General features: G+C 43.2%; 4 protein-coding genes across 7 annotated transcripts in view; all 4 read right to left on the bottom strand.

Moving 5' to 3' along the window:
- Window positions 1-14,054: 14,054 nt before the first annotated feature.
- On the bottom strand, window positions 14,055-42,402 carry dusp3a (dual specificity phosphatase 3a). 2 transcript variants are annotated; one of them, XM_061756070.1, is made up of 6 exons: window positions 42,050-42,402; window positions 38,043-38,275; window positions 37,307-37,458; window positions 36,634-36,834; window positions 20,362-20,896; window positions 14,055-15,429 (listed from the first exon to the last, which is right to left on the bottom strand). In XM_061756070.1, the coding sequence occupies exons 1-6, from the start codon at window positions 42,232-42,234 to the stop codon at window positions 15,014-15,016; spliced, it is 1,722 nt and encodes a 573-aa protein (XP_061612054.1). In that variant the 5' UTR covers window positions 42,235-42,402; the 3' UTR covers window positions 14,055-15,013. The 2 variants fall into 2 exon arrangements, with proteins under 2 accessions (XP_061612054.1, XP_061612055.1); XM_061756071.1 differs by lacking the exon at window positions 37,307-37,458 and having other exon boundaries at window positions 36,634-36,839; window positions 42,050-42,389.
- Window positions 42,403-56,466: 14,064 nt separating this feature from the next.
- On the bottom strand, window positions 56,467-59,961 carry arl4d (ADP-ribosylation factor-like 4D). The gene is made up of 2 exons (XM_061755312.1): window positions 59,426-59,961; window positions 56,467-58,691 (listed from the first exon to the last, which is right to left on the bottom strand). Exon 2 carries the CDS (start codon window positions 58,611-58,613, stop codon window positions 58,008-58,010), a length of 606 nt encoding a protein of 201 aa, XP_061611296.1. The 5' UTR covers window positions 58,614-58,691; window positions 59,426-59,961; the 3' UTR covers window positions 56,467-58,007.
- A 689-nt stretch (window positions 59,962-60,650) lies between these two features.
- Window positions 60,651-65,840, bottom strand: tmem106a (transmembrane protein 106A). The gene is made up of 8 exons (XM_061755310.1): window positions 65,520-65,840; window positions 63,826-63,990; window positions 63,356-63,419; window positions 63,134-63,287; window positions 62,084-62,224; window positions 61,968-62,011; window positions 61,847-61,900; window positions 60,651-61,750 (listed from the first exon to the last, which is right to left on the bottom strand). The coding sequence occupies exons 2-8, from the start codon at window positions 63,968-63,970 to the stop codon at window positions 61,642-61,644; spliced, it is 711 nt and encodes a 236-aa protein (XP_061611294.1). The 5' UTR covers window positions 63,971-63,990; window positions 65,520-65,840; the 3' UTR covers window positions 60,651-61,641.
- Window positions 65,841-68,109: 2,269 nt separating this feature from the next.
- Window positions 68,110-70,374, bottom strand: part of nbr1a (NBR1 autophagy cargo receptor a) — a 17,239-nt gene continuing 14,974 nt past the window's right edge. For all 3 annotated transcript variants that reach the window (XM_061755296.1, XM_061755298.1, XM_061755297.1), the window contains one exon: window positions 68,110-69,827. In XM_061755296.1, coding sequence (XP_061611280.1) covers window positions 69,636-69,827 — 192 coding nt within the window. In that variant the 3' untranslated portion in view covers window positions 68,110-69,635. The remainder of the gene's footprint in view (window positions 69,828-70,374) is intronic.

Here is a 70,374-nt window from a genome sequence, read left to right as displayed (position 1 = left end):
TTCTTCCTCGTTCATCCGCATGTTTTTGTTTCCACAACAAAAAAAGGAGAAAGACTTGCGACGCGTTGGACGAACGGGAACGATCGGACGCGAATGTGAAGGCGAGAAGCTGACGTCATTCACGTGAAATGCGACCTGGGAAGCTTTGCTCACTTTTACAAAACACAAACGCGGCAACACGTTTAACCCTACTAAGCAAATTCATTAGGAAATCAATACAGTTTTAGGTATCATAAACTATGTGGCACATTTGCATACAAATGCGTTGTTTGTATGCTATACGCTTTGTATTGAAAAACCTAACACTGTCTTGAAACGCTAACCTTCGTTTACAACCCAAACCCAGGTTTGGAAGCCTAATTTGAAACCCTAATCCTGTCTTGAAAAGCTAACGGCTCGAAACCCAAACTCTTGTTTACTACACAAACCCAGGCTTGAAACTGAAAGTCATCATTTTGAAGCCCTGCTGCTTCTCCTTTAATTTTAACCTTTAACTTTACACTCATTTGCCTTTCCAGCGTGTCAAACAAAGTGCAAGGTCTGGATGAAGCGTTTCTAAAACACGCTTCACATACTGTTTATTAAAAAGTATCTAAGCTATAGGATGCACTAATGAAGCCCTTAAACCTCAAGCACAGCTGACCGCTTTCATCAGAACCCTGGAGGCGAATCCACGCCTGCTGGGAGACGACCTCCACATACATCAGAGCCGACAGGGCGCCCGCAGGGGGGGCCCCCGCCGCGTGTCGCTTCAACGGGGACGCCGCAAACCAAAGCCGCCCGCCCGCCCACTGCTCCTGCAGGTGCACGATGGCGTCACAGCCAGCGAGTTCACGGTCGGGAGGGAGTTATGTTCTTTATATGCGTCGGGTTGCGGTCGTTGTTTCGCGCCTGGTTAGCTGGCTGCGCTACGTTAGCTTAGCTCAAGAACATCGCCGGATGTTTTATTCCTTGAATTCCATCGTACAAGTTAAGATTCATGGAGGTACTTTAGGGAAATCTTTTCAGTTTTGGAGCAGCTTCCAGGAGACAGGATTGGGATTAGTTACTATTGTACTTTGTATCTTAAAAACAAAATCTTTGTGCCAAATCATGTAACAACGGAGGCTAAAAAATAAGTTTTTTATGTTTTGATGCAGTATGGCTTCAACGAAGATCGGTGCAGGCATCTTAGGGAAACTTGCTCAGTTCTGGAGCATCTTTGAGATTCTAGAGGGCTGGATTAGGAGATGGTACTTGGTTTTGAACTCTGTAGCAAGAGGTTTTTGCATGGCTGATCTTGTGAGAGCGAAGGCATCAATAGAGGTTTTATTGGAGAATAGAGCAACAGAGGCTGACGGTCAGGATCAAGTTCTGAGTAAGCAAGCTCGTAGATGTCGTGTCACGCTTGCTTGGTCTTTCAACGTAAAGATCAGGCAGACACATTTATGCAGGTTTTGATGTACTTTGACTTGAATGAAGATCCATGGAGGCATGTTAGGGAAACTTGCTCAGCTTTGAAGCAGCTCCCAGGAGACTGCGGAGGTGTAACTTGAGTTTGCACTTTGTATCTTCAAAAGTTGCCCAACGTCTTTGTATGAGAACTGGTAACAACGGTGGTACAAAAAAAGTTTTGTTGGAAAATTGAGCAATGGATGTGGTTGATGGTGGTCAGAAAGGAATTTGGGTCAGGTTGCGGACGTCGCGTCACGCCCACTTGATGTGTCAATGGAAACATTAATGACATTCTCGCATGTTTTAATGCCGTATGACTTGAATGGAGATCCATGGAGTTATCTCAGCTGGAGCAGCTTCCAGAACACTGAAAGTGGGAGGAGTGACTTGCTTTTTTTACTTTGTAGTTTTAAAAGACGGGTCCGGTATCTGTGTGCCGGAAGTTGTAACAAAGGAAGGTACAAAAGAGGTATTGTGGGAAAATAGCACATGTTTTCATGCAGTTTGGCTCGTTAAAGATTTGCGGAGGCATCTTTGGGAAATCTGCTCAGTTTTGGAGCAGCTTCCAGAAGACTGGACGGAGACAAGATTTCACTTGGTTTTGTACTTTGTATCAGCTCTTTCTGCGTGCCAGAGGTCGTAACGATGGAGGCTACAAAATAAGTTTTGTTGGAAAATTGAGCAACAGATGGTGGTGGTCAGGAAGGAGTTTGGATTCTGCATGTTGTGTCACGCCTGCTTTATCTGTCACATAAACATTAGGCAGACACTTTTATGACCTCTGTGTATGTTTTGACGCAGTATGGCTTCGGTGAAGATCCGTGGAGGCACCTCAGGGAAATCTGCTCAGTTTTGGAGCAGCTTCCAGAAGACTGGCCGGAGACAAGATGTCACTTGGTTTTGTACTTTGTATCAGATATTTTGTGTGCCAGAAGTTGTAACGAAGGCTACAAAAGAAGTTTTGTTGGAAAACAGATGCTGAAGAGATTGACGAGCCATCCAACAAGGAGAACGATTCCCTTGATGATGTTTAACTTATATGCCATCTTCCTACACTCGTCCGCATTTCCTAATGGATCCTGCAGCGAGGTTCAACGACGGCGGCCGGGAACGTCGGTCCCGTCCCGTTGCGAGCTTGGGAGGATACAACAGGAATCTGATTGCACTCGGCTCCTCATCCCGGCCAACGCAAAGACGCGAAGGGTTCCCCATCTGCTCAGCTGGGGTTTCGGCCCGCTTGTACGGCATCGTGTTGTCGCTCACCAGAGGACGCGTGTTTGGAACGGCGCAAACATCAGCAGGAATCCTTCCACCTTTAAGTTCGTTGAGCTATTTTGACACTTTTAGCTCGATACCGTTTGCTGGCTCTCCTATTTTGTATTTGCCTTCCAGCTTTATTATTTCTGTGGAAGTTGATGCAAGTTAATGATCGGGGGGCATGCTGAAGAAAACTGTTTCCTTGTTTGGTATCAGGAGAAAAAAAAACAAAAGCAAACCACTTGTTTTGAATGATGTCATTTGATTTTCGTAAAATCGGAATTGGAAATCTGAACAAATATGTGAGATTTTATTTTACACACCTTCAAACCATATGTCCTGCTGTTTGTCTGTGGTTGCTCACCTCTGACGGACGCCCTGCCGCTCCTCCGTAAATTGACCCCAGCTGTGGACGGTTGCAGGGAAGACAATCCCAGAACACATCAAACACTGGATCATGAAAGAAGAAGAAAAAAAGACGACGACGATGGTCAGCATCAAATTATGTCTCTGGCTCGACGGAAGAAACAGCCGCGACCTCGTTCTCTTTCATCCTTCACTTCAGAAAACATGTTGCTCTCGTGGCTAGTTGTTGACACGTGACATCTAAAGCCTCTTGGGAAGAACACGGACAATGTCACTTCGTGACGACATGGAGATGGGGGCTTTGACAATGAGGTGGTCCAGACAGCGAGCGGCAACCTGGAATTTTGTGGATGTGACAAGTCAACATACCCCTTTTTCAAACGGAATTATGTAATCCGTTAAAAAAAAAAAAAAAAAAAAACAGACCAAGATAAATCATTTCAAATACATTTCCACCATTCCCATGACTTACAAATAAATAATAATAATTAAAAAAAGAGATAACATGGTTGCATAACTGTGCCCCGAGCTGTCTTCAGAATTCAGCAAACACATTCAAACTGATGTTAAATGGGAGTCAGCACACACCTGCCGCCATTTAATGTGCCTCTGATTAACCCCAAATGAAGTTCAGATCTTCTAGTTGACGTTTCCTGACAACTTTGCAGTCACAAGTTCCAACACAAGCCATGATCCGCAGCGAGCTTCCACAGCATCGGCGAGATCTCAATGTCGAAAGGTAGAATTTTTTTTTTTTTTTTTTTTTTTGCAAAGCATTAAAGATATCACAGAATGTGATGAAGACAGTCATCATCAAGTGGAGAAAATATGGAACAACAATGACAATGAAGAACTGGATGACTCATCCATCCATCAATCATCCATTTATCTATCCAAATCAATATATCTACTGCATCTAGCTATCCAAAATTGTCCATCATCTATAATGGATCCACCATGCATTCATGCAACCATCAATCATTGATTTATCAATCCATCCTTCATCCAAAGTCAAGCATCCCTGACCTCGTACAAAAAAAAAAACATTCGTGGGACAACATCGGCAACAAAACATGGCCATCGTCATCCGCTTTTGTTTTTTCTTTCCAAAAGAAGGAAAGGCCTACAAGCCAAGCCAACAAGGACTGTTTCCAGCGGAAGGACAATGTACAAAGTAAATTACACAGTTAAGGATGTTAAAAGGTTCCTCGAAACATTGCCTGTGCAGTCCATAAAGCTTTTATGACAATGACCCTGGAAACCAACAAAAAGAAAAAGAACAAATCAGAACATCCCGGAGGAGATTGTGTTTGACTTCAGGGGTGCAAAAGTCTCTCACTGACTGTTTAATCCAAAGAAGAAGTGAACCCAGTCTGAAGCAGTTTTTGTCCTAAATCAGCAGGATAATGTTCCCGGGATGCGCAATGAAAGCTTTAATTGAAAAACCTGTTGACGTGTCCACGAGGACGTTTCGGGAGCACGGAGGCTTCCGGGCCCTCCGCTGATGGGTGAAACAGGCCGCAGTCTACACAGGAATTATTTATGGGGGGTGCACACGTGTCCCCATGCGCTGCATTTGAATGCCATTGCTGAACTTGTAACAGTTCAGGCTGAAGGTCGATGCAGTGACATCCCAAAGGTGGACTTGAGCCCAAGGATCCTGAGGCGGTCTGCTTTGGTCATCAGCGTGCGTCGCTCCTTTTTGATCATCGGCGTGCGTGCAAATCAGGAAAACTGACCTGGAAGGCCTGGAAAGAAGGCATTCATCAAATGCAAATATTCCCGTTTGTCGGGAAAAAAATATCTACCGCCGCCAAGCAGGTGCAGCGATGATGTCACCGTTTGTTTAATATATCCACACTGTACAATGAAAAGCATGTAAGCATGTGTTGTGTTCTTGTTGTCATAAAGAGCTTTTTCTAGTTTATCTGATGGTATTTTAATAAAAGGGAGAAATCTAATGAAAAGCATGTACTCTCCCTCCAAAAATGTGTAATAATAAAAGTCATTTTAATTCGTCTGATGAAAATGTATAAAGAAGTCAAACATAAAAAAAAAAAATAAATACACTTTCCAATGAAAAGTATGTATATCCAACGTGAGTGTAAAAAAAAAAAAAAATACTAATTCGTGCACACAAAATAGTTACAGCGTGCGCGTGAAGTAGTTACTGCGTGCGCACGAAGAAGCCGTGGCTCCGTACTGGACTGCGAGCGCACTTTTACGGACTTGTTACAAACGACGCAGCCGAAACTGCAAGACAGACACATGCGATGGCTTCATGGTAAGTTTATTTTCTTATCATGTTCTAGTCAATGTCTTATTATTCTACATTTAGGCAGTTATTCTATGTTTGCGACTTTGTTACAGCGAGTACTAGACTACTATTTGTGTGTTTGTCGGAACTGCAACTCTGCCTCGACTTTCAACTTCGAAAGAGGGCGCGCTCGATTTCCTTACCCTCCTGTCCGGTATGGACTTCGTGCACACCCTGTAACTATTTCGTGAGCACAAACAACTACTACGTACGTATAGAATAACTATTTCGTGCACGCAAAATAGTTTCCCCCCCCCCTCATTTCATGTCTAGGGCTCCATAAGTCTGCAATAATAAAGATATTACTATTTAGAAGAAGAAACAAGTCATTGTTTTTTCTGAACTAAATGTACCAAAAAATTCACACATTTGAGAAATTTGCTACTGTCCAATGAAAAGCATGGATCTCTAAATTGTGTTAGCGTGTTAATATTATTAGTAGTGGTAGTAGTATCACTAGCAGTAGTAGTAGTATTTTTATCAATAAGAAGACTGAAGAGGAAACATTTTTTTTAATATCACAGTCCAATTAAATAATAATAATAATAATGTTCTGATAAAAATACATTTGTAAACTCAAAATTTGAGGTGCTTTCCTCTACCCATCTTGAAAATATGTTTTTATATTGTATTTTGTTTTTCCGTTGGGATTTCCAAACATCTGTCTTCCTTGAACTGCTAAAGAGTATTTCATTGAACAAGAGCTTGAGAAATTTTGCCAGATATTAATGGAAAAACAACAGACGCTTGTTTAACTGTTACAATTTCATGAACGTATTTCTTCTTTATGTCTTCATAAATAATATCACACCTGCAAGAAGCAACATTCCTGCTGCCTCGCTAGCCAAATCTAACGGGAGGGGAGGCATTCCGGGGAATTGACGCTTGTTTATCAGATGAGCCAAAGCAGACACACGACAGGCTTTGAATTGAACGCGAGGAAAAAAAACAAAACACAAAAACAAGCTTAGCGCGTGAGGCGTCGTCATATTTTTGTCCAGGTGTTGTTCTAGGTGGCTCATTGGCGCCTGAAGTTGTGAGCTGAGGCCTTACAGACATGGAGTCAGCTCATACAAGTCAACAGGAAGCGCAATTTACAGCCAGTTGCTCCATCGCAATGCAAACTCATGTACACGAGTCAAAGTGAACTGCTTCTGCACTCTGAAAAAGCTTCTGTTGACATCACAAAAAGCGCCGAACAGAACCTATGACTGGAATTAAACATTTCAGCACCGGCGCTGCATGTGACTTTTCTTTTGGTCTAATCCTTTTTGCCGAGCGTTTGATCGCCGTCCAGACTCAATCAGACAACTCATTTTCCAGTTTGGAGTGACAAAAAAAAAATATATATATATATATATATAATAGCGTGGCTGATTAACTGGTGACACCGCCGCAATCCGCTTTTTATGTTTAATTGCTCCTATTTCTTAAAGTGCCTGTAGTGCTAGCCAAGTGGCAGCTAAAAGATGACGGATGGGGTCGTAAAAAGAGCCTCGTCCGCCATTTCTGCGAGGAGGCTGTACTTCACCCCACGTCGAGCACCCTCCATTGCGTCTGCCATCGTGTAAATAGTGGGACAACAGTACTGTTTAATGCTAGTGCCAAAAGGCGGAAAACTACCAATGTTTGCAAGAACGTGGTTTGACTCCTCCAAGCACTTTTCTCCTGGATTGGTAGAATGACAGCTTAACAGCTTAATGACAACTGGAAATATCGCGGCGTGTCTTTGCGGGCCGGGTCAACACCAGGACAGGGCGTTTAAGGTTTGTGTGTGTGTGTGGGGTGGGGGGAGTGATCCTGATCTCCTAATCTGTGGAGATGGAGGAGATATCTCCCGGGTCATGCAGGCTCAGCCAGAAGGATGGGAGGCAATCTTTGGGGCTGATTGCACCGAATCCTCGTCCGAAGGCGGGTTAGGATCAAGCGAAACTAAAACAGTTTCCATGTGGGCCAAAGAGCCAGTGCACTTATGGGAAAGACAAATATTATCAAGTGGGAAAGAGGAAAACGCTGCGACAAACATAAAAACTAGCACAAAGGCACCGGCCTGTCTGCGCGGGCGGCCACGACGCCTGCGGGGTTTGTTGTTTCGGGAGGCGCTCTACGGCGCTGCTGACCTTCTCCTTCGACATCGCCGCCAAGCCAACGTGACGTCTGCAGCGCAGAACCTCTTGCGTTTAGATTCTGCTTATTCACTGGCAGTGGTACCTTCGATTTATGTGTTGAATTCGTTCCCTGACCAAGCTCGTAACTCAGTTTATTTGTGTATCAAATCATCAAATCTCCCCTTCAAAATGAATTGAAATTTTTGGGGATGTCAGCTACAAGAATGACAGGAAATGCTTCGTGTCTTGTGCAAGCCTAAAACGCACCAGCTTCTGTTGTTACAAAATTCGGTCTAATCTGAATCAACACATACAGGAAACGTGTATTGTTTTCAGTTATCTTCTTAGCTAATTGTGCATTTTGTTCTTGTTGTTGTCTTGCTTGTTCATGCTTTACCTGTTGTCAGTTTAGTCCTGATTATCCCATCAAAAGTCAGTCTGCAGCAAAGCTGTGCCCGCTGATTTTTTTTTCTCAGCAGAAGCACTATGAAAGTTAATAAAAGGTGAATAACATTTTTGTATATAATTGACAGTAGAAATGTATTTTTACTTTTGCACTTAAGAAGGGAGTACTTGTACTTGTTTTACTTGCACTTAATCAGTACTTCTACCTGTCATTTTTACACAAGTATCTTTTGCTTAAGTACAGAGTGTAAATACTTTTGCCACCTCTATTAATAATCAAACCCAAACACAAGCAAGCTGAGGTTAAGTCGTCACTTTCCGAAGTGTTTTCACGTGCCAGAAACGTCCGTCGCAGAGCATTAGGGGAAGCAGGGTGACGGCAGGGATGGTTCGCCGGTCGCAGCCTGTCTGGCTCCGGCGTCATTGTGGTTAACACTGATGACATGGAGACAAACTGTTTGACTCATCATTTGCTCACCGTTCAAAACGGTTTCGGACAGGCGACTGACAAGCGCCTGTCAAAACAAGCCAGACCGCCGCCCACACGTGCTGCTTCCCTTTAAATCTTCCATGATTGACTCAAACTGAAAGCATTGCTCAATCATCTCTATTAAATGCTAACATGTAGCAAATTAGCCTCGTGACGCAAGGCAAAAGGGTGGGAACACAACAAGGAATTTTCCTTGGGGAAGGCCCGACCGTCAAGACGTTTTAACACGAGTTGACGCGGCTTTTCGGAGGTGCCTCTCAAGGCATCGCCTAGGCTGGGCCCTCAGATGGGTGCAGCACCTTAATGCCAAAAATCCCCTAATTAAACTCGATTACGGCGGTGTTGCGTGAGACGGGGGAGCGAGTTCGGCAGTCGCCCTGGGTGCAAAATTTCACGAAACAAAGGTGCCCACAAAGTCTCTTTATATTTTCTTTTAAAAATATATTAGTACTATAAAAGCAACTAATGGGATGTTGATGAAGCAACTGGGCTTTCCAGTCCAATTTAAGGATGGAAATAAAAATGCAGTATAACCTTTACAGGTGAACTTAATTTGAGCTCCTATAAACTTGTCAATGCACATGTTCAACTCAATGCCAGACATATACATGTTCAACTACGTTCATTAAAGCCGAAAAAAAAAAAAAAAAGGCTATTCCTCAAGAAAAGTGTATTTCAGTCTACTGAAACAAAATCGGGCATAAATACGAAGCATAACAGGATTCAGTATGCAGGACAGCCACAGTCGTCTCCGTTTATCTGTGCATGGCACAAGAAATTTACGAAAACAGACAGTATTGGTTAAAGGGAGTGGACGACCAAACAGATACATAACTTTTGAACATTTCAAAAAAATACCACAGATGTCTTTCTTTTGTAATAAGTGTATGCACCGTCAAGAGATTTTAGAGAGGAGTCGTAAAAGGAGAAGTAATGCTTAGACTTACTAAGGGATTTTTTTTTTTTGGGTGAACCGTGGGCCTGTGAGCCCCTATGCGAATCTTATGTGATTAAGTGCTGTATAAATAAACTTGAATAATTTCACACAATAATGATCAACAATGAGTTAACAAGGTAAGAAACAGATTAATGTCAACATATAACATTATTTATACAAATCTCTGCTAGGTTTTACATTTTTAAATGATCACTCTCCAGCATTCCTAGGAATGCAAATGTCTCATCACTGGTGGGCTATTTTTAGAACAGGCCTGCGAGGGGCATCCATCAGTTGTAAATTTTCATTATTTGCATTGGAGATTGTTCCCAGGTGCGAATAGCGAGGGTTAATTGTATAGTGAGCAACACGGACTCCTTTATAGTGTTTTGCGAGTCGAACACATCTATTCAATAATGCTCCGCTAGTATCTCAAGAAGCGGTTTTGCCTGTAGGGACTTCGTGCTTGCGGTTGGATTGATCTCTTCCGAGTCAATATCCGCTCTGTCGACTAACCGCCGAGTGCCGTTGTGTAAACTTGTGTCGCAATTCGTGAAGCTTATCCAGGCATCCTGCGAGCAAACGCGTCAGGCCGACGCGTCAAGCTGTTTTCGAGGTCAAACACGTCGACTAGTAAAACAAACTGCGCTTCTCTAATCCCGTGCCCAACATATTTCACTTCAAAACGGCACATTTTCAACAGGATCCATCAGGCGACGATGAGTAATGCTGAAGAAATTCCCGCAGAACTTCACACTAAGAACTCTCCCGTTGACAGCCGCTTCCTCACCTCCCGTTGCCCTCGCAGCGTTTGGTTAACTTGGACTCGGCTGAGTGACTGAGGTTTACCCGCCTCAGCGGAAGCCGTTTGACCCATGAAGATTGTCTGTTCAAGAGTTATGGCCAGCACTGAACATTTTTCTTAGTTACTGTACTTAAAGTTCGTGTGAAGTGAAAATAAGCATGTCATGTAAATTTGACACCACAGAAGACTGTTGTTCACAACCCTGTCAAATTTGAAAAACTAAAAAAGTCACCAAGTATGTAAAATGACGCTTTGAAAATCCGCTGTCTTCGCTCTCAGATGCCGTGCGCTTGTCCGATGAATGCGTAAAACCCCGCTGAAAAATTTATTCTACTTTGTCTCGCAACTTTCTCATGCCTAAACATATTTGAGCCATTAAAAAGGCTCCGGTGCCTGGAATAAATCCCACCGGGTGTTCGCTGGGCGTTCCATGCCGCGACGAGTGGCGCTAGCTACTAGCTAGCTTGCAAGCTAACAAGCTTCCAGTGTTTCTGTCGGCCGGCGGATTCCTCTGCGGTGTCACTTTCTTGTTTGGGTGTTCAGTAGATTGCCGCACCCAGGGAAGACTTTTGGCATAGCGAGCTAGCTAACAACATTGTAGTGGTAGAAATGGGCCTAGTAATAATAAGTAAGTAGCTCGCAATTGCGTCAGACAACCTCTGGTGCAAACAAAGGCGCTAAAGTTCTTATACAGTGGGAGAGCGGCGACTCATGTCGGACACCCAAGTGCGTCACTGGGCGCCGTTTAAGCCATGCTAAATAAAGTTGTTTTTTTTAAATTAAAATTAAACAAAAACAAAAAAATCATAATAATCTGGAAAACTGTGTACAGTTTAATGCTGTACCTCCACAATTCAGTACTACATAGTGTAGTTCTCAGTCTTTGCATGTTTCCAGCAATTATCTTCAATCATGGATAATGTATTTAGAAATAAATCTCTGGTCACTTTAAGTTTATTTGCAGCCTATAGCCGTTAAGTGAGGTACGGTGGCCCTGAGTCTCAAAGGGCTTCAACAGGATCGCAGCTGACAAAAATCAAGATCCTGATAAAGCCTGTTAAACTTACATGGATTCAAGAAGAAATTTGACTTTTTGCCTCTCGAAAGCCGACAGCTTGGTTTGATGACCGACGTGTCCAACAACATCCTGGACCGTACACACATCTTTCATTACAGCAGTCGTTTGCAGTCTTGGGAAACACTTGATTGAAAACTACTGAGGGTGGGCCGCACAGCGGCGGAATCATCTTGACGTGGTGTGATCGCCGCCGAAGGCCAGAATGTTTGCTGTTCCAGTAAAATGTTTTTCATCTCAGCAAAGCCTCCTGGACACCTCTCGGTTGCACAAGCTGCCGATGCAGAAACCCGACACATTATCAACTTTTATTAAGTTAACTTTTGGCAGACTGGAGAATTCTTTTCGGAGAATATTTTATGATCGATCCGGTTTCATGTGGGTGTCATTGTATTTGTGACGTACTCGCTTTCATGAGATAAATACCTCTGGCAACGCATGCATTTGGACAATATCGGGACATGCAGATGATACGCTATTAAAGACAATCCTGGTGCTACAAAGCCTCATTCCACTTCAAAGAGTTATTGTAAAAACAAGAAGTATGTTAGCGTATCGGTACATGCTGCTACCTGTCATGTAGCAGCCCATGTTCAATTAGTGGCCAGTGTGCCACCGGAAGCCAGATAAATGGCAGGAATGTGTCAGAAAGCACATCCGACAAAAACTAAACAAACAAGTGGCTCATACAAAAAAAGCTCAAATCTCAACCAACCAATCTTCTTCAAACTTGAAGGTTTTCTTTCAGACACAAGCTCCAAGCTCCGATACAGTAGATCAGAATTCTCTTGTGATCATCAGACTTTTAGGAAATATTCTTACAAGGATGAGACAGATTTTAAAGGATTTATACTCCTTATAAAAACGTTGAGATATTTGGCTTCCAAGTGAAATTTCAGGAAGAATTCAAACTGTTCAGTTTCAGTAGTACACAACTTGCTGTTCTCTAAAGTGTTGGAGCCATGAATGGACCCATACATTTCTTGGTTCAATTAGAATTGCGATGTAAAGAGCCCTCTTCGTCGTGCTATTCATATTTTGACATCACAAGACGACACCTAACAATTGATCAACAGTATCTCACCATCAAACAGGATGTTCTCAGTGGCCACTAAGCTCAGAAAGTCATTAGCAGGTTGTAACAGAGATACAGAGAGACTGGAAGAGTCACAGAAAGGTATAGAAGCGGACGTCTGGTGAAATAGGAATTTAGCTGTGCAGCTCCTTGAGAAGGGCAAATTGTGCAAAAAAGACTAAAACCAATTACCTGGAAGGCGAATATCCCAAATGTTTTGTGTGTAGTATCTGACCAAACATGTCTGTGGTGGTCCAATGTCCCCCCAGAGTCTGACCAACAAGCTTTGGGAACGAGGCTCTTTGCGGCATAACATGCCTCCTCCCACTCCTCTCACTTGCGTTCCCACGTTGGGACAAAGGAGGCCCGCGAGCATTTATTGTGGTCAGTGTGTCAGTTCTATAAATATTATGTCAAGGCCGAGAGCTTTTGCAGCGATATGAGGAGCTGGTTTTCTGATGGGCGGCGAGCCTGTGGGACGCGTGCACCTGGAGCTCCGAGCGCCTCTGATGACATTTACAGCGAGCGCGGTGGACGTGATGCGTCGGTTGGGAGTAGATTGCGCTTGACGTCTCCTGCGCCGCGGTCGGGGAAGGGTCACTGGGAGTTTGCAGAGTTGCGTGTACGTTAACGCGGGACAGATGCTTTGTCAGCGTCACCACTCTGTAGTCTTAAGTTTCTTGGGGGGGGGGGGCTCTCTCCATTCTGGCCCGAGCAAGCAACGGCATGGGCATGTTTGTTCTCTCTGGGAAAACAGGGCTTGGGAATGACATAATGACCACCCGCTCGGGATGATGTCGTGAAATGTGATATGGACTCTGCTCCCAAAGAACGCCAGGAGACAAACTCGCCCTTTCAACAGTAGAGTTTGGTTTTGTGCTGGCTCGTTGTTTACTTGGAGATATTGAAACACTGATTAAAAATTGCATACATCTCATTTTCAGGGGCTGGACGGCTTTTACAGTAGGTTCCTAGTTTATGATGCAGTTTCTTATACGTTAGCAACATACTATGCAAAGTTCCGACTGAGCAAATTCAAGTTGCGCTGTATTCTATCACTTTCCAAATGTTTCCAAATAAAGACATAACAGTAACTAGAGGAATGAAAACACCTGTAGGACATAAATTCGAGATTAAATTAAAAAAATTGAGTGTCGACTTTTGCTGCCTCACGAGGGATAGTGATGCCTCTACTCGTTTTTTTTTTAACAATATTTGTTTTTTATTGCATAATTACATTTATGCAGTTAGACTCACAAGTTTAATCTGTTCCATGACCAAGCTTCTAACTCAATTTATTTAGTATTTTTCCCCATTGAAATGAAACTGAAATGCCACTAATTCATTGCAGCCCAGAGAAAAACATCACAGGAGTTGGGTTGGCCCTGCAGCAGCTCCCTGCGAGGGTCCTCATTTTGTATTTTTGTGTTGACTGTTCGTCCCATTCAACAAACTGAAAATGGCCGAAAGTGCATTGGCTGCTGTGGCTCTCCTTGCCCACATGAGAAGGCATTGCAGTACACTCCAGCGGTGGCATATCTGATGCTTGCTGGGACGCAAAAATAAAAATAATAACAACAACAATTGACCAGCAACGGAACTCAAAAGGCTTAAAAAATAAAAAATTCAAGTTCATTGTGCACCGTTAGTAACCTCGATACCCCGGATGTCGGGACCCTCATGAACCAAGGACCTCCCTATATTTGCCTCAAGGTCCAACATCAGTCACTGACACACATTCGTCATGTGACAGTAGGGGGAAAAAAAACAAAACAAGCAGGCCGCTTTTCAAATATATCTGCATTGACTTTATTCGTGTACTGCACAGTATTTCATTGCGCTATCATACTACATGACAATAATGGCGATTATTATTTACTACAAAAAAGGTTGCATAAATAATTTAAATGTGGAAATAATAAATATTCAGTTCACTCTTCTGTTTGTGGAAATTGGCCCCTTTTGCCGCCCACCGGCACTCGCTCACACCTGAATTCCCCCACCCACCCTCCTCCCCCTCCAGTCTGGCGAGGGGACCACTCAAGTATGATATGTACAATCAATGGCAAATGCTTTCCAGGTGCGCATTTTTAACAGTCCCAAAAATCTGCAAACATTGTCAGGATGCTTTCAAATCAGTGGGCAATGACAGGGGCGATGCTAAAGGGCCCCCCCCCCCGGCCACAAGAAAAAGGTGAAGCGTCTTCATGGTGCAGTTGTATTTACAGAATGGCAGGAGGAGGATCACTCTTCTTTTGGGTCCGTTTGTGGGCTCAGAGAATTCATAATTCCAAGTAATGCGGAAGAGGTGGCAGGCCTCTTTCCGAAGCTGTCAGCATCCTTTCATCGGAGCCCCATCCCCACCCCCCTGATCTGCCAGTGTCCCGTCTAGTCAGAAGCAGATGGATTACAGCCCCTTTGGTGCATCTTGTCGGCCTTAAATGTAGCAGGAGGAGCAAGCGTTGTATGTTTGTACAGATGGCTTTGAGGGCCCGGCGGGGAGGATGTTTGCTACGCTTGAGATGCCTTTGTATCAGGACAAGCGCCCGCTGCGACGTCTTCTCGTGGCGAGCCCCGCCATTTAAGGTTTGTCATGCAGAAAAGAAAACTGAGATTGGCTGAAAAACACTTCAAATCATTCCTGCTTATGAAGTCGCTCTGGAGTGAAATGTCTCTCACATGTCCTCTCCAACAGAGAGATCGTTCGGGTTGTTTGTGTGTTGTCGGGAGACTACCAGAAAGATTTAGTACGCGTTGTCTGTCAGCGGCATGTTGTTCTTGGTCCGGTCCTGGGACGAGCGCCCGTGCTTCTTGTTACGGGGCAACCGCGGGATCTCCTTGGCTTCGGATTGGTTGTGGTGTGGCCGGAAGCGCTTGCACTTGCAGGAGGTGACCATGCGGGTCTTGTAAGTCCGAGTGTTGCCGTCGGGACAGCGCAGCTGCACCCGGCGGGTCCGCGAGTGCGCCGGAATGCAGCGGTAGTCCGAGGCCCCGCCGCCACTCCTCCACCACTTCCCGCGGCCGATGGAGTTGGGCATGAGGTGTGAGGGCAGGCACTGGCCCGAGCACACCAGCTCTTTCACCAGCTTGGCGCTGCGACAGGATCCGTCTGTGATGTAGCGGGTGGAACGCAGCTCCCTGCAGCTCAGCTCCGAGGCGCCTGGGAGGCAAAAGCGGGATATTGCCGTTACGAGAAAAACACTGGAAGAATACAACGGTTAACTTCTTCATCACAGGCTGACCTGAGAGTCAATGACTCAACAGCACTTCGAAATTCCAACTATGGATCAACACGATGAATGGATATAAAGTGGTGGGAAGTACTGCATTACAAATGCTTTGTTACTGCATTCAAGCAGATTTTTCAGGTTTCTGTACTTTCTACTCCTTATTTTCGTGACTTTTTTCAACCTCCTCAGATGACGACAAAGACAACTACAGAACGGTAAAGTCAACCGCGGTTGAGATCTTGATTGATGAATTGAGATTTTGGGGTATTACAAGGCGGAAAAAAACAGGGACGGCATCGACGAGGAAGAACGTGAATGAGTCTTCTCCCACGGCAACCTTATTCATGAGAAGTGTTTGAAGTTGGCCCTGCATTGTGTATCGTGCCAGCCTAAAGACCAACAGCATAAAGTGTTCAAAGGTTCTACACCTAAAAACACCTGCAAGATGTCTTTTTTCAGTTATTCTCATTAGCTAATTTAGTTTTTTTTTTTGTTCTTCAGTTCATAACGTTAGCAAAGCAATGAGAATACATTTTGATGTCAAACAAGCCTGAGCCACTGCTAGCTAGCTTTTTTTCTTCTCAGTAAGCACTATGCAAGTGAATAAAAAAACAAACAAAAAAAAAACGTTTTGTGCTTAGATCATGTATTTCTTTATCAAAACGAGTTTTGTATATAATTTTCAGTGTTCGGCCATGACCAGTTAAACAGGCGTTGAATCAGCACTTCTACTTTTAACAGGTTTTTTTTTTTTTATTAACTATCTGTACATCTGCTTGACTATAGAGTGACTATAGAGTGCTACATCTTGAAGCATTTTAGACTTATAGGGATTTTAGGGATGGATTGTGCTGCCAAAATGGACAGCTAAAGAAATTAGAAGTAAACTAAATGAAGTGATTCTATAAAAACAATGAAGTACAGTTTCTGTTTAAAACAAAGACTGGGGCAGCAGGGTGATGGAATGAGGTTCCCCACCCAAAACGGCAAATTTAAGAATTTTTTTGGTCGCTTGTAAGCAGTTTTGCTCATAGTTGTCGACAAGAATCCATAGCCTGGACTCTAATTTGTTACAGTTGGCTTGCATATTTTAAGTCGAAAGGATAAGCTCAGAGCCTCAGCCTTTCCTGATTTGCCCCTCGGTTGCTTGCTACTGACTAAATCAGTGTGTAAATCATGGCACATATTTTGTATTAGGAAAATCTCACGGTACACCACCATACAAAAATGTCACAAAAAGTATATATACAGAAATAATGATAGATACACATATTACACAGGTAAATTGGACCGTTCTCCACCTCCTGAAAGAGCATTTAATTGTTCTGCAAGTCACTAAATGTCGCTGGCATAGATAGATGAACAAAGACACATTATTTGTAGAAGAAAATAATTTTGGGAACAATTAAGTGAAACTGGATAATTTTCCCCAGAACACCTGATGAGTTCTTGTAGCAGTTGGGAATCACGGCACTAAAGGACTGTTTAGGTTTTTTATTGAACTGAGCAAAATTGAGCCTTCTTTGGTATTTTCGGACCCTGCAAGGGACTGACAACCACTCCGTGGGGTACCCCGCCTGCTGTCAGCTGGGATAGGCTCCAGTTACCCATGACCCGCTGGATCAAAACCGGATGGAAGTACCGGAGTTTTTCCCATTTGAAATGGATTAATGCATAATTGTTGGTTAATGTTTCAAATGCCTGTCCTTAATTGCAATTAGGTCATCCAGTTACAGCACATTTTGCTTTTTTTACAATCAAAAAGCAACCATATTTAGTGACAGTGGAAGCCGTGGAGATGAGCATTTGTTAATTTAATTCCATCCGCGTTCCCCGGTGGTTCAGGCCTCTGTGCGCAGACGTCCAGCTGGCAGTCATCAGCTGATGCGGAGGAGCCAGTAAAGCGCTCCGTCAAACCTAATGGAGCTCTGAGCTACAGGGGAGGCCTGGCACACACAGTCACGCTGGGAACTCGGCAAAGTGCTGACGGAAGACGAAACGGCCGCCTCCTTAAGGCACCAAACAGACCTGAGGAAACAGCCATCTTAAATTTCGGCTGCATCTTTTTAGCGGACACATGCAAGAGCTATTGTGTTGGCTTTTTTTGTTTCATTTCTTTCTACTGGCGGCGTGTTGAAAGACCCGAACAAACAACGGGCGGCGGATCTGCTTTCCTGTGGGCCCGCTTCACAAAAAAGGGACCAACAAAAGGATTCATGAGAAGCGACTTCCGATTTATTCTCCCAGAGAAAACCCAATCCCGATGTTTTTCTGTGGCCGCAATACACAACGACGGCTTGCACGATCACTCCGAGGTTGGCTCGGCTTGTAGCCAAGAATTATTGGCGAATCGGGGACAACTGGTGGGGGGTAGTCTTGGCCGAACACCCGCCGCTGAGACCTCACTGGCGACAGAAAGCATTTCCATCTCTGTTCCCAAACGGTTAGCCGAATTGCTACCATACTTCTGACATAAATGAGCTTGGAGGCTCCACAATTTCAGGCTTATAAATCATATTAGCGATCTTTGCTGTTCCTCTCACGCAGTTGAGCTAGCATTAGCGGTAGCCACAGTTTTACTCACTCTGGTCAGATGACGTCACCGGAAAAATTACTCACGACACGCAGTTGGAGGCTTGCTGTATTAATTCATCTTTAATCTAGGCTTGCATTTATTTATTTATTTTTTAAATTAACAAAATAATTGCATTAAGTTTGGCAACACTGTGAGCTCATCTGGCAGTAGCTAGATTGGAGGCACATACTCTGGGAGTTGGAAAGGACGTCACGGTTCTGCCATTTTAAAGATGACACAGGTTTGTGTTTTATAGACTATCGCAATTTTCGCTTTCGATACTGTATCGTTACTGCCCGAATCAATACGTGTTCCCGTAGCTTTGCTAACATTGTCAACTCGCAACCGAAAAATGCTAAATTAGCTACTGATGACAACAAAAAAAGTGTTTTTGCAGAAGAGACAAATTCCTTTTTCGCCTGGTACAAGACAACGCATTCGTTGGAGTAATTCTTGTAGCTGGCAAGCAAACAATTCTCTTAAATAAGGCTACGAATGTTACTGCAGTCCCTGTTTTTTCCACCTTATAAGTCCGTGAGACCTCAATCAACCGATAAAGATCTCAATCGCGCCTGACTGTGCTCCTCTAATTGTGTCTTTTTTTTTTTGTCATGTCGTCATCTGCGGAGGTTGTTAAAAGCGACAAGCCTATTTTGACAAAGTAAGGAGTAGAAAGTACAAGATATATTTTTAAATGTATGGAGTAAAAAAAAGTCATCAGAAAAACAAATAAGTAGATGGCAGAAAAATCTACTTCAATACAGTAACAAAGTATTTGGAAAGCACACAGGCGAAGGAAGACCTCAAATCCGACACTCGCAGCTTGTACCTCTTTGCGTTTGGTACAAGCATTCATTTCTCTTCTCGGGCCACAGGTGGGAATCATTCTCAAAGGCAGCGTTGCGTTAAAAAAGCAATTTCCAAAGCCCCGTCATGGTTATTCGTAGCCAGAAGAAGGCTGGTGTTTTCTATTAGGGCCGACATGTTGCTGCAATCAGAGGCTTGCGTCCCTAAGCGGAGCTTGACTAATCGTGTCAAGCGAGACAAGCAATAAACTGATGAACAAATGAGGGGGTTCCGATGTCTCTGTCCATGCTCCACTTGCACCCGTGTCAGGAAAGAAACCGCAGGAATGTGTGTGTATGTGTGTGTGTGTGTGTGTGAGATTCCAAAGTCATCTAAAGCAAGCCAATTAAAAACCAAAAGAGAGAGGAATTGAAGTGAGATAATGAAGATACAGCTTTATTTGATAAACTGCTCAAGATTTTGGCATCCCGCTGAGAGGCAACATAAAAGTTGCCTTTTCAAGAACAAGGAAGCATTATGGAAAAGGCATCACCAATCTGCATTAGTAGAAAACGTAATTTTAAAAAATAATATGAAATGGCTACATTCTACTCTTAAATATTAAGGATTTTACTAAGGCTTGTAATACAATTTTACTGAAAATGTCCAATTTCCGACTATTTGAATTTGACTTCAGAGCATGTCATTCAACAATATTTCACGTTAGAAAACAAAAGAGGATTTCAGGTCTTTCCTGCCTTTTGCCTGTGAGCTCACTGTCAATCAAACACTTCGAATAAGTGCCCGGTTAATGGCACTTGTATGTAAACTGTACAAATTATGACAATCCAAATCAGCTACAAAGACAAATCTAAAGCTTAACTCAATGAATCCTTAAAGGTTATTTAATTATCTATATTTTAAGACATTGTGTCTATGTTACTCCCTCACGAAAACAAAAAGAAAGAAAATGGTGCTGAAATGAGGAATATACACCTTAATTTAAGCAAATATTGTCTTCCAATGAACAGGAAAATGGCAATTGCACAAATGTTTTTTAAAAAAGGTAAACAGCTATTTTTTTAAATAACAGATGTCTTAATACTGTTGTATTCATAGATCATACACATAGAATTATGGTATTTGTTATTTTCAGGTAAACTTACTCATAAGCAGTAAAACAAAAAGAATCTCAATACCTGAAGAGAACTGCCTGTTAAGAGGAAATATCCTGACAGACAAATAAGCACATTATGCCTTGATTTGAGATATTTAATCTTGGTTAGATTTTGTTTTTTTGCAAAGCACTTGATGTAAAACAAGCAAATTCTGGCAATCCAAATCAGTTGTCTGTGCATGATCTGTATTTCTAAGATAAATGAAGAGTTTCACTGAAATGATTGTTCCAGGTTAACACATTTAGATTTCAGGACATTAGGTCTGTCATGTTTCCATCACCAATTTCATATTTTAAGCACAGCATGATAAAGAGAGCACTTACTGTAGGAGACTGAGTTGCTTGCTCTTCCACCTGTTTTGGCCCTGTTGTTGTTGTTGTTGTTATTATTCATCGTGTTGTTATTGCGGTCGCTGTTGTGCGTGTATTCCGGTACGTGCTCCGTGCCGTCGTTGGACACCTGCCTCCGAGCCTTGCCGGCGGCTGCGGAGGCGCAGCAGCATCCGCGGAGCAGCAGGAGGCTGAGGAGCAGCGGGGGAGCAGCGTGCATGCTGCAGCCAGGAGGACGACAGTGAAGTGGGGCAAGTGGGGGAGGTGGTGGTTGTCGGATGGGTGGGTGGGCTTCTTGTGGAGGGCCAAGAGACTCGCTCACGCTTTTTAAAGTCTCTGGCGGGAGGCTGCCAATTAGGCGGTGACGTAGATAGAGAGGGAGGGCCTGAAGCTCAGCCTCAGACTTCATGATGTTGAATGTTTTTCCTTTTGGTGGTCCACGCTGTTGCGTCATCGCATCAAAGTCCATCAAAGTCTGGGCACAGCGGCTCTTCTTCTGGTCTCTCTTTTCTTTTCTTTTCTTTGACATCTGAAGAGGAAACAACGTGTGTACTTGGACCATTGTAAATGTTTGATGGCCTACACACCATCAGAAGCACAGATTATCATGTTAAAGGGAATTCCGGTTTACAATTTAAAAAGACAAAACATTTTGTCATATTTGTTCAAACCGAATATGCCCTGGCAGTAATACATGGGTAAAATGATCTATGAAAAATAATCAACCCTCTCTGGCTCCAAATTGTGTCTCTAATTCTATTTGGAAGTAACCACTATGCCCGAGCAGATTTGCTGAAACTGTGGCAGAATATCCACCTCTGGGAAGAAGAAAAAAAAAATGCTCATCCCTCGTTTGCTAACAAGTGGGCATAAGGCTAACAAACTCGAAGCAGTGGGAAGGGAGCTCACGCAGCTGACAGGATTCAAAGGAAACGCGGAATTCCCAACATTTTCTGCACAACAGGTCGTTTCATCACTTTTGGAGGATTTGTAATTGATTGTACATTCCAAAAAAATGTAAACGTCAAACTGCTAACATTTTGTGCTATAGTAACACTATTACGAACACGTCACGCTACAGCAGCAACGTTGGCTAATGTTGGCTCGCGTACATCTTGTTTATACTAGCTTAGCATTGCTAGCGCTGCTATTTTGTTGAAGCTGGATTATCTCTGTGACTATCCCCACTATGTACTTTCCTCAGTGCATGCCGTTATGGATGGCCATGTTTGAAAATTACACTTGTGTACCTTGGTGAGGGATGCGGCTTTTGTCAGGGATTAGTGAGGCTACATTCAAATCTTGCTAGCATTTTTCACACGGCAAACTCCCTGTTTAAACTATATTAGCAATGTGGCTGTTTTTTAAACCAATGAGATTTTAAATTTGTCCTTGTCCGGCCTCGACGACATCAGTCGTTTTTGATCTGTTAATAGGTTGGTCAGACCAAAACTAATAATAAGCATTTCTGGTGAGTGTCTTGTGTTTTGTTTACATTTTTGTCATGTTATCCTATTTTGATTCCGAACAGGTCCACATGATGCGCGTGGTTTTTGTATAATATTGGTTTCTATGATAGTGGCGGTATTAAGAGGTAGGTTGAGTCCCCACTGAAAACCCAGGTACTAAACGCGCAGCCCGCCACTGATCATGGATCTGTTTCAAATTAGACCTTGTTGACGGAGAGCCTCTCGGCATCCTCAACATGTCAGCACTTTGACGAGCGCTGACAGATGGAGGCTCCTCGGAGGAAAGGGAAGCATTCCAAATTAAGATCGGACTCGGGTTAACATCAGGAGGACATTTCGGCCTCCTCGCATTCACCCCCGGAGACGCGGCCGTCCCTCTCCCCTCAGTCTTTTTTTTTGTTCAATTTTGCTCCCTATGAGCTCAGCACGATAACTGCTGCCCTCTCTTTGGTCCAAGTGACTTTTTTAGTCATAGTTCGGCTTTTTATCACATTCGATCTGAGTGCAAAACAAGGTCAATGACCTGTGGATTAAGGCGTTTGACGTATACATGTATATTAACTGTGATAACACTGCCTCCTAGAGGGAGAAGGGGAAAGGGCAATGTCCAAGGCAGATATTCCATCCATCCATCCATCCATCCATCCATTTTCTGAACCTACTGCACGCCAAACAAAAATGTCACCAAAAGTATGTATATTGAAATGAGAACTTCCATCATTTAGTCCTCATTCACTGAGAAATTAAGAAAATGGGGCAACAGTGATGCCTTGACTTATGAGTTTAGTTGATTGCTTGACGACGTTCATGTCTCAACACACTTCATCTTTCCCTAATGAAAAAGGCCATTATGCTGTTCCAGCACCCCAAAAACAAAAACGTCTGTAACATGTTTTTTTCCATCTTAAAAATAGCACTCTACAGTGCTACATTTAATTAAAGCATACACTAATAGCATACTGTAAAAGAATGTAAAGAGTACAGCAGTTTGTGCATTGTGATATTTCAGTGGGCATTGTGCTGCTCAATCTGGTGTGCGTGCCTTGGCCACAAGTGGCAGTAGAATACATAGACACACAGACACAGATGGATTTGCGAGTCTCATCAGAAGAGTAGAAGCTTTTCCTCTAACTGAACACACAAAAAAATCCACATTTTATTCACTTTTCACTTCCTTTAGTGATTGAATGTGTCCCAATATTTGTGTCCATTCAGAGTTTCTATTAGGGCAGTGGTTCTCAACTCGACACGCAGGGATTCACATTTTCCTATTGTTGTTAAGTCGTGACCCACTTTTATCTAATTTAAGAAAAATTAATAAAACATAGTTCAAAAATAGTCTTTGAAATGTATTTCATATTTTTAAACACTGCACAGTGCACTATGCTACCATGTTCAAAGTACCTTTCAGGGCACCTTATGATGAAAGCGAGAATGAACATAACTGCATTTCACTTGTATCTTGGCATTAATCTCTTCTTTTTTAAGTCCCTTACCAAATATGTACAAATGTGTGTACTATTACACTAATAACCTTTCTAATATGCCTGTGAACATGTTATTTGCCAAATAAAAGACACGTCCGACGTGGGATGCATGTTAAATACTTGACTGTACAGAAAGCCTTCAGTTTACAACAGACTTCCACTCTGACAAATTTGTACACAAGTTGGGACATGTCAGAATCCTACACTAACCTATGTTGACACAGTCTTCAAGTCATAATTACATTACAATGAAAAAATCGTGTGTTGGTACGTGAACCAAGGACCCTGAGTAATTCTTTACTACCTAGTGTCCACGACACAACCGTAATGAATCCGCAGTCAACTTTCAGGTCCCAACCCACCAGCTGAGAATCACTGTTCCAGGGAATTCACCTATTAACGTTTTATGTGCTGTTTCTATAACGCTCTAAGATACCACAAGATGACACCAAAGCCCTGAAAGTATTAATTGGTGTCAAGGAAGACCAACTTCTAGTATAAGACCAACTACTAGTATATCAGTTTTACCCACTGAAATGATTTTAAATGCCATTAATCTGTTCCAGCCCTGGTGTGTTATGGGTTCAGATCATTTTTGTCTTGATGCGTCGTGGTCGTCAAGTCGATCCACTGGCGTGAGTGATTTACATCAACATTCTGCAAGAGTGGAAAATGTTCCCCAGTTTCTCCTCGTAAAAACACATCAAGTCGCTGCGCTTCAAGCAGCGCCCGTGTTGGCTCAAGTCGCATATCGCACATCCAGTGGCTTATGCTGGTATGCGGCGCAAACATAAGCTGGGTGTCAATCAAGCTGCAATCTACGCAGTATTAGCCTTGTTGTTGCACCGACATGTGGCAGCAATCGGCACACAGAACCACAATAAACACTAGCAACGAGCGGTCCAACATACGCGCGGTCCTCAGATATGAGAAACACGCTGGATGTGAATGTACAGTCATGTTCCCATACCAGCCAGACTTGGTCCTTCTCGCAAACTGCACTTCACTCGGACATGCACTTATCAGTTGTGACGGCAAAATCTCAAGTTAAAGTGCTGACATATGGCAGCCCTTTCCCAGGCATTATGTACTAAAATCTGCATTTTCACAGGACAATCTAGCACATGCTGCCACTTAGAAAAGTAAAGGTCTGAATTTCACAAATATTACTTATCTTCCTATCTTTTAATTGACCTTGTTTTAAACACCAAGAGCTGTTAGGTTCTTATCCCGACTGTTTATCTGCTGGCTGTAGCCCCAGTTTTTTGGTTCTTTGACATGGAACCAGGTCAGTGGAAGTTGAGTGCCTGCTACGGGGCAGCCGAGGCACAATAAGCCCAAAATGGGATGCTCGTAGCACGCTGATCTTTTACGACCCTTGCGGCAGTAAATCACCACATCTTCATTGTTTGTCTGCAGACTATTCAGATAATCTTCAGAATTGATAGTGCTTCCATTGAAGCTGCCAAGTAGGAAGTTGGCCTGCGGGAGCGAGGCTGGCTGGACCTCAGACACTAAATGGCGCTCTTTCCAAACAACCCTGAGGCCTTTGCTTGTTGGACATGTGCTGTTCTTATGAAGGAGAGTCAACTAAACGTGCCCAGAACATTGATCTGAAGCTCCCAAAATTATTTTTTCTTAGGGTTTCTGGTTACCAGGTCTTAACTTACTGATGGAAGCCTGTGACACTAGGCCCCACTTTCAAAGAGCCAGCGTTGTTTGTTCCAAGGTTGGACAATACCCAAACTTATGTTCCAGTGCTTGTATGCCACTTGGTTGTTTCATACTCAAAACACTTGCACACGCCATCAACTATTTTCCAGAGGGGAGGGACTCGAGTCATATGACTTGACTTGCGTCAGACTTACGTCGCCAATTGTAGGACTTGGGACTTGGCTAAAACATAAAACTCAAACGGACTTTGATTTAGTATTCTTGAGACATGACTTGACTTACAGGACTTGAAAAGTCTTGGTTGTTTACATTTCGGTAACGTAATAACATTCATATTTGAACGTTTTCAGAAAAGAAGACGAAAGCATTTTTAGCATACAGTACATTGGTATTTTTTATTGATTTGATTATTTTTATTGATTGATTACATGCTCTGAAGTCAAGTCTGATTACTTTGGGAATTATACTGTTAGGCTAACAATTTGAAGATCTGCATTTTCAAGGTATTTCAAAAACAAAACGGATGTCAAAGTAAGTGATTTTTTTTGTGTAGTGTGCACAAACCTGGTAACCCACACAAGTATGCTATAATGTGGAGTACAAAAGCTACATCATGAAACTAGTAGAATGGAGGGCACGCCAAAGATTATTAAATTTGGATTGAATTATTATGGACTGGATAAAATCAGGAAAAAGAGAATTACTTTTTTTTTTTTCTCCATTAAACCCTGACTGTGGGTTGTGTGCAATAGTGACATGAATAATCACCACAATGAACAAACACATTGATTTGACACTGTTGCCATTTAGTTACTGTAATTCAAGTTTGCAGTAATTAAAAACCTGATGAAATGTCGAACAGTGGACTTATCCAGGGTTTATAGTGTACTTAACAAGCTGAGTTAAATGAGTAGTAGAGTAAATAGAGTTTACTTATCTAGATTTACAGTGTATTTAAGTTAAATCAGTGGGTGGGTAATGATTGTGCAATTTTAAGGCAACGGGTTACCTGAGGTTTTTTTTTATTTTTTTTTTTGAGTAAACTCTACTTATCTGGGTTTATAGTGTGGGAATTTTTGACCATTCTTCCAGAAGAGCATTTGTGAGGTTACACAGTGACGTTTTTTAACGAGAAGGCCTGACTCTCAGTCGCCGCTCTAATTCATACCAAAGATGTTCTATTTGTTGAGGTCAGGACTCTGTGTACGCCAGTCAATTTCATCCAATCCAAACTCTCTCATCCATGTCTTTATGGACCTTGTTTTGTGCACTGGTCCACAGCCATGTTAGAAATGGAAGAAATGTTTCCAGAAAGTTGGGAGCATGGAATTGTGCAAAAAAAAAATTGTCTCCTTAGTTCCATTGAAAGGAACTCTGAAGGACTCAGCATACTAAGAGCTTTTTTGACAATTAATTGCTCACAACTTTGTGGGAACAGTTTTGGGATGGCCCCTTCCTGTTCCAACAAAGTAAGGTCCATAAAGACATGGATGAGTGAGTTCGGTGTGGATGAACTTGACTGCCCTGCACAGAGTACTGACACCAACCTGATAGGACACCTTTAGGATGGGATGTGCGAACTGAGAGCCAGACCTTCTCGTCCACCATCACTGTGACCCAACAAATGCGCTTCTGGAAGAATGGTAAAAAGTTCCCTACACACACTCCTGAACTTTGTGGAAAGTCTTTTCAGAAGAGTTAACGCTGTTATAGCTGTAAAAGGTGGAATGTCACTCTAGATCAAACGTGAGTCAAGGCAGGTGAGTGAATACTTTAGGCAATATAGTGCATGATGGCGAATGTGTGAATAGATGTCGTTACTGAGCAAGATTGCATTCTCCAGTAACTTGGGACTCGCATAAACATGAAGGTTGACACTGGAGACATTCATACTGTATGACTTGCACATATGTGACTTCTCTCATTTCCCAGAATCTCCATTTTGTGCTCCCTGGTGCTATGCTACAAGATCTTCGCAAATTAGTCACTTGTCCTTTGACAGCAGTTCCTACTTTCAAAGTTCCAAAAGTATCAAGCCAGAGACTAGTTCTGTCATACCTGGTCTTATGTTCCCAGAATCCTCTACTTCCAGTGTTGCATGTTACCAGATCCGCTCTGTTCTTGTAGAGGTAGGTGTTTAATGACCAAAGGTACAGTATTTGCTGACATAATCTAGAGCTTAAAACCAACATCACTTGTGTATATACATTTTTTAATGGATGATTTAGGGCCACTGCGACAGATGCAGGTAGGTCTTGCATTCCCATTGAATGGCACATCTCCCAGGATAGTACGAAAGAGGTGTTAATTGAGCATGTAAGTACAAACAGACTATCGGCAACGGTATGTGTGGTTATTTTCAACTTGTTTTTTTTCCCAGAACAAGATCAATACGTCAAGCAAACCAGCATGTGAGAATAATCTAGACGCCGCAGTGTTTAAGTCAGCGGAAGCTAATGACAAGCAGAATGTCTCCGTGGCAGCAGCGTGCTGTCCATTGTGAGGCCACCCACGGTATAGCTTCCACTTCGCGGACACAGAAACCTTGCTCACTTGCACCTTTTGCAAAGTATGACGGCACCTTTGGACAGAAGCCAACACGTGACATGACCATGCCCTGCCGCCTTAGCAGACAACGGCACCACAGCGATGTCACGATGTGCTACAAGTGTACAGAGGAGCAATTTGTAAACTACAGTGTTGGGTACAGAGCCCTGCTACGAATAGAAAAAAAAGTACATTGGTGCCTTGAGATACAAGTGACAGACTTCAGAGTTTTTTGAGATACAATTGCCAATAGATGCCAAAAGATGGCTGAAAATGACTTTTATTCTATTAGAGACGGCTATGGCTTGACTAAATACAATAGAGTTTGATCATTAATCGACCAATACATAACCAAAGACGTCCACGTCGATGCCTTTCTTCGACTCTTCCAGTCTGTGTTGCAACCTTCTGTTGACACTCTGTGACACTATGTAGCCACTTCCCTCTGAAAACATCCTATTTGAAGCCTCGCAATGGGATTATCATGTCAAAATGTGAGCAGCACGGAAGAGGACTGTAGGAGTCACAGAAAGGGATAGATGTGAACAACTTTGGAAATGTATGAATGCCGTTCAGCTCCTTGTTAGAGAACAGCAAGATGTGCATATATTATTGAAACAAACGGCTGTTTGCATTCAAAAGTTTACGAAGGTCAAGTTAAGTTCATCTGTAAAGGTCATAGTGCATTTTAGCTTCATCCTGAAATTTCACCAAAAAGCTCCGGCGGAGTATGCAAAACATTTTGTGAGTAGATGCATCCTTATCAAGTGAACTTTGCCATTCAGACAACCAGAATATAAGGACACTTCAGTTTTGTTTTTTTTATTTGGACTATGGGCTGAATTCGACTTGGCTCTCAAAGTCAGACGTGTGTATGTGTGGCGCCGCACTGTGAGCATTTCAAACACTTTGTGTAACTAGCATTGTTCCGTGTCAGAGGTGTGCCGGTGCAGCTGGCAACATCTGGTTGCACAACAGGATGATCATGTGCAGCCTTTAGCAATTAGCGAGGCAGCTAAAAGGTATGTTTGAAAACTGCAAACGCCAGGTCTGCTTTTTAACAACGCCACCTGACTTTTTACCCTCCGCCGCTAGTCAACGTCAACACGTGGCACGCTCTCACGAGTATTTAGCAGAAGGTTGAACGAAAAGGTGGATTCAGAACGGGACTCCTTTGACCAGGGTTTATTGTTCTCCGGTTCTAATGAATTTAAGTCCTCTATTAACAAATTTGCATGTTTTAAGCGCAACTATTTTCAGCCGCATGACGATCAAAGTGCTTCTACAAGCTGTTCCACTCTCAGAAACTTGCAGTCTTGACAAATGCCAAAATAGTGTCTGCAGCGACCACTCTCCACTAAAAATGCTATGTTGCCACATTAACACTATTCGGTAGTATAGTGATCGTTTGCTATTTGTGGGGTGTTCAAATAGTGAAGATTTGCATAAATATATGACAAACCATGATCCCAGAACACTGAAATATCATTCCAAACTCTTCTTGATTGTCCTTCAAAATAAATGGCTTGATGATGAATTGATTCTGAAAAGATACACCAAAGATACAGTGAAGACTCTCCGTAACTTCCACTAACAACACAGGCTAAACTTAGCTCCTCTCTGATTTAGAGTTAGGGATCTTTGTCTCTCAGTTGAGCTGTATAATTTAACAATACTTCCTTGACACCAATTACTATTTCCCTATTAGCACAGGCGTTGGCACAATCTTGTGGGATCTTTTGCCTTTTAAAGAAAGAGCATCAAATTACTTTTCATTTAATGAATGATTAACTATGTAATTACTTGCTGGATATGTTGTTTGTCTTGTCAGAGACAGAACAGCAGTGGGTTTTAAATTTACGATTGATTTTCAAACTGACAAGCGAGCGTGTTGGACGTGATGATGTGGTTTTTATAGTTACACTGGCAGCGATCGCGGAGCATCCACATGTGGCGCAGTAAAAAACAGCACATGGATGAAACGAGCAACACTGCGGGCAAAACCACTTGGAAGAGGATCTGAGGAGATGGATCGTCCACCTCCTCCGCCTCCATGTTTCCTGATAAAGCAGCGCTGCGCCACAGATGTGCTGCGACGTGGGCCTCGGAGCATCACTCGCTTTGTAGACGAGCAAACCGAAAAAGGCAACCTTTGGAGGCGGGACGTCACGAGGCCTGCCAAGAATACTCTCAGCAGTGACTGACGAAAACGTCAACTGCAAAAGGGCCAGAAATACCTGCGAGTGATTACATGTGCTGTTTCTGACTCATGAATCATTTCCTCCATAAACAAGCATCCAACATCAGGTGATGTGAGTTTAGCGGATATGAGCAAACGAGCACATGACTCACGAAAATAAACACGTTTCCAGGCATTTGAGGTATTCGATCCAAACAACTAAATATGTATTGACACCAGCTCGTGTTTTTTCAAGCGAACTGTAGGATGTAGTTAGTCAGCTCTGATTTTGGCTTGAACTGTAAACATTTCCATCCACAAGCAAACACATAGTTGGAATACATGTCACTCCATCACACTGATGAGACTGGAGAGCTGCTTTGGAAAAAAAGGGGCAGTGAGGGACCCATATAACCCACACGTTGTTTCTCGCCGTGCTTCCTGCTCTGTGCCTGGCATGTTTCTCCATCGGACCCCCCTGGATGCAGTTGTAGGTACCAGAGCCAGCGGGGTATCCTCGGATTTTCAAACCTAAACAGATCATTTAAAACAATTTACGAGCTGCAGAATTAATGGAAATTTGAGTTTGAATTCAGGTTTCAGAGTTTGCGGTGACCCCTGAGGGTCCACACAGCTGCTCTGTTACAACTACATTGTATAGCAAGAATGGAAGGGGGGGGGGGGGGGGCATAGAAGATCTGGCTTTCGGACTGGAGCCCCCCTCACAGTCATGTGAACCACTTTTAGTCTTTGAAAGCCACGGATATCAAGTCATAATTTCTTATTTGATTACAGCATGTGATGTCATTTCTTGTCTCTTCTAGCCATCAATTGCCCTCAATTTGGGCGTAAAAAGTGTGGCCCCACCTTGTGGTAGACTGCTGCAATTTGCCCTATGGCATAAAAAGCAACATCCACTTTTCCAACATACCAGGACACCAAAAACAACACATTTGACACTAATATTTATGCCATTATTATTAATAAATATATTTTACTCCACGCTGCACAATGGCCTACTGCTTAGCACAAATGCCTCACAGACCTGGGTTCAGTGTCTGGGTTCGGCTCCGGCCTTCCTCTGTGAAGTTTGCATGTTGCATGTGTTCTTACATGTTAGGTTCATTGAAAACTCTAAACACGCTCTTAGGTGTAAAGGTGGGTGTGAATTGTTGTTTGTCTACATGTGCCCGACAATTGGTTGGCGACCAGTGCAGAGTGTACCTGGCCTCCAACTCATCCTGAGGAGGATAAACAGTATAGAAAATGGATAGATATTTTACTGCTACAGTACTTTTAATTCTCTTGACTGAAGCTAAATGATTCGTGCGATTTCTCAGTTGTTGTTTTTTTAAAGTAGAGCGTAACTAATGACTTCCAAAACAGAATCAAATAGTTACTCCTTGTACTATTTAATAAATAATTGTCAAACAAATGAAAAATTTAATGTTTTTTTTTTTTTTAAAGTTTAAAAAGGCTTACTTTAACCAGCAACCTGTGGCGGGTTTTGCGCCTGTCTGTGGCGCAAACCTTGGACCAGCTGCGTCCTTTTTTAGCTAACCGGCTGGCTAGCTAACCAGTGCTAGCCAGCTGGCTTGGTGGCGCCGGCTAGCTAGCCCTGGCTAACCCTGGCTAGCTAGCCCTGGCCACCAAGCCGGCTGGCTAACCCTGGCTAGCTAGCCCTGGCCACCAAGCCGGCTGGCTAGCTATCCCTGGCCACCAAGCCGGCTGGCTAGCCCTGGCTAGCTCGCCAACACCACCAAGCCGGCCATCTGCCATGCTGTGTTGCATAAACTTACTCCCATTCATTCTGCTGCAGTCGCAGTTCACGTCAGTGATGGCTCCTCCCATCGGTTGTGGTGCTCCCTTGAATACCTGTGCATGTCCTCGGGCAAGGCTATCGGACACCTCCTTCTGCGGAGATCTAGTTTTGTTTTTACTTTATGCGGAGATCGCAGTGGAGCTATAATGCATACTTAATAATAATGCATTTGACTTATATAGCACTTTTCAAGTGACTCAAAGTCGCTTTACAATTGCATACATTTATTCACTCCAGTCACACTCTAGTAGTGGTAAGCTACATGTGCAGAAACTATGCGAAGGAAGTCCAAATGGTGTCAGCCATGAACAAAGGCTAAACATTGTAAAATATTTTGTATTATTTGGAAGTAAATGCGGCGTATGTTATTCTTTGAGATTCGAATCCAAAAATTCTGATTCAGCATTTTTTTTTTTTTCCAGTGGACTCGAATGCTAATTCAAGTCCCCACCGATTCGTACATAGCCTTATTAAAAACATGCATTTTAAAAAACTATTGAATTAAAACAAATGACATTTCCATTAAGAACTAAATGAACACTGATGAAAATACTATTTTTGTTCCTATTTTTAATTGATAAACTGTAAACACCAAAATGAGGGTTGTACTTTGTTATATTTCTTTTTGCAAATTTTGTAACCAACAAATCACAGCAAAAAGAGAAGCATGATAAGTCAGTAGTTTATTTTTTTTTACAAAGTTGTCCAAGATAAGAATAAACAAAAACAATCTTAAATCAAGTGCACTTCAACAAAGCCTTGCCTTCCCGCCGTGTGAGGTGAAATAGACAAACTGAACGACACGCTGTAAGGCTTCAGGTGGGCTGCTGTGTCGTTTGGGTCGTCGTCAATCATTAGCATCAATGTGGGAAACGGGAAAAGCAGGAGTCAGGCAGAAGACTCCTTTTGCGTGAAAAAAAGAACAACGAAAGGGGCGTCTACACTTGTGTCTGCACTCCACCTGGCCTGAACTCCCACTTTGTTGCTCCTTTCCGGCGCTTGTTTAAAAAGCTCTCAGGTGGGAAAATGTTGCGGGGGAAAAGGTGAACAAGTTCAAGCCAGATGAGTTTCCACGATGTGCGGGGTATCGGTTGTCGGCCACGCGGGGCTTCCAACAAAAGGAGACTTCAAGCGCAGATGTCCAAATTACACCATGGGAGACTTCACATTTGGACTCCCCCAAAAAAAAAAATGAAAAAAAGAATTCACGGGAAGTTATCTGGGAGTCAAATGAGCATACTTCTCAATGTTTCACAATGCTCTGACCTGCACTGTGAATTTATTACAATTAGGGGTAACAGGCTTGTGATGACGTAGTTTGTCAGAGAAGATGATGAAGTAGGTCAAGAACTTTTCCCGATCCTTTCCCACCCAAAACAATTCAACTAAGATCCACTTACATACTCCTCGTCAAGCGGTTAACCAAATGTTACTGCCGACCAATACATGAGGCCAGCTTGGACATTGAATGCAGCAATTCACCACTTAGTGCATGTTACATATTACGTAGTATATAGATATATAACGATATACAATTTGACATTCAGGGTTCTGAAAACAACAAAGGGGAGCGTGGTCAAAGCTCCCAAAAGAGATGCTGGTGGCGCATCGCCGGTCAACAACACAAATTAGTAGCGATGCTACCATTTTTACACTTGAAAATGAATGAGACAGAAAATACGATGAGGTGAGGTTTGTAACAGAATCCAGTTAAGGTAAATTAAAAGCATTACATTGACTGGACAGCAGGTGGCAGTGTTGGTTTGTGTGCTAAAGCATTTCATAAAGTTGGTGACTGTCACAAAATATGACAAATGCTGAAATTTTAAATCATGAATATGCCATGAATAAGATGTACATTGTTCCATTTTTCCATGATGAGAGCTGTAAATCTGGAATGTTGAGGACTGACACTACTCACAAAAAGTTTGGGATACTGCAGCTTTGGGGTGAAACTTCAGGATGAAACTGAAATGGACTACCGGTATAACCTTTAAAGGTCAAATTAATTTAAATCTTCTCTAAACTTGTTCAATGTTTCAGTATATTTTGCATAACATGATGTTCTCTAAGAGTTGAATGCCAAAAGTCACAACAGTTTGATCCATAAACGCATCCGCTTCTATGCCTTTCTGTGACTCCTCCAGTCACTCTGCTGCAACCAGCTGATGACACTGACAGTCTAAGGCCACTTCCCTCTGAGAACATTCTGTTTGAAGCTTCACGATGGCGAGTATTGTTGACTTTTTAGGTGTCATCTTGGTCTGGCGATGTCAAAAATGTGAACGGCATGATGAAGAGGATCGTTTCAATTCCAATTCCAATTGAACCAGCAAATGTATTGGAATACGTGCTGAAACACTGAACTGTTGGACATGTCCATTCCAAAAGTTTAGAGAAGGCCAACTTACATTCACCTGTAAAGGTTACAATGCATTTTAGGTTCATCCTGATCTTTCACCTGCAACCCCAATATTCCTAACGTTTTTAAATTGTGTATTGTAGTTACATCCGACATTCAAAAAGCGCGCATGTTAGGTTCTTTGCAGAGCCTATATTATTCATAGGTGTGAACGAGAGAGTTAATGGTTGTTTATTTGTCCCCTGCGATTGGCTGGCGACTGGTCCAGGGTCAGCTGGAATAGGCTCTGGCTCTTACATGACCCTAATGAGGACAAGTGCTCTAAGAAAATGAATGGATGGCTCGATTTTGCGCTGGGAACCATGACAATTCAAAGATGTTAGTAGTTTAAAGAGGCTTTCGGGCATTGGTGCAGCAGCAGATTTGTGGATGACTCAAAGGATGTGATATTGTATCCGTGCTACTTTTTGTGTGGTCTTCGGGTCGTGATGAGGTGAGGAGGGAGAAAAACATGCTGTGACACATTTTTGACAAAGATCTCAGCTTGGTGAACGAGTGCACCTGATGTTAGTTGCCAAACACTTTGGACGGACAAACAACTGAGGATGTGCGGTGACGTGGGGCTATTGAGTTGGGTCGAGCCAGAATCGGGGGAGGCCATCTCGCAACTCCCCCCATGATAAGACTTGACCTGCCGACCCATGTTCAGACGTCAGCAAACGCCGCTGCTGCAACGCTGCGATGCATCTGGCAGCGTTTAGTCTGCGTCAAGCGGGGGCCAGGTCTTTGTGCTGCTGGAACACATTTGGCTGGACGTCTACCAAACAACCACTCCAGTCACAGAGTACCTCCTCAATGGAGCTGTTTTATGGAGTGTAATGAAAGGGCTCCCCCAAGTGGAGGCTCGGGATACTGCTAGAAATTGGATCTTCCCCCTTTCACGCTGCCTTCCAGGCAAGTTGGTGCATCAGAGGCGTAACAGTAGAGCCCATCCGAAGCTTTCAGACAGAACTCGTCCGAGATGGACTTATGTATGCTGTGTCTTAAGTGTGTGTTTGCAGAGCTGTTGCAGCTTCAAACATTCAGATCATTACAATTGCTTTCAATGCAAAGGGACATGGACAGTGAATCTCGCCGGGTGTTGAACTTCACACTGGTCGCAGCGTCCAGCCTCCGATTGGCAGATCGACCTCGACCCCCGATCTCACGTCGGAACTTTACACCAGTGATACCCAACCACTGTGCCACAGCGTGCCATGAAATATAAGGTGTGCCTTGGGAAATGATCCAATTTTACTTAATTGGTCCGAAAATTATTTGTTTACGACAAATAATGTATCTTTGTTCATCTAGCTATACAGACAGAACAATGAAAGACTCTTCCACTAGATGGCAAAGGCACAATCAACCTGTGTAGCCACCTGTTTGTACAACAGAGTAATAGCTTTGTGTTCAACTCAGCAGGCCCAGATTGATACGATATCGGTACTATGCAGTACAGAGGCCACCAAGCTGGCTTAGATCGGCCAGTGTGAAAAAAAATTACTGAAATGACACCAGTTGCTTCCCAACGTAGGCATTGGTGTCATACAACAACTAAGTGTTGCTCAGCAACAAACAAACATGGAGGCGATGGCATCATGAGCACAACCCAGACTGCCACCTGTGGCGCAATGTAGACGCACGATTCGTGATCGTGGATCGCACAATTGTGATCACAGGGAAGGTTTTACATGCACATCATATTTGAATAATATATTGTAGTACATGTAAATGAGCGGTGGTGGGATTGATTATTTGGTCATATAGACGAATATAAAGTGATATATAAGACACGCAGACAATATACCGTCACGTTACAGACACATTGCTCATATATTCATATATGTCAACACGTACAGTAAATATGTATATACAGTACGCACAGAACATGTATATATTCATATGCATATATTTATACATATAGGAAAGGAGGAATAAATAGTGAGTTGATTGATGAAATGAGCGACACACGAGGCGCAGTTGTCCGTGTTAAATAATCGACAGATGCCTTTACATTCTATAGTTACTGTATATAAGATGGGGGTATTGAAATGTATTGCAATGCGTCACTGCACACAAACTGGGGGGAAAAAAAGGTGCAAGGTATGGAATGTGCGAACTGGCAGTGCACACGATGATTTGCATCACTTTTGTCCCATGATGCATTTGGATAGTGTCAAACAGAGGAGGCCTCTGGTCGGTTTTTAGGATCCACGACGCTAACGTGTTGGCATGGGTCACCGTTAATTATAAAAACTTTGCTGCGGATTCACGGAATGCTTCTATGCCTCGTTTCATCGCGTTGTGATCGGCCGTATAATTGATTTGTATTTTTATTTTTTTGGATTCCGACATTCGCGGCAGTGAAACCTCGGAATGATTGTGCTGTCGTCTTTCACGTTAGGAATCTTGGGAGTACGGAGCATTGGAATGCTTGAAGTAGCTCGGTTCTATGAGGTCTGCGTCTATGGTGTGATTGGTGAGTTTACGGCAGCTCGTCACAGACATTCGAAGGTAAACATGGACGCGTGCGTACGTGCGAGTGCAATGATCTACACTGATAAAAAGCATGTTCCAGAATACCCCTCGGTATGCTGGTTTGTGGTGCGAGTCCTGGAGAGCAGCGAGAAACCAGTGAAAGGCATGATGGGAGGTCGTATTCATTTGGTCTTTAGTTTGCCCACCTCGCCGTTCAGCCGTCCCTCGCGGGCCAGTTTCTCGTTGAGTTGGCACAGCAGGCGCAGGAAGCCGTCGTTGGGGCCGATCTCCCTCTTTTGCCGCACGGTGGCCACCGCCTGCCGGGCGTCCATTTTGTGGCGCAGCATGAGGTAAGCCACCACCATGGTGGGCGAGCGGCTATAGCCTTCCCTGCAGTGCACGTACACCTTCCCTGACAGACAAAACAGGATGAGTTGAACACAAGCCCATTGCATTCTGGGTCTTGTAGTCTAAACCAGTGTTTCCCAAGCTGTATTGAGCCTTGGTGGAAGTTAAGTATTTGTGCATGTTTTTGCTCTGCTGAAGAGATATTGGAAAAAAATCTAATAATATGTAAGCCATTTATTATTAAGGTTAATGTTGCAAGATGAGATTGAAATGTTTGAAGTGTTTTGGGAACACTGTTTGTAGTATAGTGACAGTTTGAACTAATATAGGAATTGGGCAATTCTAAACAGTACAATGGAGGAATCAATTACTCGCTGTTTTCGCTATCTATTCTATTGTATGAATGACAAGAGGTGGCTATACAGGTTCATTTTTGTACCCGTCTTTTCCTATATGTCACTGCATAACTCCCATTATTTGTAGTAAATCATTTTTTGACCATCCTTCCATTTTCTATAAACTTTTCCTCACTTGGTTTGCGGGTGTGCTGTAGCAAATTTTGGACCCGTTGGGTGAGATTGGATCATTTCCTGCAGTACAACCGATGATTTCTCGCAGCACAGTGGTTAGGAGCTGGTCTGAACGCAATTTTGCTTCTTCCTTCAGCTGGTTCCAAACATCATCTTTGGAGTGAATAAAAAGGTCAGCAGTGTTGCACAGTGGCGTCTGCACTGCAGCAACGGCGATGCAGCCGCTCATTAAAATCATCCGACCTTCGACCTTAGCAGAGTTGGCTTGCGAACAACGCTCACAAAAATGTGTTGATAATGTGTCGCGCGCAGCAAAATCTGACACTGCGGCACAACATGCGCGATCTTGGCTCCGAATATTCAACTAAGTGCAGTTTTTTGTTTCACATAAGGCTGAGGGTGCATCTTTGATATCTAACAATTCATCTAGAAGATATGAAGAGGAGAACAATACACGCTACAGATGTAGCGTTTTGCTGCTATCCAGGGACGTGATCTGATAATGGAATATAGAGCAATACTCAGGAGTGAGTCAGAATTAGCCACAGATGACTGGCTTCTGTCTTTAAGCACGTAGTGCATCACATCAATTCATTTGATTAATGTTTGGATAAAAAGTTCCATCAAAACTTTAATTTGGGACAGAAAAGTTTCTATTTTTATCATCCTTAACACTTGCAGAATTTCACGAAACAAGTCGGTGTAGACGGCTGTGCGAAAATGGACAGCGGTGTCACCTTTGCCGTTGTTGTGCGCGAGGGCCTTGTCGATGAAACCGGCGCCCTCCTCGAAGAAGGCACTGAGGTCGAACTGCTCCGTGTCGTTGGCCTTGATGCCATGGTAGACGATGCCCGTGCCGGCGTAGAAGTCGCCGCTGGTGTTGACGTGCATGAAGGAGGTGCCCTCCGCCATGTTGAGCACATGCGTGACACCCAGCTTCTGCAGCCGCATTGTATTCTGGGCCACAAACCTGCAGAGGAAGGAAACAAGCGTTCATTCCCTCTGACAAAAAAATGAACATAAACCACTGAAACAGCACACTGGAGGGTTGATTGATGTGTGGACACAACAAGAAGGAAACATTACACTGCAGTGATATAAAAAATAAATAAATAAATAAACAATTTAAAAAAGCATGTCAGCGCAGTGTGTTTAAAAGTGATATATACGCTTCATCTTTCATCCCCCGCTCCAAAAAAAACTCAGCCCAGTCAACAGCCTCAAAAAAAAGCTAAGGCAGGGCCTGCCTGTTTCGATCTGTTGTTGTGGGAATACAAAACACTCAAATATCAACAGTTTTTCGTGATTTGTTAGTGTGCCATGAAAGATTAATCGGTGTTCCTGCCGCAGGAAATTTCCCAACTCCATTTAATTCGTCTGAAAATACACCTGTTGCCATTCATACAACACAAAGTGAACCCTGCATATTTGCAGTTCAACCTTTGCTTATTTGTGGACTTTTTTGGGGGGGGGGGGGACTATCCTTTTGTGCTCAGGCTAAAGCAAGAAATGTATTTCTTTGGTGCCATCCGGTTGTATCTGGGTGCCAAGTAACTATGGTGAAGTAAGTTGAGGACTTTCATTGAGACAAAAAGAGTGCTTTTGTAGGGATGCACTGAAACCACTTTTTCAGACTGAGTACAACTCATATTTGAATACTTGCCACTACAGAGTACAGATACTTGATAATACCATTATGTCTGACAATTGTGATGAAAACGTGTTTACAAAACCTCAAAAACCTTTTTTCTTGAACAAGGCATATGTTTCACTCCAACAGTTACAACTTGTCATAGCAACCCAAAACAAATCTCATATTTAAAAAAAATAAGACAAATTTACTCATTACAACTAAGTGTGTCTGAATTGAAGCATTCCAATACAGATGTGCAAACCAATCGACCACCAAGGAATTTAAATTTTTTTAAATGTGCTTTCCATTCAATCTTTCTTCCTTTTTTGAGGTTCCTCGACCACTAATACCTCCAATCTGAATGCAACCAATCAATCAATCCAATAATTGCAGCCACTCTGGTTCAAACTATGGATTAAGGCCTCAAGTGGGTCAACTCCTCGGGGAGCCTCTGAGAGAACTTAATGACCATTTTCAAGGACCGAACCACCTTGCCAGCCCCGCTGTAAGTCTCACGTGAGGAGGCAAACACAAACAACAGCAGTCTACCGGCTTTGATCCAATTACGGTTGCGGTGAAGCCAGCACGTCAGCACAAAAAGGTCGAGCGGGTCCCCGAGGTGGTCGCGAGCGTTAATCGTCGATCAATAACGCCACGAGATCTTTTCTTCCTGTAAGACACGCCCACTTGAACAACTCACTAATTACACAAACCAGATTAGAGGCGGAGAACTGTTTGGAGCATTGTCGACATCATTTTGTTTACGAACTTGATTGGCACGTTTATATTGATCTTGTTGTAGCGGCGATCCATTAAGGCGCATGCAGAGCTGTAGAATCCCTCTTCCTGTCTTGGCGGCAATCTAAACCAAAAGACGGAGAGCGGACGGATGCTAAACTCGCCTTCTTCTCTGGTGTCAATCCGCTTTTTCCCCAGACAACAGCGACACGTCGGTTCAATAAAATAACAAAAGTGGCGCTCCAAAATGTTTCCCCGATAAGAGCCCTAGGGCTCGCATTTTGCTTGCAGCAAGAGCAGGAACGTCGGTAGGTGAGCGAGGGTCATTCGCAGTTGTCCATGCCGTCTAGTTCAGGTGCACCGCTCAGTGAGACTGGCTTAAAAATTTCAAGTTGAACTAGGAAGCGACTGGCCGTGACCTCTGATATGAGCGTGGACACGCTTGAATTGGAAAGCTCATAGCTGCTGGACAGCCAACAAGCTCAGATTTATGTTTGGACCTCCGGTTTCATCTGCTACACTTCCCACTCATGACTCTGGGCTGGGAGATGGATCTATGTAATAGACTCAGTGGAATTTATTAATCAGGGAAAACATTTTTTTGGCGGCTTCTGTGTTATAAAGCACATTCCCACTCACACGCACAGCTTACAGTAACAACATGGCTGCAAACAGAGAGAAGCCAGTTTCCAAAAGCACAGTCAGCGTTGCCAACTCAGCGATTTGGTCGATCGAGCGACTTTTCTGACCTCTCGAGGCACTATTTTTCAAAAAAGTGACTTGAGAGTTTAATTCCCGCTAGGAAACAGACAACATGAACGGAATCCTTCTCAGATTGCTTTCTGCAAGGAGCCCAGCGGAAGACAATCGCGCTGAACATTGCCAATACGTTGAAAGAGCAGTGATTTATCGACGTTGAAAACTTTTAACGAGGTATGTGCTTCCAAACCGCAAATATTTTGCCTTCCCTCGCCTGTGCATCTCAACCTGAGAAAACAACGTGAACAAGCCGGGGGGTGTGCGGCGCTGCTATTCAACCGGCCGAGCCGAGCACTTTGACGGCTCGTTTAATGAATAAATTGCTGAACATTTAAAATGTTCATTTATTAGGGAACATGTTTACGTACACATTTTGACAAAAGGAACCTGTTTTGCCCATGAGGAAGCACTTATTTTAACATTATTTGTCAGGAAAAACACATTACTGCAGAAGTTGATGCAAGTCATTGTTGGGGGGGGGGGGGGGGGGGGCTGTTTCCAAATGTGTTTGGTATCAGGAGAACTAAAGCAAATCCCAGAAGGGGATTTACATTTTTATGGCTTTTTTCTTTGACAGAAGTCAAGGAAAGGTTGCGGCACATAAATGATGTGGGGTGCCAGATCTGGCCCGCGGGCCTTGAGTTTGGCACCTGTAGTCTAGATGTAGGTCTAGGTTTAGGTCCAAGACTGTGTACATAGATGTTGTCTGGGTTTAAATCTTGATTTAGGATCTATGTTTAAGTATAGTAAGTCTAGATTTAGGTCCAAGTCAAGACCTAGTGTAGGACTAAGACTAGGTGTAGATGTTGGTTTAGGTCTAAATCTTGGTCTAGATTTAGCTAGAGGTTTATGTTTACAACTAAGACGTAGCGCTTGTCTAGGTCAGGTTTCTGGTCTAGGTTAAGGTATAGTGATGGGTCTAGTGCCAAGTTTAAGTCCAAGTCAAGTTCTCGTTGTAAGTCTAGGTCCAGGTCTAACACTAGATGTAGAGCTTGTCTACATTAAAATCTTGGTCTAGAGCTTGGTCTAGGTAGAAGTCTATGTTTGGAATAGACACTATATAGGAGCTCGTCTAGGCTTAAGTCCAGATTTAGGTATAGGAACTAGTTTCAGTTCTAGGTTTAGCGCTGAATCAAGTCTTGGTTTAGGTTTAGGATTAAGGTGGTGTAGCTCTTGCCTGGGTGTTAGGCTTGGTCTCGTTTTTTTGGAAGCAGGTTAGGGCTAGTTTTAGGAATTGGTTTATCTTGACTTGACTAGGTATAGGTCGTGGTTTCGGTGGGTTCAGGTCTAGAGTAAGGTTTAGTTCTTTGTCTAGCTTTTAGACTTATGTCTGATTCAAGGTCTAGATGTTCATTAGGCCAAGGCTAACATCGAAGACTGAGAGTAGATCTAGCTATTATTTGTGTATGTGACCATTCCTCAAGACTCCTTTGTTAGTTATCGGTTTTAATGCGCACTAATGTCTTAAACGTCGACGTTGTCGTGACGTCGTTAAACAACACCCACTTTAGAGGGCGTCGTTAAAAAAAGAGAAAAGAAAACAACAGGCGGTCGCGGGCAGGCAGCAAAACAAACAGTGGAGGGGAGAAAAAAAACAAGGAGGCAAGCACTCACGCGTTGCCGATGTAGATCCTCGGGAAGACCTCGTTGAAGTGCTGCGTCGGGAGGCTGTAGAAGCCGCTGCCGTTCGACAGGAGCTCGTTGAGTTGCTCGACGGTCACCTCGCCGCCCTGAGTCGCCGTCGCCACCGCCGCCGCCGCCGGCTGCTGCTGCTTGGTGGGACTGTGGTGCTTCTTCATGGCGCCACAAAAGGAAATAAAAGTCAGACTGAAGTCGTCGAGGAAGTGGCGAACCTTTTGCTGTCGTTTAAGGTCATCGTTGGATCGCCGCACGTGCGTCGTGCTCGGCGAGGTGTGCGAGCCGCAGCTACGACGTCAAGTGCCAAGGAATCACAATTACTACTTCCTGTTTCGACGTTCAACGTAAAGGTCCTACGATAATAATCATCGGGAACATAAAACCGTTTGTTGAACCTTGACTATCATTTACACTATAATAGCAGTTTAAATATATAGCTTTGCTTAACAGGGTTCAGAATGTGGCATTTTCATCAAGCAGCTGGCCCGTGTTATTGTTTTGAAGTGGAGCCTGATCGCAAGCCCTTCATGTGGCGCTTGCTAGCAGACACGCCCCGCCGGCGAGCGTCCACACACGCGCGTCGCCCTGCTGCCGGTCTGTGCGGTCCACATCCGAGACCCGACGGCCACACGCTGCCGGCAGCGGGGCTTCCCGAAGAACGACAAAATCATACAAACACATTGGAAAAAGCAGCAAGTCAACGCGAACGAACGTGGGGACAGATAAGTTAGCTCACGCGTCTTACAAGGCGTGCTTGTAGTAACTGTGTCGTCCTCTAGGTGTCGCCATTTACTCTTTTATGGCTGAAGACCGTTTGGATGACGTCACTTTGTTTGCCTTTTTTTGTGGGGAGAGGCAGTTTTGGTCAAAAATGAAGACAAATGTCTCCAGTTTTTAGTAAATTACTTTATTTCGGAGATTTTTTTTAGGCGTAAAAAAAAAGTTGCTTTCCAGACCAACCTTTCACCACTTCGTTGAATTGATATCACACTATAAATCCCTAGCCTCTCATGTATGTTACATTATTGTTTGACATACTATTAAAGTTACTTGTTTACATAAAGCACTTAAAAAAAGAGGACAGGGACTTTAGCTCTGTTATGAATATATACACAGTGTGACATCTTTAGCCATTTCATTCCATTTTTGACTCCCTGATTCATATTTGTGCACAATTTTCAAATATATGAATCACAAACAACTTACCTTTAGAGAAAAAAAAATCTCACGACACACCACCAACCCAAAAAAAGTGTGTACTGTATGCTGAAATAATGATCTCGTCTCAATTCACTTACAAATTAATTTAGTGTGAAGTCCGGGACTGTTTCTGATGTATAACTTGCACGGGTGGGTAAAACCCAGGTTAGTGCAGTACTAACTAGCTTTGGGCATGAATTGATGAAGCGTGCTCGGATGAGAGGTCAAACGTCTTCTAACAACCATATTTTTGTGTTTTTAATGCTCACAATAAGGGCCTGGTTTAGTCCCCCCCCCCCCCCCCCCCACCCCCCCCCCCAAAAAAAGCATATTGTTAATGTGTATATAAAGAGGTGCTGCTGTATTAAAACGAAATTAGCGTTACGATGTTTATTTTGTACAGTATGATTCAGAGACTTTGCCCAGAATTATGTTTCTCTCTCTTTCATAAATGTGCGAATGAAATTGTTCAAATGTATCTGAAAACTGTGAACTCAATCTGGCCTGGCTGGGAGCTCATCACCCCGAAACCTCTGATCCTAGAACCGCCCCCGGCCTGTCACTATATGTCGCTGGCATACATAAATGAACAAAGATACACTATTTGTAGTGAATAAATGAGACATTTTCGTACTATTTGAGTGAAATTGGATAATTTCACACTAATGTTGCACAGCACAGTGGTGGGGAGTCACTGCAAGTGGCATGATTGGCATTTTCCATCACGTTGCTGTTTGCCGTCAAGCTGGCTGGTTCAGCTGCGGGTGGCCAACAACAACATGTTTCTGACTCTCACGAGTAACAATTAAGCATCGTTGGGTCACTTGAAAAGCATAAATACATAATTGTGAGCAATGGTTATAATTCTGATGACGATGACAAGCGGGTGGGCTTTTGCAAAGGCTGCCACAAGGGGGCGCCACCTTTCCATTAAAGTTGCACACACTAGTGGTGACGGTGCGTTATAAATAAGGCGTGATATTACTTTAAAAAAAAAAAAAAAAATGTTAGAAACCAAGGCAACAAAAACAATGCGCACGCTCTGTAATATCAATAGTTTTAATTACGGTAAATGGATGGTAACGTCAATTCAATGACCATCAAACGTTGTGTGTCTTACAAAACCATCCATCCATTTTTAATAGCGCTTGCATGTCCTCATAGGGTCACCAGGGCAGCTGGAGCCCAGTTTACTTAGTTTAGCAAATCGCAGGGCACTCATAGACAAAAAAAAGCAAACAAAAACTGTCTGGTCGCCAGCCAGTTAGGTGCAGGGCTTCCATTCATTTTGAAAGATGCATGCAATCAGTTGTCTTAAATGATTTGCAACATGTGCAAGGCATCATTTAAAGCAGGGGTGTCTAACTCGCGGGCCACATCACAGTTATGGTTCCACTCGGAGGGCCGTTATGGCGGCAAACCCGTATGAATGTATGACCGCCTCATATTATTACATATACACAAATTCATGGATAATTACTTTTGAAATCAGAAGCCAGTAAAAACTGTTCAACTACAGTGTGAAGCTATTTTATTTTGAAAGTGGGGTTGGTAACAAAATATTTTTAAAAGTGAAGACAAATTGCAATTTTGGTATTTTAGCAAGAAACACAAAGTCCATGCACACTCTCGCGGGCCACATGAAATGACGTGGTGGGCCAGATCTGGCCCCCGGGCCACCAGTTTGACACCTGTGATTTTAAAGTCGTTGCTTGCTACAAGACAATGTTTGTTTTCCTATCTGCAGTTTTTTTTTTTATTGAGCACTAGCAAATAAATATAGTGTAAAATGAGGCCACTTCACTCAAATAACCACGCCAGTCATCATTTTTGTGTTTCCATGGAAATGTGAGGCGATGCAGACCAGCACCATGGCAACAACAACAACCGCGCCATCAGTCAGAAGACGGACAACATGTCGAACTGGATGTCATAATTTCATTTAGCCGACATTAGAAGGGGCAGCATTTATATTTTAGCTTCACAATAAAGTCACTGCGGTCTTGTGATGACCTCATAAATCAAAAAAGCACTCCAGTAAAGTAGGCTAAAACTGCATTAGTGGGAAATTATAGGCGGGGGGTTCATTGACATCCCGTGTCTCATGTGGCTGAGGAGAAGACTGAGCATTGATTTAGCAGCTTTTTTATTGACAGTTCCCCTCCTCATCCTGCATCCATGCCGCTGAGTTCGACCGGGACCACCTGAGTCCATCTGCAAATCAGCTCGCCGTGACAAGTGGGGGAGTTCCACCAAATGCTCGAATCTGATCCGCCTCGAACCCCCAATTTCTGATTTGTTCGTGGAGAACGCCCACGAGGAGTCTGGGACTGGCATCATCATCAATATCCTCACTTTTTAGTTGAATTGGTTTGAATATGGCAGCACAGTGGATGAGCGGTCGGCACATCTACCTCACAGTTCTGAGCTTCGGGGTTCAAATCTTGGCTGTGGCCTTCCTCTGTGGAGTCTGCATGTTCTTCCCGTGCTTTTTACGGGTATTGCGACTTCTTCCAGATCCGGCTCCGCCACATTTCATGTGGCCCACTAAAACAAGTAAAGTGTGTCTACTGCCAGTTTCTGGCTAGCAGAAACTCAGTACCGAAATTGCAGTTTGCCTTCACTGAACTGGTTTTTCAAGCATTTATTTTCGCCAAGTCCCTGCTGAACATAAATTAGACAATAGTTGTATGCTAAAATATGTGCCTGCCACTATTTTCAGGCTTCCAATTTCACAAATTCTATTTGTGGTTACAAATAAATATAGCAATGGAATCTAGGAGCGATTGTGTTATGTATCATAAATATGATGATGAGGCGATTATCCATGTTCTCTACATATTCACGGTTCAGCATTTGCAAATTCGCATATCTTGGGGGTGAACCTGAAACATGAAAAACTCACTTATTTGCTGTCTTTGTGCTCAGGCCAAAGCCACGTCTAATACGAAAATATTGCTTCGGTCCCAAGTGAGGGGAGGAGCTTCGTTTAGTCAGACCGTAGCCTTGTCCAGTAGAATAAAAAGCACTTTGCTCTCATCTTGTGGCATCGACAGGCAATTATTAATCTTACCTGCGGATTTTCGCTATTCGCAGTAAGGCTCTATGTGGGCCCTCTTCCCTGTTTACGGTTTTTAGTCATAGCAGCCCTCTGAGGGAAACCATAACTACATTGCAACCCACGAAGAAATGAAGTTTGAAACCCCCGCATGCGAGTTTGAATGCTTATTTGTCTGTACTGAACGTGCCTACGACTGGTTGGAGACCAGTCCAGGCTGTGCCTCGCCTCTTGCCCGAAGTCAGCCGGGATAAGCTCCGGCTCAGCTGCGACCCTCCTGAGAACAAGCGGCGTAGAAAATGGAAAGAGGAATGGCTCCAATAGCACAAACGGTACAGAAAATGGGGGAATTTAGAGCGATTTCTCAAAATCCACAGAAAGCAGGAAAGAAAAGAGCGACTTGAATGTTGCTTTTAACCAACGTGAATGGATGGCGTCCATTTATCTAACCCGCATTCACCTCGTCGTCAGTCCAAAGGAACGCAACAAAGCCGTCTTCAAACCACATAAAAGAGAACAAACAGCAAACGCGGACGTCGGCCCAGCATTGTTCCGTCTCGCTGCGACGACATTCATTTTGGTTTTCACGGAAATGTATCCCTTAATGTACTGAGGCGCATTTATTAGCCCCGCTTAGTACATTCTGGACGACTTCTCCAGATGGTCTCGGCGTGCATGACAATAGAACGTGCACGTGTTGCCTTTAAGCCCCCTTTTGAGCACTTTTTTTTTTTTTTTTTTTTTAAATACAGCAGAAAGAATGCGTCTCCATCAATGTGAGCCGTTTTCATCCACGGCTTTTGTAAGAGTTGGTGATTCGTCTTGCGCGTCGACAATGGACTTTTCTACAAGAGCTGATGGATACAACCATCTGTGTGACCCCCCTCAGATTGATTCAACGCTAAGAATTTCATGAAGGGGGGCACCATTAAAGGTGCGCTAATGCTAATTAAAAAAAAAAAAGAAAGATTCCACACGTGGAAGGTACAGCTTGGTCTTCATCCATGTTTGTGTTTAATTCAAGTTTACTTTTCTGGACAATTTCTTTAGCGGCTACAGTTGTTCAAAGCATGTCTCTGCTGATGTGCACTGCTTAAACGAGCAACATGGCTGCGAAGGGAGAGGTGCTAATTTTCGAAAGCAGAGTGAGTATTGGCAATGTAGCGATTCGGTCACTATATTTGGCCACTTTTCAGTTTTTATATACAACATGAGCGCAATTATTTGTCACTTTGTTTCACCAATGTCAAGAAAGGAGCCAAGTGGAAGGCAATCACGGTGAACATTGCTAAAGACATGGTGCCTATCTATACGTTGGAAAAGCAGTGATTTATCGACATGTTGGAAACTTTTGACCCAAGGTATGTGATGCAAATTCCACAAGGAAAAAAAAGAATGGTTATGTCACCCGACCCTGGCTGGGCAGTTGTATTACAACTTTGCCTCTCTTTGGGTGGTCGCTCACATTCCCCCTGCAGTTCAGAAAGGACGTTGACCCCCTGAACCCGATGTTTTCCTTTCAGGGTAGGTCACTTCCCGGATTGTGATTCGGCAAGACAAATACGCGTTGGCCCATTTCAAGCAGAACGGGCGTGTGTAAGTTCAACCCGCCGGCGGAGGCAGATGTCCGCTCCCACGCCCGATCATGGTTTTGTTCAAGGTTACTTCTCTCCTTCACCCTGTTTGCTGTCTTACATGTCTAAGGAGCCGAAAACCCCATGCGGAAAATCCCTTGTGATAACCTTAAGATTTAATGCTTTACTAATGCGTACTAGCAGCTCGTCCACTGTGCCGCACTGGGTAGAAAATACGTCAGCAATTTGTCGGAAACTGTACAAGGAGATGGCATTTTTGTGGTCTGTGTCGATTACTTTTGCACACAACATGTACACGCAACTATACAGTGATATATTCTCCTTTTCATTTCAACAATCAACCTTCCCTCATTGCATTAATGAATGTCAGGGAATCCCTGATAGGTAATCAGTGTGGGAAGGCGGACCTCCCCCCCCCCCCCCCCCCCCGCTTACAACAGACGCTCATTGTCGCAAACAAACGCGTGCGTTCGACGTGCAGTCGTCAATCCCCGTGTTGGCGCCTCGCTCTCAGCGGCTTCTTTGTCGCGCCGCCGTTTCAAACACAGCTGTAACGTGATATTGAGTCAATCAAACGACGAGCCCCAGGAAAGACTTCATTTTATTGTCCATGTACTGTATTTTAATAGGAAATTATGACGAGTTTGACATGTTAACGCATTGCAGTTGCGTTCAACACAGTCCTTGGGGACCAAAATAACTGATCCGTCACCTAAAAACCTTTTTTTCCACTACACGCAAATACGTCGCCTAGATACGGTGGTAGTACTCCGGGCTTTATTGACATGGTTCTATTGTCAAAAGGAGGTAACGACTGCAAGGTAGGATTTGTAGCAAGCAGGCTGTACTGATCCAGAAATACTGACATTTATGTCAACCACTGCCGTTCTTTCATCAGTCAACCCGATAAACCGCCGCCGATTTCAAGAACTCACAGCCATTCAGTGAAAAACTCAACTCCCGGCTACCATCTGCACATTTTTGCGCTCTATGTTGAACACCCCAAAACATTGCTCCTTCTCAAGCGGCACGTTAGCAGAGGGGTAGCGAGCACTAGCCAACAGCACGCAGGCGATCGAGGCTCCTTGTGGGGTCGGCGCGGGACAAAGCAGCGTGGTAAACCTCAAGATGATGCAGACAGAGGTCTGGATCACGATTGGAAGAGGTGGAAGTGAGCAGTAGGTGCCCAAGAGTCAGTTGTGATTTGAAAACAAACAAACAAACAAACAAACAAACGAGAGGATCTGTGCATCGCTGTCTCAAAAACGTAATGAAATGGCGAAAAGGAACGTATCATTTGTTTGTTTGCTGGGTCGGGGAGCAGCGACATATACTCCAGCGTTCTCGCACTTCCGGGTGCATTTTTATTTTTTTTCTAAGTCTAATCGCCTGTAAGCCATTTATTTTCATCATGTCAGATGACTTTGAAATATTAAAGTGTTTCGGGATGGTAGTTTGGGGGTATAGTCAGAGTTGAAACTCTTGATATAGGGCAATTTCAAAGCGTTCATTTTGTGTTATTCACGTCGGGGCTAGCGAGGGTTCCCCGTCTGGCACGAAGAGCACATATGCTAACATTAGCTTAGCCTGGCGAACCAGGCATTCAAGAGTTAAAGCACCCAAAAGACAAAGCAAGACTTCCTCTTCTTTGTGCAATTCATTCGTGTCTTACGCTATGATGTCAGCCTATTTATGACACATCAGGATTTACACTTGGTGTTTTTTTGTTGTTGTTTTTTTTTAAAAAAATTGTTTATCCGGACAGATAAGTTAATTGAAACGAGGTTGGTGGACACTGTCAAGATGCGCTCGTGTTGAGTTTGTGCAACCTTGACAAGAGGCGAGCTGAGTGCCTGCGAGCGCTGCGCTATCTTTAGCTTTTGTTCAAGCGTTTCGCGCTGGCCTCCTCGTCCTCCTCCTCCTCCTCCTCCTCCTCTTCCTCTTCGTCCCACTCTGCCCACTCACTGCAAACATACACGCTGATGCATGCTCGCACATGACCAACACACTCATATATGCACGGTGCATGAGTGTTACCGGGCAGATTAGAGGCGGCAACCTACTTCTGGGATGAAAACGTGAACAAAAAAATGATTCGCTCAGGTGCCCTCATTCCTGTGGGCAGCGCGAGCAGCTCTTTACACAATGCTTGTAAAAATACTAAACTAAACTACTAGTAAATACTAAAACGTCATGTATGGACAATACCGCCGCCACGTGAAAAATATTTGAGTGGTTCTGAAAGAAAACCTTCCCAAAAATAACTTGGGTCAAACCGCCTGGTGAAGCAGCGTTACTCGTGTTAAATGCCACCAAGCCGAGGGTCAAACAACAGCTTTCATCATAATCAGATCAGTGCACGATCGGTCGTCACGTTTATCAATCAGGGGAGAAATGAAGTAAGGTGTATTGAAGTCTGCTTATGGTACAGCAGATGTATGCTAATTTCCACACAAACAGGAAGTGTAACAACCTCGCACCCTTGCCACACATCTAACTCCGTAAACAAACACAGCGCAACTCAGCCTCTGGCAAGTGGACGTCAGTCCGCTTTAAAACGCCATCATGGCAACATGAAAACAAATCCTTTCAACTATTCTGTTACTGTTACTATTCTGTTTCCTCAAAAGAAGACAAAACTGTTAATGTTGCACTTTTCTAAAAATAAAAGATTCAATCAGCTATGGATTGCTTTTTGTACTCTTATTATACTCAATGTGAACCACTGTAACCAGGCGATATTTCTTCAGCTTTCAATCCTAAAAATGAAAGGTACAAGATCTCACTTAAAACTCTCATTTCTGCCAAAGCGGATTCCTTTTTGTTTTTGACACTCAAATCTGTCGAGTTACTGGGATGAAAGAGACGACATTGTCATTGCACCTGTAATTGTATAATTGTAATTGTATAGTTCCTCCTGCACTGCAGCATCTGAGGCTGTCAGGGGAGTTCACGTCATGTTTGCCCCGAGCGGCGACCGACTGCCAGGCAACCGAGCGCCTCCTGCGCCCTCCCTCCCGCTTCACCTTCACCACCGAGCTGCCGTCTCATCGCAGCGGTTGGCAGTGATGAGAAAATATTGCTTTTGCTCGGAGATTATAGATATAAAGGAGATTATATCCTGATAAGTGATAATTTAATTTCCCCCCCCTGCTGTGGAATAACAAAGGCGTAATTGTGATGTACCCAGCTCTAGCAGAACTAAAAAAAAAAAAAAAAAGAAAAGTATGAAGCCTAATTTGCCTAAAAGTGCAGAGTGACCTTGACAGAATGGGAGAGGTTTTACCTTCACACTACTCTGAGTTTAATAAGTTCCTGATGAAAGAGAGCTGGAGGCTGTTTTTGCCACAGATCATTGGAGGCAACATAAGGAGGATTAAAATAAAGGCCATGGAGATACAATGCAGGGATCTCCATGCACCCGGTCTCCTTCTCCGCTGTTATTAAAGTCATGGATGCAAGTGGGACTAGGTCAGTGCCCACAAATTGTCATATTTTTCTGATACCACCCATTCACTCCGTGGTCCTTGGCAAGATTTCGTTCTCGTGGTTTTTAGCACTCGGTGCCCTGCGATTGGGTGACGAGCAGTCTAGGGTGTAATCAGCCTTTCACACGACGTTAAATTGAATAGGCTCAAACTCCCCGCGACCTTGAACGGGATAAGGATGCCAAAATGGATGGACGGGTGGATGGTTTTTGGATCCGAAGCGGAACATACAACTTCAATCTCAGTACTGTTGTCAAGGAAAAGTTGTCAGAGGCTTCACAAGAAGCGCAAGACACCGCAAGCCGGTCGGTGTTGGCATCCCTTAGCACTCCTGTCTGGTCGGGTGTGAAGACAACCTCGGTGGTACCTGGCAAAGGGCCCAAATGTCGGGGTGCTTAATGATTGCGCTGCTCAAACTGGGTCGTCACTCTTTAGAAGCCCGCATCAGTCCACTATGTCCTACTGATGTCTTTACGGGACAAAACTTCTCATCTTTTCTGAATCCAGGGGCCTGAGTGGGGCCACAAACAGTGCCATCTTTGATACAGCAAACATGAAAATGGACTAAACAAAAGGAATGCTGAGCTTGGGAGGGGACGAACAAAAAGGACACTATGGTCGCCTCATTTGTGTGATCAAGCCCTAAATACCAGATCTGATCTGCATGGGTTCCTCTTCAGAACCTCGTGCAAGCGCCCCGACCGACGCTCAGTCTGAGTCGCGCACATCATGCGGGAAATGGAATGTATACAGACACACTGAAAGGATGTTGCTGTGATTAATCAGTTATTCGTGACTTGTTCAACAGAATTGGCCAAAGTAATGAATGCGTTTGCTTGCATGTCAAAAGTCTCTGTCACAATCTTCGTCTGGACTGCGTATTGTAAGGACCGCGATGGAAAACTGAGGACTCCAATAGGGGCACAAGATTGAAAGGCATTGATGGAGTTGATTGGGATTATTGGACTGTTGAAATTTGTGGGGGGGGGAGTAACTGAAGGAAATTCATCCAACGGAAGAACAAAATCAAACTAAAAAAGCTGAAAAACATGTAAGTGATGTGCCTCCGGTAGAGACTTTGGAAAGAGGAGGTTCAGGACCCAAAGCAGGAAAACAGAAATCCCAAGACAATGTCAATGATGCTTGCTTTCACCTATGTAATTATATTTAGGATCAATCATTCCATTGTTCTTTGAATGCTAAGCTACAGAAGGAACAACACAACAGAACAGAAGTCTTGAATTTTAGATTAGCACCCTTTTTTCCATTTTCATCTCTGTATTTTGTCCTGTCTTCATTTGTACTTAGATTTTTACAGTGGTTGGTGACTGCACACAAGAGTCTGACAGTCTTTAAATCAGGCGATGCACCAGTCTGAAAGCATCTCGCCTTGTTCATTGCGCTGAGACAGCGACTTTGATGGTTTTCTACCGAACATGTAGGCAAGAGAAGTTTCCTTATCCGGAAAAGACGGCAAATGTAAACATGTTTGTGATTCCTGAGAGACAACGTTGCGTGGTTGGTGTCGCCACCGTCTGACGTGCCCTCACTCCAATCACAAGGTGAAGATAAACCTGAGGCCGGCTTATGCAGCTGTCCTCGCATCCAGCCGAGATCCGAGCAACCCCCTCAGCTGGGGTCCCGCCTTTTCACTGAGTTGGGATCTGGCCCCCCTCCAGGCAGGACACTGTGTCAACAAGCGCCACGTGCAAAGATTAAGGTTGATTTGGGTCATCTGTCTTTATGGAGACTCTGTACCTAAACCACAACCTGATGGGTGACCGCTTCTTGGACCCTTCAACATCATTTCATCTTCGCAGTTTTGGTAGTACATGTCCTGAGAGCTAGCAAGCGCCGCAAAGATTTCTGGATCGGATAGACTCGAGTTGACAAAGCCTGCATATGCGTAATCCTAGCAGGATTAATCGCTTCCAAAGAAAACACCCAGCCAGATGTTTCAAAATTAGTCGATGGAGCATCACTTCATCAGTGCATACGAAACGTGACTCAACATTCACCCAGTGCAAGGACAAATGATGAGGTCATCCATGAAGTCATGTTTCAACCCCACAGCTGGACAAGAGGCAGGTTTTCATCCCAGCACATCGTTTGACCGTGCAGGCACGAGTCGACGTTGTATTTCTGAACATGAATATAAATACATGTTCTGTTTTTTCGACGAATAACAAAGGAGTTGAAGCGAGTATCTCACGAGCGAGGTGAAGGAGAAGTCAGACTAAAGACACCGCCGCATCCTACTGGGTGAAAGACTCCTGATGAAGTGGAGCTTCACTTTCCCACTTCCCTGCAACCCCCCCTTCAATCCGTCGTGCTGGCCTCTGAAATGGAGGCCAAGTGGCAGCTTTACGATCTGTGAGGGATAAAAGCTGCAGTGACCAATACAAACATTGTTCCTTCTCAACCCGTTGCGGACCCTTTTCGTCGTGTCCGGCAATGATGACCTTCCCCGCAGCTCCCAAAAGTGCTTGCTGCTAGAAATTTGAGACAAAGTCATCATGTGATCCTCCCAACGAGCACAGTGAATCCAGACGAAGGGTCAACAGATCTCATGACCCCGGTATTGATCTTCTACTCTTATAATCTCCCTGCCCCCTCCGTAACCTCCGTCGGATCGGACATGCTGCCACAAAAGCAATCTGACCCCATCATCGTCCTTTGGGGACTGATGAAGTCAGGTTGCCAGGGTGATAGAAAATGATGTCTCAGGCCTGTCTGGGGGCGTTAAGAGGTGCCGGGGTCTGTTTTTCATCGCGTGCAAGATTACGCCAAAAGCTACAGGGCCGATTATTATTGAACGTGGCCTGAGGGACACCCGGTTAAATGAAAGGTTTGATCTGGATAAAAGAAAAAGGGCTTTTTCTAATCTTTTATTTGGCAGTGCTACACACTTTAATAGTATGGGATCAACATGATTCAGTGATCCGTGTTCCTTCTAAAGATCGTTTCCGAGTACTTAACGCTGGAGTACTTTTCACAACATCCTGCACCATCAGTGCCAGACAGTGTGGAGGTTTAGATGCACTCTGTTTACAACTGTGGCTACCTTTCGTGAAATATGGAATTTTGGTCAAGGTGTCTTTTCAAAGACTTCAACGAAGGTGTGCTTGAGTGGCACGTTGAATGCTTTCCCCTTGTACTTTGCACTTTCAGATACTAGATGAACAAGTCAACGTTCTAGTGTGGAGGTTGTTTACAACCAAGGCAACTTGTCATGAAATGGTGGAAAACTAGTTCCCCATAAGGTTTTCTTACAGTGGGTAACTAGTTCCCTACAAAGGGTTGTGCTAGAGAATCAGAGCACATTGTGTCCAAGGTCTTTCCAAAGACTTTGTCTTGAGGTGTCTTTGAGTGACATGTTGAACGCCCTCCATGGTAGTTTGGATGAAATCCTGCACCTTTAGAGTCCATGACCATGAAAATGCCTTTATGAGTAGTGGGAAAACATGTGCCTATAAAGGTTTGTGGCTAGGAACCAGACACCATTTCATTTAAGAGCCCAGGGATGAGCCTGTCTCTGCTTTATGTCCCATCATTCAAGGGGGCGCTTCTGCGACCTAAACCACCCTGCAGCCTCGCCGCACGCCTGCTGTGCATCTTGTCAGGAGAGCGAGGTAGGACACAACAGGGAGCCTGCAAAATGAAATATGCAAAACGAGCCAAAGATTGAGCAAAGGAGACAATGATCACGCAGCTCCCTTCAGTATGCCCCCCGCCCCCACAGGGGAGGGAACCATGATTGCAATGCGGGAAGTCAGTCAGTCACATGCTCAGTGTGAGGTCGGTACAAAAACTGTCTAACTTACATTACATCCACTCATTTTCTATATTATGTACACAAATGAGCTTGAGTCTATCCCTGCTGACTTTGGGGGAGAGGCGGGGTACACCCTGGACTGGATGTCGGTCAATCACAAGGCATATTTAGACCATTCAAACCTATGGGAAACTTCCCAGAGATTCGAACCCGGATCTCTGGGACCTGGTTCATGTGTGTAGAATTGAATCAGTTTTGGAATAAGGCTGTAACATCAGCAAAATTAGTCCAGTTTATCTGACTGCTGATAATAATTTCGTTTTGTTTAACCAGGTAAGGCAATTGAGAACAGTTTCTCATATACAATGCAGACCTTTAGGCAATTTAGGTTCCAGGGTCTTGCCAAAGGACACAGTCGGAGCCGGGATTCGAATGCCTGACCCTTCGTTCGGCAATCACTGCCCGATGTAGCATGTTACTTGTTAACATGCGTTAAATGTCAATAGTGATATCGGATACGGATCACTTGAAAAGTAAGATACGGGCGCTTAATGAGAATTGTACTTTAAGACTGCCCAGAAAGAACTTCCAGAGTCGCACAGTGTGTGTTCTGGGTTGACTGACACCTCTACAGTTTCCCTGGTCTGCTGCTGCTACATTACAATGCTAATGAAGTCCGGGGGGCCAGATGCCGTGTGGAGACGATTCCTCCAAAGACATCCTTGAGAAACTTTTATTTTAATGAGCTTGCAGGCGCAGGTAGCTTGGATGTGGAGGTCGTGCAAATCTGGACACAAAATTCCCAAGGACGAAGTCGTTACCTCATCATGCCGTGCATGACCAGCACACACACACAGACACACACACACAGAAATAGCTCAACAATGCACTACTGTTGTTGGGCTGTTGCATAATGCGGTCAAGCCGCAACTTTACGCAGGATTTGTGGCAAAGAAAATCGATTTAAAGTCTTTACTGCAAATATATGTCAAGACTGCGGTTACGTGACGGTTATATGACAAACAGCACAGAAAGTGGGAACCACTATTCTAGCTGTATTGGATGGGGGTCTAAAAGTTGCCAACTTTTTGCATCCACATGAAGCTGCAAAAACTCCACATCTTACCAAGAATATTTGTTACGGTTACTGTTTTTTTTTTTTTTTTTTTTACTAATTGCAAGTAAAAATGAGCTTGAAACAAGTGGAAAATACTCTAAAAACAAGGTATGTTTGTATTTACAGCCTCACTTTCCACGAAAGACAACAAACAATGTCCCAAGTGTGGCGCTTTGATTTATTCAGTCACCAATGTTACAAAAACATACAGGTTCTATCGTCCCTTAGTTGTGGCTTCCAGATGACATGACCACAAAAACGGAACTTTTTTTTTTTTTTTTAATAGGAACTTTTGTGCATTTCAGAACTCAGCAAGGGATGCAGTGGTAGTGGTTAGAAACTCATCTAATCATTTTCTCCATGAATCGATTCGTGAGGTCTACAAAAATGTCACAACGTCCACAAGCCAAGGAAATCAGAAAATATTCACAAGCCATTATCAAAATAGGTGGCATTTTATGTATGTGACTTACAGTAGCTTATCAATTAATTATTGCAGCTCTTAATTTGACTCATTTGGTCTGGCAGAGTGGAAAGACAAGAATATGTTGACATTTATCTCATGTTGTCCTCAGACATCATCCCGCCAGGTGAATATAAATTTGCTCCAGTGTAGCTTAGTAAGGTTAACCAAAATATTAGAAACGGCTTATACGTATTGATGTCAGTGTCAAATAAAATCTGAGCATTGTTAGTTTTGTAAGAAAAGCACTGGAGAAAAGCTAGACTAATGTTATTAAAAAAGCACATATTCACGTTTTTTTTTGTTTTGTTTTTTGGGAACCCGTGCTACCATTGTTCGACTTTCTCGCATATGTTTGTATTCTTTATGTTACGCTAAGATGCCATAAGATGGGGCCAAAGCCCTGGCTAACGGGTACGTAGTAATTGGTGTCATGGAAGTATGTCAAAGTACCGCACCCTGACTGTTCTTTTTGATCTTTGTATGTCAGGGAGGAGCCAAGTTTAGCCCGGGTTAGTAGCGAGAGTTCCATTGAGACTTCACCACATGTATGTTTTTGCTCTGCTGATACCAAATATATATCAGTAAGAGTAGAGTTTGAAGTCAATTGATAGTGTTTTTCGATCGTAGCTTGAGGTATACAGCGTAGTTACATTTTCAACTAGTGATTCTCAAAGTGTGGTACGCAGGCTCCCGCAAGTACGTGCCACTTGCGGGAAGAATCCCTTAATTAAACGTTGAAACCGCATGTTACAGTGGATTTCTGTTCTAATCCAGTACATTTGTTAAACATGATTATAGTACAATTGCATTTAATCTTTTTGTGTTCAAAAACTTATTTAGGCACAATTTTAATGTGCCCTACCTTTTAATGAATTTCTATTTTCATTTTTCCATTACACTAGTTAATGTACTTTTTAGGAATCAAACCTTGGCCTCATTTTTGATGAACACTTGGGCCTATGACACTACTGTATTTGAATATTGCTCATTATGGTGGTACTTGGAGAGCTTAGTATTGTTTTAGGTTGTAGTTTGTGTAAAAAGCTTTGAGAAGCACTGTTTTAAATCAATGTAAGCAATTCTAAAAAATCCTTACTCTTCCAATTACTTTTTGTTTCCTCCGCCATTTGTGGCAGGTTTCAGTCTTAATTCATCTTGTAAAACGCGACATGGAAGTGTGCTTTTTGCTGCCACCGCTCAAGAACATGTTCTTCCGCATCCATCCTCTGCGCTCTTCATCTCCTCCTGCTCCTGTTGTGCTTGACCATCTTCTTCCTCCTGAGGATCATGTCATAGAGTTTCTCCAGGCCCTGCTGCACGCCGCGGCCATCCACGGCGCTGCAACTGTGCACGTGGTGCAGCGTTCCGGCGCACAGTTCCTGCACGCCCAGCAGCTTCTCCACCTGGCCCACGGGCAGCGCCGTGTCCAGGTCCTGCTTGTTGGCCAGGATCAGCACGGGCACGCCCTGGTTCTCCGAGCTGCGGCTGATCTTGTGGAGCTCCACCTTGGCCTCCTCCATGCGCTCGGCTTCGGCGGCGTCCACCACGAACACCAGGCCGTCGGTGCGCCGCGTGTACGACTTCCACAGCGGCCGCAGCTTCTCCTGGCCGCCCACGTCCCACACGTGGAAGGTGACGGCCCGCGAGCCCCCTACTGGCACCTTCACCTTCTCCGTGTTGAAGCCTTTGGTGGGGATGGTCTCCACGAATTCCTTCAGCTTGAGCCGGTACAGCAGAGAGGTCTTGCCGGCAGAGTCCAGCCCGATCACCACCACGTGCAGGCACCGGAAGCCGGGCAGGAGGGAGCCGGGAGGCGCCATGGCGCTCAGGTGGTTACCCATAATTCCACGGCTTCCGTGAGGATGCCTGGTTTGAGCCTCTCTGACTTTTAGGTCCGCATGTCAGGCGGGTTCGCCAACCTGATCAAAAGAAACATCAGTAAGTGCTTAAAAGCTCCACACATAATAAACGCTCGCATTACATTACAGCATTGATTCCCAACTACTGTTCTATATTTGATACGACACAGAAAAAAGCAGTTAACAAGCCTGCCAAATGTGCCACTGGGCTAGTTTTTAGCCTCCCCCCAAAATTCCGACAACTGAGATGGTAAAAAAAAAAAAAAAGTTTAAAGCAATATCAACAATTCAATACTAAATAGTCTTTTAGCTTCAAATATATTTAATGTGTATATGACTTTAAAAGCACCTTTATTGGTCCAAAAAATGTAATAATTTTTGTACAATGGTACCTTGACTTACAAGTTTAACTTTTCCAGCCCCCCCCCCGAAAATACACGGTTACATTTTAATAAAGAAAAAAAAAACTATTTTGTGATACAAATAAAATCATAAAACATAAAAATGTTGAGAAATAAAATCTAATGTGTAATAAAGTCAGGAGCCGCAGTCAGTCGGTTTGGCATTTTCCATTCTACTGCTTGCTCCCACATACGCTTATTTAAAAAAACTAAAAATAATAATAATTTAATTAAAAATCTGGAAAACGTGCATTGTGCATGCAAGAGTATATTCATGATTTAATGCACATGTAATCGGACTTGTTTCAAATTAAAATGATGCAAATACAAGTAATAACATGTCGCTTTAAACGAAGTAATGTGTGCGATGAACATTAGGAGTGGAGTACGTACCTTTAACGAGGTCTCCGAGTCTTCAAGCCCTTGAACGCATCACGAGGCAGCAGTGTGACTTGTTAACGTGCACACAGAGGAGAAAAATGGCTAAACGCCTCCATGTTGCACTTTGTCATCAAATCACGTCGGGCATGCCCTTCCGCGCTGGCCCCTCAGCCGCACTGAGGAGCTCGCTTATCTGCTGCGGCTGCCACGAACGCGCCACACGCGAACCCCGGTGACGTCACGATCAATCAGAGCCGTGAGTGCGCGAGCTAGGTTGAACGTGCGCTTTGTCGCGTCTTTTGCGGTATTTTATCTCGTTTAAATGCGTCACTGGAAACTTGAATGTGTCTTCTCGGGATAAAATTGCTAAAATGATTGTTTTTGTTGTTTTTTTCATCGATTATACACTCTTCTTGCTCACGTCGAACTTTGGTGAAGCAGCGACACGGTGTGGTCATTTAGTGGAACTGCACCTTGTATAGGACGCGCTAAACTTTTGAGTTGCTATCACAATGATGACTTCTTGGACTGGGACATAGGGTATAAAATTACTAACCCCTCCCACCCCCCCCCAAAATTTTTTTAATTACAATTTCGGATTTTAATCTATTGTTCCCCTTCCCTTCAAATGACAATCAGAAGCACAACTTTAGAAAATAAAATTTCCAGCAACATTTTCTTTAGGGAAAAAAAAAATAAAAAATAAAAAGTTAAAAATAAATAAACAAAAAGTCTCTGCAAGGCTCAGCTGGTCCATATGTCTGTTGCCAGCTCTCTCACTGTCTTTTGTCCTGAAGACTTACACAGGTGAGGCAAGGCAACCTCAGCAAAAATATTGGTGACTTGGAGGCACATAAACCTCAGGTGAAAATTTCCAACATGTCAATAAACCACCGCTTTGCAACATATAAACGGCAATGTTGCAAGATCTTTGGCGAAGTTCAGTGCGATTGAATCTACAATTGGCTCCTTTGTCACGCAGAAAACGTGTAAATGGCTCACATTGTCTGTTTCCTAGTAGCAAACTAGCTCAACTGTTTGCAGCCCTGTTGTTTATGTTAGCCACACACATCAGCAGGCATTTGCTACAAACTACAGAGACCGCTAAAACAAGCCACTGAAAAAAAGTGTCCTTACAAATAAAAAAATAATTGTCCCGCCTTTAATGTATATTGTTATAAGTTCCTATGTATGTCTATCTTATACAAGCAGTAAACAAAAGAATGCAGTCAGTGCATGAGTTCGACAAATATATTTGAGTAATTTTGGTTTACAAAAGGATTTAATCAATGAATAAAACAGCAGATTGAACAGTGTGACATGTATGGGCATGTCAAGATTATTAACGTGAATACTGCAATATTACAAATAAATTTGTCATCTAAATACTGAACATTTCAATTCTTGCCTGGATTAGTTTTTTCCCTTTAATATCAATCAAGTCATAAAACCTTCAGTGTGATGAAGCTGAAATTGACTTGGCTACCATAAAGTGCAACAATCACAATCTGTCTTCTTCCTAACGAACACGTCGTCTTAACCTTCCATTAAAGTGCCACAAAGGTGCTTCTTTGGTCACACAGTAAAACGGGATACACACATCGCGATTTTTAACATCTTGGCTAATTTTCAAAATTTGACAGAGCCCCCATGAGGAGAGAGAGAAAAAGAGGGAAAAAAAACAAAACACCATGTAGGTTCTTAGTGCTCTGGTATCAGCTTCAGCGAGCTTCCTGACTGGCTGACTTCCATTTCATTGTGGCTGTGCTGAACTTAGTGTTGGCCACAGACAAGGATTTACTATCGTAACTATTGAACAGGTTTAACATTGACGATTGTCGTCTCAAACCTTTTCGGAGCAGATTGGGAAAGGGGGGAGAAAAAAAAAAAGACGCTCTTAACACACCTCATACCATAAGGTAATTGCTCACGATGATCTTTAAAGAAAATTATAATAAATATTGAACAAGTTTAACAATTTCAATCGTCTCCCCCGACCGGTTTTTGAGCAAAAAATAAATCACTCTTAACACAGCCCAGACCACAGAATAATCTTTTAGAGGCATCCGACAATTGGGGCTTTGCACACTTTCATCAGCAAGGAGGGAAAAATACTGAAAACTGCCTCGACTATCGGTATGTGTGTACCCCACTTCAGATGCATTTCAAACACCACACACACACACACACACACACACACAGAGATACACTTTGGTACTTGTGCGAGCTCATCTGACGGGGTGCGGCGTGGTGGAGTTGGTGCCGCAGTCGATGTACTCAAAGGTGTCCACGGACAGCTGCTCCGTGTGCGACAAGTAGGATATGTTCATGGTCATCCTGGGAGAGGGGGGAGAGGAAAAAAAAAAAAAAAAAGGGGTGGCAGGAGTTAAAAAAGCCACAATACCACCACCCTCCTGTGGCTTCGAGACTTACTGCAGCTCCAGGAATAAGGTGTGGATCTTGATGACGCCGGACTGGCAGAAAGCACTGGAAGACAGAGACTGTTACATAACCTCAACTCCATGTTGGACCACAAGACCACCACATCACTCACCTGAGGCCTTTATCAGTAATGGGTAGGTCAATTTGATATGTGTACTGTCAAAGTGAAAGACAAGAATTAAAAAAATAAATAAACAAAATAATTTGGACGGGAATTCTTAAACTCACTGATTTGTCCGAGCGTGATGGGATGGCGGACATGTTGGACAGCTTGGTTTTGCCCACCACCACGCGGGAGATCAAACCTTGGACGTCCAGCTCCACGATTTGGACCGGAACAAAGTTGTCGTTGATGACACTGATGAGATTCTGAAGGACAAACAGGCAAAACTAAATAAAAACACACACTCGCACAGAAAAATCTAAAACACACAGAAAAACCCAAAACACAAACACGCACATCAATAACACACAGACAAAAATCTAATGCGCACACACACATCAAACACACACACACACACACACACACCCCTTGTGATAGAAAAGTCTCAGAGGGGAACTTTGTCCTTTCTTCCCCCCTTTTCAATGCGTCCACTTTTACAGCAGACTGTCATGTGAACGCAATATAGCACAAAGCAAAAGTCCATTCAAACTTCCACTCGAAATGTATTTTATGAACAAAGTATGGAACAAAGTCTTTTTTCTACAACAAATGTAGTTTTGCATTTGGGTTTTATATTACAGTCTCTCTGTGGTTTTTGATGCACCTATAATGGAACAAAATATCGATACAGTGATATTACGGCTCAACAATGGCACCGATTGTCATGACTTTGTTTTATTGAACAAAGTGCTGAATATCAAATGGTTACAAGTACATATACTGCACATTAAAAATATAAGATTTACATTTATGACACTACATCGAATAGCAGTGAATCACTGTTTTTGCACTTGTGATCATAGTTACTGTGTTTTAATAAAGCAAATGCTGGATTTTAAACCAATAAGTAAATCATTAATGGTATACGTACAACATGGGAGTGAAGACTAAATCACTCTTTTACCAAAAAAATAAAAAAAAAAAAAAAAAAATAATAATAAAAAAAAAAAAAAAATGGACCTGATCATAGTTCATTTGTTTTAAGAGACCAAGTGTCAAAGATTACATGTCCAATGTTACTGTGCTGGAAGAGCGGTACGTTTGTGTTCATTTATTTCAGTTGTTGCGTACGCGATTACACGGTTCGAGGGCTACAGGTTTTGGGCGTGGCTCACCGTGACCTCCATTTGTACCGTGTCGGGCGTGAAGTAGACCATGACGGACAGCACGGACACGGGGGTCAGCGTGACGCTCCGGGGGAAGAGGAAGAAGAGTATGAGGCAGCTGAGAAAGAGACACAGTGCCATGGACACGCAGACGTACAGCTTCCTGCAATGAACATCAATATTAGCAATAGAAATGATTATTCCGGCAATGCTGTGTTTTAATGTTCTTACGTGCGTCTGGGTTTGAGTCTTTTATCGTTACACGGGATGACAGCAACCAGCTGGTCTTCATGGCCTGAAAATACAAAAACAATGACCATCCACATCGACGACAGCAAGCAACTTAGCCTAACATTATCATTCAGACGCTAATGCTGCTAAAACTGTAAAATGAGGCTAATTTGCGCCAACACTGCAGCTATGATTACCTTTCGGTTTTAATATACCACATCAAAGTTGTTCTTTTGCTCTAGATTAACGGGGAAAACTTCGGCCAACCTAGCTGCCAAGTCATTGGCTGAGAAACTCGGTATGGGGGTGGTTATTATGTTAATTAGCCCCACTGTTGGGTAACAGGCAATTTTTTTTTTAGAAATGGTCAGATAGCTGAAGATTGACTTGGTTGTGTAACGTCACACTTGATGGGTGGGTAGGCACTCCGGACACAACTATTTGTGAGCAACTTTAAATGTTAAACGTACCTCTTGGAATTCGTCCAGTGCCTCGACAAGTGGGGCAGGTATCTCCCACGATGGAGCCGTACCGTGGGAAATGTTTCAGCGTCTTTGTCGTGTCAGACTCGCTTGCTCCGTCCGGACTGGACTCCCCGCTTCCGTTGGAAACCATGACGCTTGGCTGGGTCACCTCTTATTAAAAAAAACAAAAAACAAAAAAACAAAAAGACGTTTTTTTTTTTTTTTTTTAATCTTATTTTCCCCCAACAAAAGTGGGGGAAAATAAGATGAGGAAAGGATAGGAGTGCTACAATGCAGTCACACAGCCAGTCATAAAGGCCCAATAAAAGCGCCTTCTGCTGTGACACATCAGACACAAACTGATTTTTACAAAGATAATCATCATTCTGCCATGAAAACAAACATGCTACAGTATATAGTTGTATTATTTTACTGTAATTTCAAAAATAAATAAATATATAAATAAATCAATAAAAAACGAGAGCTGCGCGCAGCTATAATCTGGCCCTCGCAGCGACCCCGGCCCCGTTGGGGTACTTGCAGTTTGAGGTCCTGGCAGGTTGGGGTATTGGCACGATAAAGGGCCAAGGGCGGTAGGTTGGACACCACGCTTTAGGACATATGCAAAGTTATGGCCCATATTGAGTAAATCTGGGCCATACAATAATGGAGGATGGCCCTCAGGCCATAGGCCCGCCGCTGTCATATAGTTCATCGGATTAAAAAGCTTTTGATAACTTTTAATGGCCCATGTCTTGAGATTATACACACCGAGTTTGAAGTGAATCGGATGAAAGCTGTAGGAGGAGTTCGCAAAAGTATAAAATCTGAAAAAAGCGAACATTTCGCACTTTTCCCCTTCAAAAGGTCATAGGTCACTTCCTGTTGGAGTAACGATATCGGCCGCGCTGACTTTTTTTGTGCGTCTGGGTCCCCTCTATATGCATACCAACGCTGTCGAGCCATTTTTAGGAAATCGCGCCCGAAAACGTGAACTTGTCAAATTTCTCACCAGGGCCGATGTGCGTGCCAAATTTCGTGAGTTTTCGTGCACATTTAGTGCCTCAAAAATGGCTTTGTTTGTCATGACTAAAATAATAATAATAATAATCATCATTTCTACAAAAACAATAGGGACCTCGCAGGTCTACCTGCTACTTTAAGTAGGCGTCCAAGCCATGACGTTACTTTTGGTCACACTCGATGTCCTTCCGCCCTGCTCTGGTTTGTGTGGATTGTTTTCGTGTTTGAATTTGTTTCAACACATTTTCTTTTGTCTATTGTATAAAATTAGCACTTGTGTCCATTTTTAAAGGCGGAATAAAATGATTCGTAACAATTTTGTTGGCGTGTTTCGTGTCGTTTGTGGACGTCGTCACTGCCAAGTACATTTCGATCAACGTTGCGCACTCGATTTATCTTTTTTTTTTAAATTATTATTAAGTGGTCGATTTATCTTTTTTTTTCATCATTTAAGTGGTATGAAACTTTTTAAAATTTGCGCAGCAGCACATTTCAGTGCATGACTTTGCTGTTTTTGTAACTAATACACCATGTCCACCTGCGCAATGCAATCAAAAATATCATTTAAATGCTTCCAAACGACATTTATGAGAGCTCAGCCTACCTTTCATGACATTTTTACTGCTCTTTTAGAGCTTATTTGGCGCAAAATATGATTTTGGCTTAAAAATACTCACCTTAAATCAGTGAATTGAGTCGTTCGCTTCAAAAGGCAGCTGTCATCCCTCTTCACAAGTCCAATCTTCTTGGCGGACTCCAACTTCGAAAAATAACAATTTTCGAGCTAAACTGGTATTCTCCTACGTCGTGGTTTAACCTCTCATTTCGTGTCGTCCTCCTCCGTGGTTTAATAAAACTCATTTCTGCTGAAAACAAATGAAAACGTGGGAGGAACACTTCCGCTTTCTCCAGGTAACAGGTCACCTACACTGCCCCCCAATGGCGAAGAATGAACACTACATCTCCGGTGATGCCAAATGAAGCCTCGTGAAAAAGCCTTAAAGCGTTCCATCCAATTGATTGAAAAATATAATTTTTTTCCTATTAAAATATTATTTTTTCCTTTTAAAAAATGGTATCTATCGGCAAGGGTAAGACATTTTAAATTTAAGGCCTCGCATTCACTTAACATTAGGAGTGCCTCGCTCAACATTATCAAAATGTTTTAAGAAATCTAGTAATATTGTTTAAAAAATTACATTTACTATATACCCGTTGTCTGCAAGTTTTAGAACTCTTAAAGACATTTTTAAGGCCACTCCCATGAAATCTAAATCCCCTCCTTCACTAAATATGACTAAGAACTACCCAATATCACAATATTTGAAGAAATGTTGTGTTAATTATAATTTTTAAATGTATGACAGCGGGTATGGACAGGTTTAAAGAAGCCAACTTCAAGAATTTTAAAGACATGTTAAGGCCACTTGCATCAACCCACACATTCACTAAATGTGACCCACCACTAGAGCAGCTAAATATCATCACCATTTCAAAACAATTTTAAAAGCCACTTGCATCAACTAAAAGACCTACCCTTCACTAAATGTGACCACCAGATTTAAAAAAAAAAATCTATTTACATTGTACAGTGCCGTGGAAAAATATTGCCCCCCCCCCCCTCATATTCTTATATTTTTGTAGAGTTTCCCCACTGTTATTTTTAAGATTATCAAACAAAGTATCAGACAAATATAACCCAGGTGGGCTTAAAATGCTATTTTTAAATGGTGATTTCATTTATTAAAGAAAAAAAAAACTATTCAAAGTTACCCGTCCCTGTTTGAAAAAGGTATTACCCCTCTTGTTAAATGATGAATTAATTGCGGCTAATCACAATTTGGGCTTAATTTTCACTGATCAAGCCTGATTACCTCCAGACCTCTTCAATCACAAAATCACTCAAACAGAATCTGTTCTGACAAAAGTCGACAAAAGATCTAAAAAACCTGCAACAAAATGACACAATCCAAAGAAATTCTAGAACAGTCGAGAAGTAAAGTAATTGACATCTATCACTCTGGAAAGGGTTACAAAAGCCATTTCTAAAGCTTTAGGATTCCAGCGAACCATAGGTAGAGCCATTATCCTCACATGGAGAAAAAATGTAACAGTGGGAACCTTCTCAGGAGTGGCCGGCGTACAAAGCTTACCCCAAGAGAACAGCAATGACTCATCCAGAAGGCCACAAAGGAACTCAGGACAACATCTAAAGAACTGTAGGCCTCCTTTCCCTCAGTTAAGGCCAGTGTTCATGACACAACAATAAGGAAGATATTGGGCAGAAATGGCATCCATGGCAGAGATCCAAGGCGAAAACCACTGCTGACCAAAAAGATCATAAAGTCATCTTTTGCAAAAAAACATCGGAATGATTCCTGAGGCATTTGGGAGAATATTTTATGGACTGAAAAGATGAAGAGGTGTGTGTGGTGTAAATGTAGTGCAGCATTTCAAAAAAAGAACATCATACCAACAGTCAAGCATGGTGGTGGTCGTGTGAAGGTCTTGGGCTGCTTTGCTTTCAGGACCTGGACAACTTGCTGTGATTAATGGAACCACGGATTGTGCTGTTTAACAGAAAATTCTGAAGGCGAATGTTCAGCCATCAAGCTTAAGCGCACTTGGGGTCTGCAGCATGATAATGATCCAAAACACACCAGCAAGTCAACTTCTGAATGGCTTTAAAAAAAAGCACAATGAAGGTTTTGGGGTGACCGAGTCAAAGTGCAAACTTGAATCCAATTGAAATGCAGTGGGGCATGACCTTAAAAAGGCCGTTCATGCTCAAAAAAACTCATTTTTTTGCTGAATTCAAACAATTCTGCAATGAAGAGTGGGCCAAAATATCTCCACAGAAATGTGAACGACACATTACCAGTTATAGAAAACGCTTGAATTCAGTTGTGCTAATGAGGATGGCCCAACCAGTTATTAGCTTCAGGGTGTCATTACCTTTTCACACAGGGCCAGGTAACTTTGAATAGTTTTTTTTCTCCTTAATAAATGAAATCATCATTTAAAAACAGCATTTTAAGTTCACTTGGGTTCTATTCATCTGATATTTACATTTGTTTGATGATCATTAAAACACTAAAGTGGGGAAACTGCAAAAACAGAAGATTTTGAGAAGGGGGACAATACTTATCAATGGCGCTGTAGATTAATCTTAAAGCTATTAAGGCTAGTTCAAGACTTCTCAAACTGTAAATATAAACTAACTTTAAAAACAAGGTGCAGAATTAACTGACGAGCGAGATATACAAGCCATGTGCAAATTGTTTATTTTGGGATCTACAGCAGAAGGGTTGTGAAAGAGTTTGCAGAAGATGATGTGAGAAGCGGATCTTTTCGAAACTATCTTGACATTCGGCACGACACGGACAACACGACACACAGAAACCTCAGAACCACACTCACGCCGATAAAAGAATAGGAATCTGCTCCAAAACACGCACCGCAAAACAAGCCACTCTATCAACTAATCATGTGGATGCTTGATTAAAAAGGCAATAACAATGACAGCAGTCATAATAAAAGGTGTTGGTACCACTGGAGATTGAGGAATGTGTTGTTTGCGGAGACATCTCAGGTTTGCTAATACGAGCATCGCTAGGTTTTGGTGAAAGAGCGGGAAGAAGGCATCAAGCGGACCACCACTCGAAACTCCCGCCGTGATATATATATATTTAGGTATATATTCTTTGTATACATTCCACACGTCAACGTCTAAAAGAGAAAGAACAGTACTCGGATACAAAAAAGATTGCATTGATTAGGCAGAGTGGACTACGGTTAAACGGAGAAAGGGTATTTGCACTTTTCTACCATATTCAACTGTTTGGTCGCACTCTCGTCACTTTTTCCACTGTGATGTACCAGCCCGGCTCGGCACGACTGGGCTTCGGATTGGACGGGTGGGTACGGTACTGCCAGAAACTGTGAAAACCCCACCACATTAAGTGCACCACTCGATTACAACAATGTAGGAACACTGATTTATCCTGTAATCTCAGCGAAGGAGGCAAATTTCATCCAAAAGGAGGAGGGAGAAAACCAAAGCGCTGCAGCCAAGTGGAGACTATGGATCAAGCTAACATAAGCATGTGTATGTTTATGCTCATTTCTTCCATCGCATGCTTGGAACCATGTCTGAGTAGGTGATAGAAATAGAACTTTGTGCCACAGCAAAGGCGGTAAATTTGATCCAAAAGGAGACTGAGGGCAGCGAGAGAAAAAAGCTAACATACGTAAGCATGTGTGTTTTTGCTGATTTCATAACGAGGCCAATTTGATCCAAAAGGAGATTCAGAACAGCAAGAAAACAGGAGTACTGTGCAGCCAAATGCTATTAAAACAACAACAACGTAGGACAATGGATTTCTCCTGTATTCTGTCTCGTTTCCAAAATGAGCTTGAGGGCAGCGAGAAAACGGAAGCGCTGCAGTCAAGTGGAGACCAAGCTAAGCATGTGTTTGGAACCCTGTCTGAGCTGGTACTAGAAATAGTACTTAGTGCCAACGTGCCATGTAGGTATCATGCAGTGGAAAAGGGACGTTAGCGCGAGCCCCTTAAAAAAAAGATGATATAAAAACACTAAAACCTTTCGATTTTCGCCTCACATATAAAGCCAACCACCAATCAGAATCATCTACAAGCAGCTCTTCACTACCACACTTGGTCCAAATTAACACAACGGTACTCTGCTCACCCTTTAAATATGTCTCAACATGATTGATATTGGAGAGGAAATTAAAGAAGAAGGAAAAAAGACATCATCTGGCGCCTTCCCGTCAGTGGCGAGCCTGGACGGCGCGTCCGGGCGGCGCATCCTCGGCTATCTGCACCAGCTCGTTGACGGTGTGCAGCAGGTTGTAGCCGTGCTTGCGCAGCAGATGCTGGTTGAGACGCCGGTCCCGGAAGCCCATCTCCAGCAGCATGGCCATGAGGGAGGGATCCTGGCGGGCCGCCGGGTCCACGCCACGCTGCGGAGACAGAGGGCACATCAAGCGAGGGTTGGGCGATATGGCCTTAAAATAAAATCAGACACCCCCCCCCCCCCCCAAATCTAATTTGAATCGACTTTTCCTCCTTCGCTTATAGAAAAATGACAAAGACATTACAGTGTTTGCATATTTGCGATTCACCTTTTTGCTGATTTTTGTAAGCTATCCTGTTATTCAATGAAAAAGCCAACTATTCACTGTTTTTGTGCTCAGGCCAATAAGTCTATCACATTATATCTGCCAAATTTAAGATATCTTTAAGGCCACCTCCATCAAATTTAAACGCTTTCATCCTGTAAATATAAGATAACAGGACTGGGTGGTATGGGGTCTATATTTTAATCACATTATATTTGTTTTATGAAAGACATTTTTGGAAGTGGTTGCAACGCAAAATGCTTAATACAATATTTGTAATTTAAAGTATTTTTAGAAAAAAACTTCCCAACTTCAAATATAACAACAGCTTTCATTTTGGTTTGCTGTTACAACTGCTAACAGACAAAGCAAATATTTGCTTTCGTCT

The sequence above is a fragment of the Phyllopteryx taeniolatus genome, chromosome 19 (genome assembly GCF_024500385.1).
Source record: "Phyllopteryx taeniolatus isolate TA_2022b chromosome 19, UOR_Ptae_1.2, whole genome shotgun sequence".
Taxonomy (NCBI): domain Eukaryota; kingdom Metazoa; phylum Chordata; class Actinopteri; order Syngnathiformes; family Syngnathidae; genus Phyllopteryx; species Phyllopteryx taeniolatus.
This window is presented reverse-complemented; position numbering and strand designations above follow the sequence as displayed.

Coding starts and splice junctions, on each gene's coding strand:
- tmem106a (XM_061755310.1), bottom strand. CDS start 63,970: ATGGTTTCCAACGGAAGCGGGGAGTCCAGTCCGGACGGAGCAAGCGAG. Junction 62,225..63,133: donor CGGTACAAATGGAGGTCACG/GTGAGCCACGCC, acceptor TTTGTCCTTCAG/AATCTCATCAGTGTCATCAA. Junction 61,901..61,967: donor ATTACTGATAAAGGCCTCAG/GTGAGTGATGTG, acceptor TCTGTCTTCCAG/TGCTTTCTGCCAGTCCGGCG.
- dusp3a (XM_061756070.1), bottom strand. CDS start 42,234: ATGAAGAAGCACCACAGTCCCACCAAGCAGCAGCAGCCGGCGGCGGCG. Junction 36,835..37,306: donor ACAGCACACCCGCAAACCAA/GTGAGGAAAAGT, acceptor CTGTCAGGGAAG/GTGTACGTGCACTGCAGGGA. Junction 20,897..36,633: donor AGGGACGGCTGAACGGCGAG/GTGGGCAAACTA, acceptor TTTCCTCTTCAG/ATGTCAAAGAAAAGAAAAGA.
- arl4d (XM_061755312.1), bottom strand. CDS start 58,613: ATGGGTAACCACCTGAGCGCCATGGCGCCTCCCGGCTCCCTCCTGCCC.